The sequence below is a fragment of the Myiozetetes cayanensis genome, unplaced genomic scaffold (assembly GCF_022539395.1).
Source record: "Myiozetetes cayanensis isolate MyiCay16 unplaced genomic scaffold, myiCay2020 scf1, whole genome shotgun sequence".
Taxonomy (NCBI): Eukaryota; Metazoa; Chordata; class Aves; order Passeriformes; family Tyrannidae; genus Myiozetetes; species Myiozetetes cayanensis.
The window spans coordinates 120,385,623-120,457,711 of record NW_026086604.1 but is presented as its reverse complement, the minus strand read 5'-3'; the positions used below and the strand labels follow the sequence as shown (position 1 = coordinate 120,457,711).

Below are 72,089 nucleotides of genomic sequence, written 5' to 3'. Positions count from 1 at the left end.
AGCCATTGGAAGGTGTCCCTGCCCAAGGCAGGAGGGTAGGAACTAGATTATCTTTAGGGTCCCTTCTACCCAAACCATTCTGTGATTCTGTGTCTGGAATGGACATCTCCTGACTGCTGGGGACTGGCTAGATTTGCCTTTGGCCCTTGATTCTCTAGGTAGGTTATTGCCTGCTGGGAAATGGCTGATATGGCTGGCGATCACTCCTGTGGAGATAAAATATCTTGTCTATAAATTTATTACTGAAAGAACTGTATTCAAGTAGCTCCCTGGCCTTACAACTATAGAAAAGAAAAAACCTGGTGTAGGATGGCTGGTGCTGTCTGTGGTGCCCCTCTCCAGTTTTGCTGGTGCTTCAAGGCATAGTTTCCGTAACAGAGACATCATGTGCTGGCTCCTGGGGTAATGCTGAATCTCTCCTCCATGTTTCTAGCCAGAGAATGAAGTGTGTTCAGATACTGGCTTAAAGTACAGCAAATAGTGTGAGAACGTGACTTTTCCCGTGTGTACAAGAGGTGACGTTGCCACAGAAACGAGGGAAGCAGCTTGTGCCAACATAAAGAACAGTAAGACTTCTTGACAGCACTGTGAATGCTTCTAATGAATGGTGCTAACAAGTGAGATGGATGCACAGGTTGTAAGTGTGGTAAATGAGGTGTTTCATGACAATCTGGCTGTGCTATTTTGCAGTTTATACTCTGAGAAACTTCTAGCAGTGTTTTTTTACTCCAATGTTTTTAAAATTGTCAGGAAAGATAGAAATTAAGGATCCACAGGGGATTGCCTCCAGAAAAGTCAGCTATTACTAATTTTAAGAGTAGAAGATGTCTTTTTGTCATCCTGCTTTATGACTCCTCTCCTTCTTCCATATAGTACAAAAGACAAAATAATCTTCTGGTTCTACTAGTACATTTCTCTGTGTTTACAGTGCTCATATCCTGTTAGAAATGAATTGTGAAGACATTTATAATGAAATGAAGAGCATTGAGACATTTAGACTTAAGTCCTTGCTCAGACAAAACTCTAGAAATTATGTAGTTTTTATTGAGGCACAGAAACTTTTAACTTACAGTGTTATACCTAATTTTGCGTCTCTTTTTTTAATCCTTCTGGCCAGGAGACCAGGTCCCAAATCTGAGGAATTTGCCAAAGTAACCATCCATTTGAAAGAAAGATAGTTGATTATATCTCCTAGGCTACTTTCAAACTAAAGCCACTGTCCTGCAATTTGATTTTTACAAATGAGTTTCATGACGTTTGATACTTGAGAAATACTAAAAACAAAGATGAGGAATCCAGAGTTTTTTCTTTTTATCTGCAGACTTTAACAGGTAGATTATTATCAACTGTCTTTATAGTAACAAATTAATCTGTTTTCTTTTTTCTGTATTTCTTCTGCAGTTCAAGGTATATTATGCTTTTCTCTTGATAGATTGGAAAAGTTGAAGCCTTTGCCCCAAATGTAATGGAAATGAGAGACAATACTTTTTGAGGTTCAAAAATGTGATTAATTTTAGCCTTGTAACAGTACAGTTTTGTTTTGGATCACATATGGACTTCCTTGGATATTATCAAAATACTTCTTGCATTTCCATCCTACAAGAATGAAAAAAATACCTCAGACCTGATGGGAATTCTGTTCTCATATTGTAAGCCAAAGAGGCTGAGTAAGCATCATAGCGTTTGCCTGTTTATAGTGTTTATTTTCCAGAACCACTGGGTTTCCTTTTCCAGGAATATCCTTTGATAACTGAAATATAAGCTTTTAATCATTTTTAATCAGTATTTTGTGTATAAAAATCTGTCTAAATTGTGAAGAAATTCTTCCTAAATCTCTGTTTGAAGACGAGCATAAAAATAATGACACCAGTATAAAACAATTTTAGATGTACTATTTTTCTGCTGTTCTTCTCAGGTAGTGTATCCTTCTTCAGAAAATCTATAATATAATTGATTTTCTTAGGAGAGCTGAGCCTCTGACTATCAATAGCGGCATTATCTGCCTTCAGAAAAATAAAAGGCTGTAGTCATTATTTCCAGTGGATACTGAAGAGCTTGAAGTCACCATTTGCATTTGAGTACAGCAGCTCTAGGTGCTGAAGCAAAGGCACCTGCAGTAGTTTAGGTAATCTCAAATGCATGGTGCCTGTAGTGGCTCTTACCTTGAAAACGGTTTGAATGCCACTCACTTCTGAATGATTCAGTGCTAGGTATCACTTGATGCCTAGATGGTAACTCTGAATGGCAAGGCTAAAGATCAGATAGCATATTTTTTAGGCAATTGTCAGATTGTCCTAGTTCAAAGATTTTCGGTTTTCCCTTAACTTCCTGCTGAGTTCATAGTTTAGTTTGGCATGTCACAGTGTTCTCGTTGACCTGGTTCTCACTGGCCTGCTTACCATTACATCCATCCACCCACACGTAAAAATCCCAAGATTTCAGAAGTTATGGTTATGGTAAAAAAAACTCAAATGAAACAAATAAACAAAAAAACCCACAAAAACCCCCAAACCAAAACAAACCAATAACAGGAAAAAAAGGTCAAAAACTCAAAACAAACAAACCAAGCACCCCCCCTAAACAACCAATCACACAACTACCAAAGCGAAACAAAACATGAGTATCAGGGACTCTTCTGTGAGAGTCACGACAAAAGCACAGTTTTAATGTTCCCTAGACAAGTGGAAGTAGGAAAAAAAATGCAGTGTGAAAAAAATCCTGCTCATATATCAGATTCTCTTTTCACTTACCCAAGTCACTTGAGAACATGAGAAATTTTTCCACTTAGGCAGTGATGGAGGAAAGAAGCCCCAGCACCCAAACTTCTTCTGAAAGAAGAAGTACAACAAGCCGACAGCAAAGTTCAAGTCTTGTAGCTGACTGTCCTAGTCAGTAGTTCCCGGAGTAGTGCTGCTTTGTGTGCTCCTCTGTGCTGTAAATCTTTCACACTTCATTCCGACAGAAGAGGGCCTCCCAGCGTAACCTTTAGCGAGGCAATTGGTGGAGACTCCTGAGAAATGGGAGTGGGAGCTTGGATGCTTTCAGACTGAACAAAACGGGCTCTTGCTGTTCAGGTGTGGTTCAAGAGGTAGAGCCCTGAAGTCCTCTTGAGGCAGCCTGAGTTTATAAATGCTCAGTTCCTTTACATGTTCCTGACTTAAGGTAAAGATTCAGACCTCTGGATTAGGAGAAATGTTTCCCTGGAGGGGCAAAGCTCACCACTTTCTTCACAATTAGACAAATACCTAAATAAACTTTGGACATTCCACTCTGAGAGCAAGGCACAATAAGATTCTAATGTCTTTTAACACTGTATTGGACACAGTGGGATTTAACTTTTCATGGTCTTAAATTGTGCTTAGCCTCAGTTTTAGCATGTTGTACTATCTCCATTGGAGGATTTCTAAATAAATCTAAAAAAATCCAGACCGGTTGTCAAACTGGGGTTTACTAGCATAGCCAGCCTCAAGCTGAACTCCAGAGAAGTGATGTGAGTCACTGTGGGCTTTAGTGTGCTCCCAGCTTCTTCACGGCCACGTGTGGTGCAGCCTGGCTCACTCACAGGCAGCCAAGGGTCAGCTCCTGCACAGCAGCCAGGCTGAGCAGCTGCTGAGAGCTATGAGCAGTGAAGGCCACAGAGTTCAGCACAGTTAAACCCACACTGAGGCCTGTTCCTAATCTCTTGCTGATGAACTATCCAAAAAGTTGAGTAATCTGGGCTAAACCAGCACCAAGCTCTTTCATGGTGATAGCGTCTGTTTCTGCAGTCACCCTCTGTGCAATCAGTGGGGCAGTTCACGTGGCACATGAGGTTGTCATTTGGGAAAATACGCTTTTTTTTTCATTCTGTTTTCATTTCCTTCGTTGTTTTCATTCTGTGCCTTGGAGCAGAAGGCAAGATGCCCACATTAGTGTTGTACATCTTTGGACCTTCTCCACAGATGCTTGCTGACAGGAGGAACTGAATAGCTCTCCTGTCTCTCTGGCAGCCTCCTCTGTGCCGGGCTGTGTGCATCCCACAGAAGAGGACAACTTGGAGTGTCTTTGTCTTCCTAACTTTTTGCTAATTTTTAGCTCAGCAGAGAACTACAGACACTATTAAGAGGAAAAGGTCTTGTGTAATTTTTCACCACAACTGCATTCCAATGAACCTATGGATAAACATACAGTATGATTTTCCTGGCAAGTCAGTACTATTTCATACTTTGAGGGTATTTATTTATTTACCTCTACTGGACATGTATATTTGTAATTATGCCTGGGCAGATGCATTATTTTGGATAAGCTGTCTTGTGCAAGTTTATAGTTTGAGAATAATTAAACTTCATGGCTTTCACACAGTTTTGGTAGGAAATATTATGTATGTTTATATGGAAAAAGATTAAAAATTCTTAGATTTATAGAGAGAACCCAAGTATGCCAAGTTATGAAACTTTATTTGGAAATAAGGTTCTACTTAAGTGGTCTTAAGACAGTACTATAAACATTGGAAATGTAAATGCCAAAGATATGAGTGTCATCAAAGAAGGAGATTTAAAATTAAATTCTTAGTTCCAAATAAATGTGCTGTTTTGACAGAACCTCTTCTTTTTGCCAGTAAGCTGGTTGGCATGTGTTATGTTTCCATTCTTAGAGAACCAATAAATATCCTGGGAGTCCCCAGAATGTACATTTATTTGAAACCAAAAGTAAATAATTCCAAACAAACCTTTACTGTTCAAGCATGAACCATTTCTTTGGGTTAAGAGCAGTGTATTTGAGGGAACCATTGAAAAGAGTCATCTTAAAGACTTGCAAGTATTGCAGACTATAAATGTAGGTGTCATGAGGGGTGAAGGATGGTGCACTCTCCATCGGAGGACTGTGCAGACGATGCAGCTCTGATTGCACTGACTGATAGAAATGGGCATTTTTCACTGTTGGGTGCTGATGGAAAGGTGGGGAGAAAGGAGTAGAAATCCCTTTGTTCCTTCTTTTTTTTTTCTTCAGTAAATCTGTACTTACAAAATTTTTCTTTATTCTGATTGATCACTTCTGTGCCTGCACATCCACTTGCTATTTTTGCAGTGTTCAGGGCAATGCAGATTAAGGCTCTGATTCTCACACTGACACCACTGCAAACCAAGAATAGTTACTAGTCATTGGACTTGTCTGAGTGTTAGTCTACCATTCAGAAAAGAATCCTTCTTGTTTGAAACAGTTGTCCAGGTTTAACTTTTAAACATAAGTCTTAGTTCCATTACTCTCAGTGGAAGCAATTTGTTAGCACATCTTTATATATAGTCCTCAAAAGAGACATTAATTTAGTATTTGAGAAGCTGGGCCCCAAGGTACATGCACATACTACCTTTTCTTCATAAAGCATGAACAATTTAAAATATTTTTCATTGTTTTTTATGTGTGCAGGTTTTTCAAACCAAATATTGAATACGATACTATGCAGCATAGGAGAGTCACGGGTATATGACATAAAAGAGTAAATTGAACACAAAAAAAGTTGTTATAATGCAAGTGAGGAATTTAAAGATATGTTGATCAAACCTACCTTTTTGGGTTTGTTTCTTTTTTGTTTGATTTTTGGTTTTGGATTTTTGGTAGTTTATTCGGTTTGTTGGGGGGGGAGGGGGGGTGGTTTTTTGTTTGTTTGTTTTGTTGTTCTTTGGGGTTGGTTTTTTGCTCCCATTACAGGTATGATGTGCCAATACATCAATAAACCCCTAAACTTTTTTCTCAGATTTTTTTTCCCAACTTTTCCAGTCTTGCAACAGGCCTATACAAGCTCATCACTGCAGCCATAGAGTTGCCACAGAGTGAAGACTGTTGCAACACTTTCTTGAATGGCAAATTGCGACAAATTAGTATTTATATATCCTTGAAGCTGTTTTGTTGGATGCTCATCCTGGCTCCAAGAGGCTGTTATGACTCAAGTCCATAGCACAGACTTTGAAAAAGCTGACATATACCCTAAGAGGGGGAAAGAAAGGTCATTCCCTCTTGAGCAAGCCATTTAAAATAAGGCAAGCATCTTTCTTTTGACAGATGGGAGTATAATCTCTTCTTAGTCTTTCAGCTTTGTTTGACAGCTAGCTTTGAAAGTTAGGGAGAGCAGAGCTCCGTCTGTGCTGAGGTAGGCATGGGTGTGAAGCAGTGTAGGGGTGCCTGTGCCACACAGTACTTTACTGTACATGATCTGCAGTGTGCAGAAGCATTGTATTTGTGTCTGTGTGTGGTTTTGTTCAGGTCTGTCAGCCCTACCTCCTAGCATGGCCAAGTAGCTTCAGTCAGGAGTGCCTCAATAATACAACTTCACCGTAACTGGTTCTTCATCTGAGGGTTATAGGGGCTCTGTAGCATTCCTGATGGCTTAGTGTAAACCTTTTAAGATCCTAGGTGTATAGGCATCAGTGTTAAACATGCCAGCCTGCAATAAATGCACACAAAAGGCCTGTCTATCCATTGATGGAAATCAGGGAAGAAGACAGAGTCTAAAATATTTAAAAAAAAAAAAAATCCATATTTTCCTCATTACTTCTATGGTAAAATAGACTGTTTTCCTGAGAAAAAAAGGGAGAGAAAGCTGAGAGATTATGAAATTTTATTAAATTTTAAAATCCTTATAGAATAAAGATTAGTTCAAAGCAATCAAAGAGAGATGAGATGAGAACTCAGCCTGCTGGCTGTCAGTCCAGTGTAACTTTGGTAGGGCAGGGATGAACGGGATAAGACATTAAAGATACTGACATAATTCCTATCCACAGGAGAGAAAGAGTAAGTTTACATGGGAAAATTTTAAAGGGTTTGGGAAAGGAGTAAAATATATATATTGTCTGGAAATTTTTCCCACAGTGAGGGAACCTAAGAAGCTTACCCAGAAGAAGGATAAGACATGACTTGATCCCAGTTTCTCCCAGGCTCCTTAATTTAGCAGACAACAGAATAGTGAGAGCCAGTGCCTGGAAAATCTGCATAGAAAAAAGTCGGTTTAAAGTGGGAAAGTTTGTGCTCATTGGAGTAAGAGAGGTGATAGATTACATCTTTTGATGTAAAAATATATGTTACTTCAGCAGATGTTATGTGATTGATAAAAGAATTGTCAGATGAAGTATGAAGTATCGTGTCTTGTGCTATACAGAAGGAAAAGATAATCATAAGTTTCTTTCTAGTTTTAAAATCCATTCGGGGGTTTCTTCTTGTGTGAATGTCTTAATTTACAAACTCAACAGTTTTATTCATGGTTTTATGCATTATTTTTAGCAAGCAGAAAATAGAAGCAAAACAATCCATTGCATAAATATGACCAAACAGAATCCCATGCCTTTGGTAGCATTTAAATCCAGACCTCTTGGACCATTTCAAGATCTGTTCTGCTGCCCACCATAGTGTGGGTATAAATATTATCCTACTGTCTTTTATGTGTAATAGTTACCAAAGGAGCTCTGATACACACACTTTTCCAGGGCACTACACAATTAATAAATAGTTCTCAGAAAAATATTATCTCTCAACATTCCTGGAGTTTATTCCTGGATTTAGGGGGGAAGATAGCAATGATATCAGTAAGTGTGGCAAACCACAGGAATTTAATACTGTCAGTCTGCATGTTTGGACTTCATGGTTTAGATTTAGAGTTGCCTTGTTTGCAATCTCGCTGTAAAATGAAGGCAATGATGAATGTTTGCTTTCTCTGGGCAGGGAAGGTAAGAACTGACTCAATACTAAACACTTTAAAGGATACGCTGCGTCTTAAGAGAAGGTGAGAAATAAGGGTAGATATAAGACTTGACCAGCTTGAACCAGCATTAAATTGAAAGAAGAGAAAAAAGGGCTCACTGATGTTGTGAGAGAGGAGCTGGACAGGTCTGTGGTCCTGGTAACATAATTTGATTTGTCTCACACTAGCTACTAGTAATGGGATGCAAGAAAGAGGGCAGGAAATCCTGATGGTTCTTAGCTCCTTTTAAATCTATGTATGCTTTCTTGAGAGTACAGAGAGGAGTTGTGTTGACTCATATACCTGGTTTATATCAGTGGAATTATATGCAGCATTGTAGTGACTCTTTGCAGTTCAAAGGTCTTTCAGTTGTGCTTATTGTCCCTCTTCCGCCCTGCCTTCCTAATATGTTCCCATTGCACTTTATGCCAGCTCATCAAGACAGCTATTTTCGTGGATGCAGAGTTATTTTTAATTAATTAACCTGGTCAATCTGTTCAAAATGCCTTAACTGCATATATTTTTAGAAAGACACATTTTGCAGTTTATGACAGGATTATAAATGAATTTCAGAGTGTTCTCTGGGAAAAAAACCCCAAACCTTCTAGAGGTCAGGAACCAAAATTATACTGATGTGAAAGTCACTAAAGCAGTCTGCTGTGACTCCGTGGTTAAAGGACATGAAAGATACCTTACAGTAAACCAAATGTAATATAATGTAAGGGGAAACCCCCCCAAAAAACTACCACTGTATATGCTCAGAGTTCGTTTGAGGGAACTGCAGAGCGATTGTGAGGGTGCTCTGCACAGCTTATTGTTAGTTCTCTGGCAGAAGTAGGTGTGTCTATGCTGTGTCTTCAATGTTTCTTTGACTATTTTGAAGAGAGGTATCAAGACAGCCTTTGGTGCAGCCCTCTAGACTTTTTGCTCCGAGGCAAAGCGGCTTCTTTCTGTAGCAGAAAAACACTTTCATAGCCAAACAAGTCTCTCCAGGTACACACCTTCTGCTGAAATTCCTGCTACTGATTTATATCATCCAGTTCCTTCTTTTCCTTCAGAACACCAAATTGCATTTTCATGATTTTATAATTAGGAGGAAAAAAAGGCCTTTTTGAGCAAGCTTCACAAGGTCATTTAGAGTTTCTCAGGCTGATAATATTAAACTAGGATGGGTTTAGCATCAAATTAAGTTCTACAAAATATATTCCACTTGCTTTTTTTTTTTTTTCTTCTGCCCCCCTGGAGACTGAGTCTGTCTGGTTACTCATTGCACAAGTTCTAAAAATATTCTTTGAAATCTGTCCAACAGATTGTACAAGTACAACAGCTTTGGTTGCAACATTGGCTGGTTTATGTTGGAGGTTTATGGTGGAGCTAAAGATGTCACACTAACACAGGAAAAAAAAAAGCCAGCTAGAATCATTTTAGGCAGAAAGATTATGCAGTAATATCTACAATGAAATGGTAGTCTTAATGCCAGTCTGCTTTTAGATTTTTCTAAGCTTTTAATTATAAAAGGCTCCTTTTAACTCCTTAACCTGCCTGGGACTGGGATCTGAAAGGATTAAAAATGGCTTAAACCAATACACTCTCTTTTTGGTCTATCTTCAAAATCACACTCTCAGGGAAAATTCTGGTACAAGCATGACTGTTTGTGATTATGGCTTACTGCGTATCGATTTCCTATTGAATGTGGTCTGCTCCACTGTGCTTCTTATCTCTCTAGACCATCTGAAGGGAAATTCATATGTCCTAATGCAACATATATATATATTGAAGATTGAGCAAGACAAAGATTTAAAACATATTATATGTATCTTTCTGCAGAGTTTGCAATAAGTACTGTTGATTACTGTAAATTCAAAACATGTGTGTGTTTCTCATCAGCTGGGGTTCAATGAAATGCAAAGTATAACCTAAAATACAGCCTAAAATATTAAAGCATACATCACGGACTGATCAGGTAAGTCCTACACACAAAGTTCAATAAGTAAGTCTCTTCAGGAAGAGTGTTGCTTGACCTAGGAAATAACAGCTGACTTTCTCTGAGAGAATCTGAGCCAGCATCTGCTTTTACAGCAGCATGAATCAGACATAACTGCATCAACAGCAATACGTGTTTCATCCTACTTAGATTAAAATGAACATTGGTGCCCAGCCTTCAAGCTATTGGTGTAGATACATTGGCTGGTCTCATTCTGAAAACTGGAAGTTTTCTTTTTCATGGATAAGTGGAATGAATGTCCTTTCAACTGTATCAGTTCTGTATAAACATACAGTTTGCATGAAAACATACAAAAAATATTTCCATTGCAGTTGAACCCTGTATGCAGTTATGGAACAACACTTCATTAAAGTGAAGCTTTTCCTAGAATTCCCCTACCTCATCCATATATTATGGTAATTTACTTTGAACTTAAGAAGCCTGATCCTCTTTCTATGTCTCAGGTAAAAGCAGTCTTTGTCACATTTGTTCTCAAGTCTTTTGAATTCCAGATTTGTTTTTCAAGGCTTTTATTAATGCAGGGACCACCCAGTTTTTCTGTATTCTGCAGGCTTGGGACCAAAAGAAGAAAAAAACCCTAACAATTGAATCTGGGGCCCAGATCTCTCCTCTCTCCTTCCAGCACCTCCTGAAACACAGCAGAAGTGTTGTAGTTATATTTCATAAGTTACAATCGGGCTTCAAATTGTGAACCTGGAGAATGTATCCTTATTTCCTTTCCAAAGCATGCGAAAGTGGCTGTTGTACTGCACTACTGTGTTGGTTATAGAAGAATCATCCTTTTCCCTGTACTATCCTGTACTCTTGCTACCAGGAAATGAAGTGTTTGTAATAAATAACTGGGTGGTGTTATGGTCTGTTCTTTCATGTCATTCCTGAGCAGATTCTGAACTGCAACTCCAAATTACTCTAGGATCTGGAGCTATCACTCTTAGTCCTGAGGTGCCGCAAAAGACCTCTGTGAGAATCATGATTTTACAGTTGTCCTACAGAGCTAGTGATGAACCTCAGCTAGGTGGTTCTGAGGTGGATTTTCGAGGAATTTTTTAACCTACTCTTAACTTTCTTTTCCTTTTACTGGTGCAATGGGGAAAGGAATCTTACAGAACCACTTCCTCTGGTTGTATGTTCAGTGTGGATTTTTCAGTGTATATGAACCCCTGCAGCCCATTTAGACAGGGGTCCTGCCTTGACAGGTTGTGTCTGGAGCTGCAGAAAAAATGCTTCCATAAGGGGCACATACTTGGGACAGATATATCCCATGTTTCCTGCTGCAGAGGAAGAGGAGTGTCAAACTGAAAGGGCAATGGCCTCCTATAAAGAGCCCAAAAAACCTGGAATGTAGTAGAGGAGATAGTCTAAAGAATGGTTGTACCTGGAAAGGGGAGCATCTCCTTGAGCAGAATGCCCTAACATCTAGTTATTTTGCTATGACAGTATCTGTATTCTTATGGACTTGAACAATCTCATTAGCCATTTCTAACGTATGTAATAAATATTAGTATATCAGGACCTTTGAGAAGATTCAAAATACCTTTGGAACAGTAAGTAAGTGAAGAAAAGCCTTATAATGTGGACCCTTTTTTGACTCACAAGCTTAGCCATCCAACTAATTTGCGTGAAGTTTAAGTGAGAGACTTAAATAGCAGTGAAGATGTTTCCCCATGTTAGATAGAAAACTCCCTTAGAGACTTGAAAAATTCTAAGTTAGTTGAATTAAACATTATTTTATACCATATAGATTCACAAAACAAGCTAATGTAATTTATAGACATTTTTATGGCATGGCTTAAACAGCAATAAGACTCTATTCAAAACTGACTGGGAACATGGCTATAAATCACCAAATATTGCCAATCATCAGTAATGCTCATATCTCAAACTCATGTTGAATTGCTGGGCTTTACAGTACGGTCATATATTCACTATGTAACATATGAGTAATTTTATATGAATATTTTTTAAGAATATTGTGCTTTGTATGTTCTGTTACAGATTTAATCTTCCATTTTTCTTGGCTATATGAGCCAGTAGGTCCTACAATAAAGTTTGGGGTCAGTTAAAGCTGCTGTCTTAACATACATACTGTGTTAATATACTCCAAACTCTGTTGTGGGTGTGAAGAATTGCCAGGATATTCTGACTTCTGACCTTGACCATGCCTCTGTTCAGCCTTCATTTTTTTCCTTTCTGAGCTTGCCTTACCCTTTTAGGAACTTTTCAACATGTTGTGCAAAACTGCAAGCATAATAGTTCAGCTTTGCAAGATCTTTTTAACAAGAAAAAAAAAAACCCAAAACGTCTCTCTATAATCTCTGGTTTAGTTTTAATTTTATTTGTCATCTTTTATGAACAAATTACGAAATATACCTCATTCACAAATTGGAAATATTTACAATTTCTTTACAACAAGGCATTATTGAGGTTTTGATTTATGTCATTCTTAGAGCATTCTGTCTTTCAAAACAAAGACATTGGTGTTGTTTTCAGCACGCTGTTCATTTACTCTCTGGATGTGAAATGGAAGCCTTTTGGAAGAAGAATTTGCACTCTCTTTTGATATGACCTACTGAGGATAGGAAAACTGAGGCAGGATGCATTCAGAATGTGTGGAGGGAGATGGTGCAGATGTGTTGCTGTACCATGCCATGATCTGAAGCCATCATATCACACCAGATGCTGCTAAGTGGAGAGGAGAAAAAGATTCCCCCGAGCCATTCTTCCTCTGCCTTCTCTTATGAGCTGGCTAAGTGTGGTCCAGTTTAATTTTTTTTTTCCGTTTTTTGAGTCTTCATGAGAAGAAGAATCTTGAGAAGTCTATTTCAAATACTATCACAACTCTGAAAAGTTATTCAGACAAAAAACCGAGAGACAGTAGCCAGGAAGTGAATAAATACTGTATATCCGCAAAATGTTTAGGAGACAAATTTTGAACATGGTTCTAAAAGGGAATTGCAACTGTGCTGGTCTGCAGTTGTGACATTTGAGCCATAAAAGCTAAGATAGTTCCGTTTCCTCAATTTCTTGGAGTCTATTTTTTTTCCTGAAGAAAATTCTAAAACGACTTCTTTCCATGGAACTTTTAAAAATCTCTTAATATACACTTCCATTATAAATCAGATGTGGGCCACCATTGCTTAAGTTGTCTGTCATTTCCTGGAACAAGAATAGAAAACACTAATTAAAATTAGAATTATTTTATGGTCTTCAAAATTCATTTAGCTAAGTTTGTAATAAAATTTGAACAAATTCTGAATTTCAAGCATTCAGAAAAACTTTACATTTTTTATTTGGCTTGATAAATCTTACTAAAAAAAAAAAGAAATCAAATTTCTTCCTACATAAATTAAGTATATTTGAAAGCTGATAGACTCATTGACAGTGATTGAGTTGGACATTACACTCAGACCACATATACAGCATTGATGGCATCTGTGCAAGTTTTTGATGTTGTCCTTTGAAATTGCATCAATTGTGTGCTAATGTACAAAAGTACAAGATGGTAGTTAAGTCTCTGTTTCCATTCAAACCCTTTTCTGTGCTGACATGCTGTAAACAGATGCCATTCGATGCTTGCTGAGATAGGCATTTGGATCCAAACAGGATCTAAGGGTCTTAACTACTTGCTTTCCCTTGGGATGACACTGATTTTGGTTTTCCCTTAATATACCAGTCTACAATTTTAGCAGTTCAGCAGTTGTTGGCAGGTGAGTCATCCTAGAGTAAGCTGACCTGCTCATGAGTCAGAATGCTAAAGCAAGATTTCTTCGGAGTTTGATTCTCTAATTCTCAAATTGAAATCCAAACAATACCCACTTAGCAGCTGCCTAAGCATAGGGATGGCCACATTAATTAAGCACTTTCCTGACCTTCGAGGCTGCAAAGCCACACAGAGTCTATGGTCAGAACAGCCTTATTATGAGCAATCCAGGCCTATTTCATACCAAATTGAATCTGGATGCCGAAATAAGTGATCTGCTGCTTATGTCCAATAATAGAGAACATCTAACTATGCCAAGAGGAACAGGCATTCATAAAAGTGCAGCTTGGGGTATTTTTAAAATTCAGGTAAGATGAGGTAGAGGTGCCACTATGGAACTTGTTCTAAAATAATTGCATGAGGACCAGAAGTTCTTCTCTGTGCGGAAAGATTAAATTCATCTGTTCTTCCTACATAACTTGGAGAAAATGTGGAATAAAAGGGATTTGTTTGTCCCCCTTCCTGTGGAAGCTTCTATGAAAAAAGTGAAGCAAGATTCATTGGCCTAGACAGACGGAAGGAAAGGAAGAAAGGAAGGCAGGCAAGAAGGCAGGCAGGCAGGCAGAGAGAAAGAAAGAGAGAAAGAGAGAGAAAGAAAGAGAGAAAGAGAGAAAGAGAGAGGAAGGAAGGAAGGAGGGAGGGAAAGAGGGAAGGAAGGAGGGAAGGGAGGGAAGGGAGGAAGAAAGGAAGAAAGGAAGGAAGAAAGGAAGGAAGAAAGGAAGAAAAAGGAAGGAAGGAAGAAAAAGGAAGGAAGGAAGGAAGAAGCCTGACTTGACTCTATAGCATAGTAGCTGAGGTCTTGGTAAAGAGAAGAAAATTATGCAACCTTGTCTTCTTTACTACTAGTCTTGCTCTTTCTTTCTCTTCTTTTAATCCACAATATTTGGGAAGCAGAGACCAGAACATAAAGTGGAAGCACTGATGCTTCCTCTCTCAGGTATTACCAGCTACATTTTAAAGTAAATCACAAGACTTACTTGTTCCCTGCACAGTTTTTGAAAGAAAGGATGTCCTATTCTTCTCAACAAAGTAAGCTTAGGGCCATCAAACCAAGTAGCCTTGCCAATTAATACTCCTGAATCAAGTATAAGCCTCACAGAAAATAAGGTGTGTAAACTTAGTGAATTTTGAGTAGTTTTCTACCACCCAAGTCTCCATTTGCAGATGATGGTGTTGGATGTTTTCATAGGGTGCCTTACTCTCCTCACATACTGAACAGGAACAGGGATGCCTAACACTGGACTCTGGATCCAAGTTTGGGGCTTGTCTGCTCTGAAACAAGGCATTATGTTTTGCTTATTTGTAGGTCTCTAAAGCCCTTGTTGGATCTACCCTGAAGAAATCTGTCAGCTGGGAAAGGGACCAAGAATACCAAAGCCATTTAATCGTAACTATCAATCAACCACATTTTGATAGTAAGATAGTCAGAAGGTTATTCATGAGTAAGGTTCCTTTTGTCAGCTTTATCACTTGAATCCTCTAGAGATATCAACTACTAGAATATCAGCATAATTTCAGAAACTATTGAAAACCACTTCTTTTCCCCAGTAGTCCTATTTTTTTTTTTTAAAAGTATTAATACATTTTTTTAAAGAAGTTGCTAAATTCAAGGAATTAAGGAGCACACAGATTAGAAGCAGAGTGAATCAATGGTGGCTACATCCAAATAAGAGTATTTGGATGTCTATAACTAGGGTGAATATTTTAAATACTCAACTTACTTCCAGATTGCAGCGTTCACCACGTAGAGTTATGTCACTACCTGGAAGCACCATTCCTTACTCAGAGTGACATCATAGCCTCAGCCAATTTGGATTAGCTGAAACTATGACTTCCTCTTAGAGGTGGCCCTTCCTGAAGTGACATAACAACATGGTAGCTCCCTAGTGTTCAGCGTACCTTGGAGGTAACTCTGGTGTCGGGGGAATCACCGGGCAGCTGGGCAGGTCGGTTATTTCAATACCCCTCAATCTCTAATATAAATATAACAATTATACAATAAATATAGCACAAACAAATGCACATGCAGTACATGTCTATATTACTGTATATCAGTATAAATATACAAAATAGTCTTATATATAAAACACTTGAAAGCTATTTTCTAAATCCGGGCCTAATTTAATGTAAGTTTTTAAGTAGCCTTCATTATTTTTTAGGGGCATGCCATGAGCTAATGTACTCAACCCTGCCAGCAGCAGGCAGTCCACAGGTCTAGGAAGTCCCAGATCAGGTCACCATCAGTGGGGCACATCCCACATCTGCTGAGCATGTGTAATGAGTTGCTCTGCACATGTCATGGCCCTTCACCCAAGATAAGTGGACACCTGGCAGTCCCCTATGCTAAGTGTCAGAAAGCTCAATAGGTCAACACGCCAGTAAAGTAGGCAGTGAAGTACTGCTATAAATAGTCATCTTCAGCCCAAATTGATAGGGTTGGCAGGTTCCTTTATTTTGAAAGGTTTTTCTTCCCAGGCCATTTATTTTTTCTTTCCCTCTCTTCTCTTATCTTTGTCCTTGTTGAGACAAGAGCCTCTTTGAAAGTCAAGATCTAGCCTACCATCTGCAAGACCATGACCATACTTGCCTACATAGCTCATCAGAATTATACTTCATTTTAAAATGAGATGGAGAAATGTATCTCTTTGCTTAATTTTATCACCCTGCTTTATGTTACTGCTGCAACCTTAACTATATAACTTTTCAAAACATTTCAAACGTCATCTTTCTAAAACATGTTTCAAATGTCATCTAGGTGAATTCAGTCTTTGTTTCTACTTGGAGTCTCATCTCAGTTAAGAAACCAAAGAATAGTGACAAGTCATTTTTACTAAATGGAAAATTAACTGCTGCATCATGTTTTGTCAGGGAATACGAAAACATTCTATACTCTGAGTGAACTAATCCTTGCTCTGCTGTTAGTAGATATGATAAAGACTGTTGAACTCAACTGTAATGCAAACTTGCCTATGGAGGTTTAGGTGGGCTGTCCACTTGATTTTTGTTTTCTACTCCTTTCACAAATGAAAGGCATTGAATATTAAGTCCAAATGTAAAGCACAGGGTGTCAGTTAAGGAGTTAAATATTAATCATATCTTTAAAGTCAAGGAGCTGATTTCAAGAATTCCATTCAATTAATTGTTTTGACCCTGTGTGTTCAGCTTTTAGAGCTTCAGTTTCAGCACCTAAACGTGTTCCTTCCTACACATCTCAGTAAACTTCCTTTTAATAGAGAAAGGAAGCAAAAGCTCAGTGCTGCTGCAAATGAGTCCAGTTTCAGTTATGCATCTAAATATGCCCTTAGATGCTTAGGTTTAGTTATCTAGGTTTGTGAACTGTGGCTTGTGTGTTTAAATAACCTACTTTATAAGCTGAGTACTTGGGAGAGGAAGAAATTGATTAAATCCTGGAAGCATGCAATGATGTGATTACAGAAAGCATTCTGTGCTTTTTTCACAGTACAATACATGATAATCCATATTAATAAGCCTTCAAATTATTTATGAAGTGCTATATTTAGCAGCTAAGCCCTTGAATAGCTATATAATGGAATTATGTTGAAAATGGATGTACTTCATTGAAATGGATGTACTGAAAATACACAGTACCTAAAAATAGCTCCATATAATGCAACATAATAACGCTTACACAGAATGGCAGCATTTCATTTCCCAGAAGCTCTTTCTCATATAAAACGGAAAACTGAATGCACCTCTTGCCAATTGTAAACTTTAACACATACAGTAACATTTCAGGAGAAGCAGAGCAAATAAGGGAGGGCACACAACTCACTTTTTCTGCCATTTCATGGGAGTGATGCAATGAATGTTCTCTTTCTGAGAACATTCGCCTTTGTTCATAGCTGGCTAGCCGACAAGTGAGCCATGAAGAAAGGGTGCAACCACCAATTCCAATGCATGCAAGAGACATGGAGGCAAGATGCAAAGAATAGAGAGCAGACGACTTCTTTGTCAGAGCACGAAGAAATTGAAAATTTAAGATTCCTCCAATTAGTCCACAGATGCAACAGGCAGAAAAAAGTATCATCTGTCAGGAGAGACAAGAGAAGTTACGTCACAGTAACACTTTTCAGAGATGGATTCATGCATATAAAAATAAGACTAACCATAATTCAATTCTTTGATGGCATCGTTGACTGCAAAACACCACACAGACACTTGTTTTTAACTCCCTCAGCTCCCACATTGCTCCAAGGGAGTACATTGCTTTCTGGTGTAAAAGAGTTAAGATTGATGTTGCATGTAAGATAAAGCTGGCTAAAATGAGTAGGTGATATTAAAACCTAGTCAATGGAAGGACTGCTAGGACACAAATGTGGTTTCCATCTCTTCATGCAGAACAGTAACATGACAGGATGTGTTATAATTTTCTATTGTGCAGTTTCTCACTACGCCTCAGGAGTGAATAGCTCATATATTTGTAGTGAATCTCTCTTGCTTTGTGTGCCATCTGACTCTGCCTCCTGCTCAGTTATAATTTATTCAGTCAGACAGCAGATTGGAGGCTTTCTGCAGCTTTTGTGAGGAATTCAGAAGTATTTAAGGTGAATGTGCTGGTCAAAGAAGCAAGAGAAACAACAGAGAAATCTGTGATGCTGCTCTACAGAAAGTTACTTTGGTGTCTATGTGTTTCATTGGTTGGTTAGTTGATCTGGTTTATTAGATTTTAACTTGATTAAAATGTTTCTGGGAATTTTAGAAGGCTGTGAAACAGGCTGCAATTAATGAGACATGTTTAAAGATCTCCTACTGCTTTTAATCGCAGTAGGAGATGATTCAGGATGATTCAGGATGTACTTGAGCCACAAATGGATCAGGAGCAAAGGACCTCATTATGGAGACAGTGCTCATCAGAATAAGTCTTATTCCCTTCCCTTGATACTGCTGACCTGTCACATGTTGATCTAAACAGGTCTTTATGGCTTTGTATACATACTTATCTACTGTGGTAGCACCAATTTATGGAGCCTTGCAGAACCGCTTCTATACACAACTGGGATGAGCATTTCATCAGGAATGTGGCATTGAGGCTGTTTGTTGTAGTCCACTGCCAAGTGACTTTTCCATGAGACCACCAGAACAGACAGCTTTTAGAAACTGGATATGGTACACGTTTTAAGAAATGAGGCTATGATTGTAACAGGGTTTAGGATAACTCACTGATATTAAAAAACAATCTGAAAGAACTCTTGATTCCCTTCGCACTTACGCTGGTTTTATGTGACTTCCCTCTGTATGTGGCAGAATAATCAAGATGACAGAAAATTAAGTAAGGTATTAACACTTACAATAGGATCATGTCTTTAACATAAAGTTCTGCTGTGACTTGTGTAGTAATAACACCATTTTGCTGCAGTCAGAAAAATGACTGTACTTCTGATTCTTAGAAGAGACAGAAAACATCTGCTATGACTTTAAAACGGACTTACACATATTTCAGATTGAAAAACGAACTTGTTAAAATACTTAACAGCTATGATATCTAGAACCAAACTTGGTCAGCAGCCTTATTGAGATGGCAGCCCAGTGTTGTTTTTTGAAGGAGAGAAGATGCAATCTAGTGATGTTATTGAGAAACATTTACTGACATGATATAAATCTGTGTCAAGAGGTTTCCCATCCAAGTTTATCCAGAAAATGATAAATAGGGATGTGTGGCTTAAATAGCGTGACCTACATAGGCCATTTCAGAACTGCCTTGTTTTGCTTGAGTATCCCAAAGTGCTGATTGTATTTTTGGATTGCTGACTTGAAATTTTTGTAAGTTTTTATCAAAAACACTTGGACACAGAAAGCCCGCAGTATAGAGTTCAAGTTAGATAAGTATGCCTTTCAAATACTTATGTGCTATAGATGCAGTGGAAAAACTTACAACAAGTCCAGATTTTTTTTTGGCACACAATATTCCACATATGCCACAAAGCAGGAACTGCAAAGAGAAAAAAAACAACAAACTATTACTTCATCATTTAAGGTATAAAGTTTAAATCCCACTGTGTTACTGTGGTGGTAACCACAACAATAGTTTAGGCAATGATTACACTTGTCAGCATTTTTATCACAAACCTTATTTTCAGGAAGTTAAAACTCAACCATAAACACACTTATCTGATAAGAACTGGAATGAGAAGTCAGGCTGACCATGATTACTCATAAGAAAAGAAAGGAAATCCAAATTTTAACCTTCTTGGCTAAACAACTTGAGGAAAAAAAACCCAATGTTGCAAGTAAAAAGAAAATGCTTTTATACTGTTGTTTTTTTTTTCTCAGTAAAGTTTAGCAAGGTAGTAGCCACTGATCCAAATCATCCACTTCCAAGTATAGCTTAGGCACTTAATGATGTGATCCTACCATCTGAAATGAGGGATCATACATGGATTGTTGTCTTCAAGACAGTGGAACTTTGGGTAAGAATGTAATTGAGTCACCTCTGTGGGTGCAGGTGTAAATATGAGTACACCTTTGGGATGGTTACTCTACTCACTTTGCAAGACATAGCATGAGGGTATCTATACTTTGTTTCATGTAGTTCCCTCACAAAAACTGATCTGCTAATTGTGGCATCAAGGGTTAGGCAAAACCTAATTAACCAAACCAAAAACACTCCCTACCATCTGGTATGAATGGATGTTAATGCTTTATAGTGACCTCTGTCAAAGACCAATGATGTTCTCTGATGTCTCTTTTTCCTCCTGCAGAAAAGTTTAACGAAGAAAACAGTGAATAGTACCCAAGGGAGCAGTCATGGTAGGAAATACAGTAGTTGTGTGAAAGCAATAAGGCCTTCTCCAGGTATTAGTAACACTGTCAAAATATTTCCTTGATTCCTCATAAATTCTTTTATTAAGAAATCTAGGCTACATATTTTCAGCAAAGCTAACCCTACACTCCTATTGGGAAGTAATTTTGTAGTTTTAAAACTGGATTTTTCCACATTCTTTTTGCACTGAGACAGTATTTCTAGTAAAAGATTGTGCTTGACCTTGATTTATGATTAAATCACAGAGCAGACCTGACTGTTACATAAGAAATGAAAAAAACCCACCAAAAACCTAAGCAGTTTCTATATGGCATTCAATGTCCGGGTAATATGTTACAGTTACACTCATCTCATTTACACTCTAAAATTTTGTAACTTCACTATTTCAGTTGAGGAGGTGCTTTAAAACATAATTTATCTCCCTGCAACTAAAGTAGTTCACGCATATATCTAAGCTTTTACTCTAAGTTAGACCCATCAAATCAGTTCCCCACAATAAATGTGGTTAAATTTTGTGTATTATTTACCTTTACACCAAGTATGGGATGTGAGCTTAATACCAATCAGATTACAGAGAGGGCTGGGTCATGTAGATCATGGTGATGAATGGCTCAGGACATACCAGGACATACAACTGGTAATTGCTATTAGAGCCCACTGACTGGGATAACAATAGAAACAAAGCAAAACAAAAAAAAATCACCAATGGGTAATGCTCCCCTTACACCTTTTCCTGTAAGAAGAGGAGATATCAGCTCATCATATCTGCTTTTTAAGTTTTCACTCAGGCTTTCTGTGAAGTTTTGGAGTTTCACTCCCAGTCCTCTCATTGCAGATTACCTTCAACAGGTATGCTTCAGATTTTCACATATAGTGTTTTGTATTTCTCAGCATTAATGCCGAAACCTCAAAAGAAATTTGTTAAAGATATCTTTGTAATTAAATTCTATTCAGTCAGATTTGATAAAATGGATTAATAGTATAATTCTTCTCTGTAGTGAATGAATGGGATTGAAAGGAATTTTTTGTATATAGAAAAATTAATGAGTTCTCAAAAATACAATCAGTACAGTACAATACAATAACTAGTAAAAAAAATTGTGAGTTTGATAATTTGCCTTCAAAGCTGAATGAATATGAAAGAGGTGGTCACCCATTGTTTCAAGAATGCTCTAATTCTGCTTCAATTAGAGACAATGGAGCTAATCTACAAGTCCTAAAGTTTGCTGATGATCCTAAACTAGGAGATGCTGTGTGCTCTGTCAAGTGTAGAGCAGCCTTATAGAGGGATCTGAATAGACTAGAGAGTTTGGCAATCACCAACGATATGAAATTTAACAAGAGCGGATTCTGCAACTGTGTCCTGGGGAGCATCTGGCAAAGCACTGCCAGCCAGGTGAGGGAGGGGACTGTCCCATTCTGCTCTGCACTGGTGCAGCCACACCTCGAGCACTGTGTGCTGGTTGGGCTGCCTCAGTATAAGAAGGACATCAAACTATTAGAGTGTATCCAGGGAAGGACAGCCAAGATAGTGCAAGGCCTCAAAGGCACAACTTACAATGAGCAGCTGAGGTCACTTGGTTTTTCAGCCTGGAGAAGAGAAGGCTGAGAGGTGACCTCCACACAGTCTGCACCTTCCTCAAGGTGGGGGGGCAGTGGAGGGGGAGATGCTGATCTCTCTCTGATAATCACTGATAGGACACGAGGAAATGGAATGAAGTTTCATCAGAGGAAAGTTCTTCGCTGAGAGGGTGTCACTGAAACAGGCTTCCCATGGCACCAAGCCTGTCAGAAGGTCAAGGGGCATTCTGGATGCTGCTCTTAGTCATGTGGAGGAACAGGGAGCAGGGAGTTGGACTTGGTAATCTTTATGGGTCCCTTACAACTTGGAAAATTCTGTGACTTTTTGATAGTATTTTATTGTGTCATATATACTCTGTATGTATTTTCTCTACATCTACACTATTTATACACATACACAAGGAATAACGTGTTCCTTAGTTAAAGAACTAAACAGAGAATGAAGTGAAATTATTCTATTCTAACTCAGAGAAGCTGGATATTCCTGCTTCTTCCATGTTCTTCTGTGTAGTTGTGAGAAGATCATGATGAAGTTTTTTAATCCATATGACTAGGAGACAAACAAGTTGTGAAACTGAATGCACTTATGTGCCTGAATATGTTAAAAACCTCGGAAGAAAAGCACTTGGGCAGCATCAAAGGATTAATGTTATTTTAGTTGGGGTTTTTTTTAGATGACAGTGTATTACATTCATAAAGAAAAGGCTTACCCCAAACCCTGTATGGTTATTTATTTATGACAGCAGGCATTTTGCAACCAATGGATGAATTTGAGCCACAGTGTCAGGCAATTAAACCTCATGCAAAGCTTTGAAAATGATGAGCCAAGTTTACCACTCTCTTCTACGGCTGATTCATTGGAAGGAGTGGAAAACTGCTTTATGGATAGAGTATTAGTAACACCCAGGGCTCAGGAACACTGCTCAAACAGATTTTCTTTAGCTGGGCTTCTCAATGTGGAGACCTCTAGAAAGGTTAGGATTTCAGTAGGACATTATGTGATAGACTCTGTTCTCTGGCTTTTGATAGAATAGTTAGAGAGTGAGGGGGGGGGGGGGGGCCTGTTTGTGTTGTAGGCATTTCCTGTAAAATTTTTGATGTCCCAATGTTGTAATTAGCAGTAATGAAAATTGGATGGGAGAAATTACACTAGCTCTTTGTACTAGAAAAAGGATGTGAATATAAATCAACTGAAAAGGAATTTCCTGTGTTTGTCCCTGTTTGTCTTTTAATTAGAAATCTTCTTCTACTTTATAATACTGCCAACTGGAATAGAGTCACCAGAGGCTCTGTTGACGCTCTCTGTCTGTTTCTGGCTATCCTGATGGGCTTCATCTTCATGGCAATATGTCATACCAGTTAAACTTGATTTCTAACTGTTGAGCTACTCTGGAATACAGTTTGCCCATGAATAACTAACACTGTCATTGTGAGGAATTGTTCCTTTCTATTTGTTCACTGATTATCCTCAGTCAATTTTTACCAACCAACCTCATGGACTCTTTAAATGTAGCTACATTTTCTAACCTGAGGTAAGCTAGGCAAACAAACTTATACTGAAAATACAGTAAATCAGGAGTGGAAAAGAAATATATCCCTTAAGATAAGCTCCTTGTAAAGAATGTTCAGTTGTTGAATTGTTCACAACTCATGCGAAGAATAAGACTAAAACATTTAATTAAGCATAAGCTAAACTAACAAGGCCTACAAAATAACCTGGGAGCCAGAGAGGAACCCTCAGCTAAGACTTGTTTAAAAACAGATGTCTTACTCTTGGACTTTCATTTTAATTATTATTCATAAGAAAACAAACAAACAAACAAAACCAAAACAAAACCAAACAAAACAAAACCAAACAAAACCCCAAAACCAAAAACAAAATCAAAACAAAACAAACAAAAAAACCCAACATAAAATGCTAAAAGATGTCCAAAAAGTTCACTTAAAAAACTACATAAATCACTAACTACAACCAAACCCCATTGATCCTGGGGTTACTTTTGGTTGCAGACTTATTCATACCTCCTATATATACATGAGGGTTTTGTGTCAAAACTAGCAGAGCAGGCATGTATTGAAACTCTTGGAGCAAGTCCAGAGGAGGGCCAGAAAGTTGATAAGAAGACTAGAGCACCTTCCCTACAAAGACAGGCTGAGAAAGTTGGGGCTGTTCTTCCTGGAGAAGAGAAGGTTGTGTGGACACCTCACAGTAGCCTTCTGGTATCTGAGGGGGCCTGCAGGGAAGCCAGAGAGGGACTCTTTGTCAGGAGCTGTAGTGATAGGACAAGGAGTAATGGGTACAAATTGAAAGGGTAAATTTAGGCTGTACATTAGGAAGAAATTCATCACTGTGAGAATGATGAGATACTGGAACAGTTTGCCCAGAGAGGTTGTGGATGACTCTACCTTAGCACTGCTCAAGGCCAGGTTGTACAAGGCTTTGAGCAACCTGGTCTAGTAGGAGATGTTCCTGCCCATGGTAGGGATAGTTGAGACTAGGTGATCTTTAATGTCCCTTACAATCCTTATTCTATGATCCTGTGATTCTGTGAGAGTGTATCATCCACTAATAGACAGGGACATAACCACTACTGAGTGAATGGTAAAAAATCCAAAGAAAGATACCACAAAGCATAAAAGCTACTTAGACACTCAGTGAACTGTGAGTGCCTCAATCCCCCTTTCAGTGATGATTCACCAGGGAACTATCACAGTTGGAATCACTCTGATAGCACTATGTGATTGCAAGGTGATGCAGTAGTGTTGGTAGTGTCTTTGCCATTCCCACTGCAGCCGTGCCTGCTAATGTTCAGTATGCATGTTGGAAAATCTCTCTTTTTGTCAGTTGAGCTTCGGAATAAAAACCCAAGAACCTCCCAGAAAAAGGGAATGTTTATTTTGAGCCTGCTTTAATTTACTTTATATTAAATACTGGCTTGAAACAAAACCTCAGATCTAAACAGCCAGAAATTTTGGTAAGAAGGCTGAAATCCCAATTTAGATTCAAGTTCTGTGGTTTGGATCCATCCCTATTTCATACTTTCGGTAACAAAAGACTTGGCCTCTTTCACTTTCCCCTGGAAAATGGGTACTTTCTTCCTGGTAGTCTGAATAAAAGATTCAGTTTTAGTTATACTTGCAGGAAGCCAAAGATTTATTGCTTTCCACCATGCAGAAGAAAAGGAACTATTTTTATTTTATATATTGGAGCTAAGAAACCTTTCTGCCTTCTGTTTTGAAGAGGCAAAGGCAACAGAGAATGCAATTCCCTTGAAAAAAATGAAAACTGTACATGGAAAAATTTCCTGGAGACAGGCTGAACAAAACAGTAGAGAAATCCTATTGAATATAAGGACTGCTTGATCCCTAGTCATTGTTCATGACAAAGAAGACTGCTACGCTATGTACATTCCATGAAAAGTCCTCCATCATTCTGGGTCATCCATATGTATCTGATGAGATAGAAGAAGGGAAATTATTCTAAAATGGAATATAACATAGTGAAAAGGAAAGTGTATCATACCTATTCAAATGATCCTCTACTTGGAAAACTAAACCATCAAGACACAATCAACAGCTTCACATTTTTTTACCTTTGTCAGGTAGTGAACCAGAAAATCTGTGTTATATACTAAAGCTGCATAAACATGTGAGTTCCAGGAGAATAACCAGGAATTTGAAATTAATAACATAAGGAAAGGATGACTCTACTTAACAATATTTCAACTCCATCCAAATGAGAAAAAGTTGAAATCTAATGGATGAACTAAACAGAAGAGGTATCTCTAATTGTAACTCTTCTTCAAAGCAGTATTTCAGAACAAGAATTAAGTTTTCTTAGTGCAGGCATAAAGGGCACAGAATTCACTCCTGAAAACAAAGGCATCAAACTAGAGAAAAATTACAACAGGCAAAAAGAGCACGCCTAGGCAGTAGGTTGAAAGTCATCCGGACACAGAACCAGAAGCAACAGCATTGCCGCAACCCAACCCTGTGTTCCACCAAATCTGTCATGCTGAGAGTGGAGGCTCTGTTATAAGTGACACACAGAGTTAAAATATGTCTAAACTGAGCTAATACCTTCATCTGTCAGTGTGCTGTTTGGTCTTGTCAGCTCAGGTGCTGCTACAATTTCCACTGATTCAAGCCATATTCAAGCAGTTTAAATTCTATCCCAGTCCCTGTAATTAGTGTTTCCATTCATCTGGTTCTAGACCTGCAGAGATGGGAAATGGTTTTTGGAAACACTCAAGGAAATTTAGAAGTGTGTCTCTGAATCTGAAAGTCTACCTGCTTATCAGTGATTCAAAAAACCTCTACTCATCTCTAAAAACACTTAAGTTCTCAGCACAAAATAATGAGGTGAATTAAAGTCTTATCTTAGTAAAACATTTAAGCATGTGCTTAAGTCAGCCTATATTCAACAGATCCTCTAAATCCAATCTAGGAACTACAAGTCCCTTTAAACAGACCATCTTCCAGATTGATTTATGTCTCTGGAGTCTTTGAATGATAGGGAAAACATATTGAATGACTTCAGTTGGAGTGAATTGTTCTGACTGCATGCAAGGCAAGAAACTTCCACACTTGGTACATCCTTCCTCATCTATAGGTACAGAACTCTTCCCAGCTTTCACTGAGTTCATTGAAAGTCCTAAGATTAATTTCATCAGGAGCGGGAGCCAGACAGAAATATGGTCAGTTTGATGAAAATGCAATCATAGAATCATAGAATAGATTGGGTTGGAAAAGACCTCCAAGATCATCAAGTCCAACCCCTGATCCAACTCTAATTACTATATCATGGCACTAAGGGCCATGTCCAATCTCTTTTTAAAAACTTCCAGGGATGGTGAATCCACCACCTCTCTGGGCAGGCCGTTCCAATGCCTGATCACCCTCTCTGTAAAGAATTTCTTCCTAACATCTAACCTAAACTTCCCCTGGCAGAGCTTGAACCCATGTCCCCTTGTCCTGTTGTTGGTTGCCTGGGAGAAGAGACCAACCCCCACCTGGCTATAACTTCCCTTCAGGTAGTTGAAGAGAGTGATGAGGTCACCTCTAAGCCTTCTCTTCTCTAGACTAAACAATCCCAGCTCCCTCAGCCTCTCCTCATAGGACTTGTGCTCAAGTCCCTTCACCAGCCTGGTTGCTCTTCTCTGGACCCGCTCCAGCACCTCAATATCCTTCCTGAACTGAGGGGCCCAGAGCTGAACACAATACTCAAGGTGCGGCCTCACCAACGCAGAGTACAGGGGAAGGATCACTTCCCTGCTCCTGCTGGCCACACTGTTCTTGATGCAGGCCAGGATGCCATTGGCCTTCTTGGCCACCTGGGCACACTGCTGGCTCATGTTCAGCTTCCTGTCAATCAGCACCCCCAGGTCCCTTTCCACCTGGCTGCTCTCCAACCACTCTGTCCCCAGCCTGTAGCGCTGCAGGGGGTTGTTGTGGCCAAAGTGCAGGACCCGGCACTTGGCCTTGTTGAACTTCATCCCATTGGAGTCAGCCCATCTCTCCAGTCTATCCAGGTCCCTCTGCAGAGCCCTCCTGCCTTCTGGTAGGTTGACACTCCCTCCCAACTTGGTGTCATCAGCAAATTTGCTGATGATGGACTCAATCCCCTCATCTAGGTCATCGATAAAGATGTTAAACAGGACTGGGCCCAGCACTGATCCCTGGGGGACACCACTGGTGACCGGCCGCCAGCTGGATGCAGCCCCGTTCACCAGCACTCTCTGGGCCCGGCCCTCCAGCCAGTTCCTAACCCAGCACAGAGTGCCCCTGTCCAAGCCATGGGCTGCCAGCTTTTCCAGGAGTATCTTATGGGAGACAGTGTCAAAGGCTTTGCTGAAGTCCAGATAGACCACATCCACAGCCTTCCCCTCGTCCACCAGGTGAGTCACCTGATCGTAAAAGGAGATCAGGTTGGTCAAGCAGGATCTGCCTCTCCTAAACCCGTGCTGGCTGGGTCTGATTCCTTGTCCATCTTGTAGGTGCTGTGTGATTGCACACAGGATGATCTGTTCCATAACTCTGCCAGGCACCGAGGTCAGGCTGACAGGCCTGTAGTTACCAGGGTCAGCCTTGCAGCCTTTTTTATGGATTGGGGTGATATTTGCCAACTTCCAATCATGTGGGACCTCCCCAGTGAGCCAGGACTGTTGGAAGATAATGGAGAGCGGCTTGGCAAGCTCTTCTGCCAGCTCCCTCATTACCCTAGGATGGATCCCATCTGGTCCCATAGACTTGTGAGGATCCAGGTGGCTCAGTAAGTCACTAACTATTTCCTCCTGGAATACAGGGGGGCTATTTGGTTTCCTCTCTCTGTCTACCAGCTCCAGAGGCCAGTTGCCTTGAGGGCCACCTGTCTTACTGGTAAAAACTGAGGCAAAGTAGGTGTTAAGTACCTCAGCCTTCTCCTCATCTCTATTAACTATGTTTCCCTCCGAGTCCATCAAAGAATGGAGGTTTTCTTTGCCCCTCCTTTTGTTATTAATGTATTTATAGAAGGACTTTTTGTTATCCCTAACAGAAGTGGCCAATTTAACTTCAAATTGCGCTTTTGTATCCCTGATTTTCTTTCTGCATGATCTAGCTGTCTTCCTGAATTCTTCGTAAGTAGCCAGCCCTCTCTTCCATAGTCGATAAACTCTCTTTTTATCCCTGATTTCCTTCAGAATCTCCCTGTTTAACCAGGCTGGTTGTCTTCCCCGCCGGCTTGCCTTTCGGCACACCGGTATGGCCTGTTCCTGTGCACTCAAAACTTCCTGTTTGAAGCACATCCATCCCTCCTGGACTCCCTTGTTTTCAAGGGTTGTTTCCCAGGGTATGCTCTGGACTAGACTTCTGAATAGGTCAAAATCTGCCCTCCGAAAGTCCAGCGTAGAGGTTTTATTGTTGTTTCTCCTTGAATCTCTGAGTATTGAAAATTCTATTATTTCATGATCACTATTTCCTAGGCGGCCTTCAACCACTATATCTCCCACCAGCTCCTCTCTGTTTGTAAACAGCAGGTCTAGCGGGGCCTTACCCCTGGTAGGTTCATTTACCAGTTGATGAAGGAAATTGTCCTCTATACACTCCAGGAAATTCCTAGACTGCCTCTTCTCTGCAGTATTGAGCTCCCAGCAGATATCCGGCAGGTTAAAGTCACCTACAAGGACAAGGGCTGACAATTTTGAGACATCCGCCAGCTGCTTGTAGAATAATTCATCCCCTTCATCATCCTGGTAGGGCGGTCTGTAACAGACACCCATGATGATGTCAGTCTTGTTGGTCTTCCCCCTGATTTTGATCCACAGGCACTCAACCTTATTGTTGCTGACCTCAAGTTCAACAGGGTCCAGAGAGTCTCTAACATATAAAGCCACCCCTCCACCTCTCCTCCCCTGCCTGTTCTTCCTGAAGAGCTTATAGCCTTCCATAGCAGCACTCCAGACATGCGAGTCATCCCACCATGTTTCTGTGATGGCGACTACATCATAGCCTTCCTGCTGCACAATTGCCTCCAGCTCCTCTTGTTTGTTGCCCATACTGCGTGCATTAGTGTACATGCACTTCAGGTGGGCTGTTGATTTAATTCTTAACTCAGGCTTTCCATCCTTAGGCTGATCACTGGAGAGCCCGGTTTCAACCCCTTCCCCCTTCAAACCTAGTTTAAAGCCCTCCTAATCAGCCTCGCTAACTTATGGGCTACAGTCCTCTTATTCTTCCTAGAAAGATGAATCCCATCTGATTTTAAGAAACTAGGTACCATGGAGTTTGCCCCATGGTCAAAGAAACCAAAATTTTGATGGTGGCACCAATTCTTTAGCCATCTGTTGAGGAGTTGGGCTTTTTTACTCCTCTCTTTATTTAACTCCTCATCCATCCCAGATAGTACAGGAACTGAGGCAAATATCACCTGTGCTCCTGTCCCCTGAACTGACTGACCCAGTGCTTTAAAGTCTTTTTTAATTATCTTGGCACTTCTTTGATTAATGTCCTCACTGCCAGCCTGGACTACCACCAGAGGATAATAGTCTGAGGGCTGAATTAACTCAGGAAGTCTCCTACTAATATCCCTCACCCTGGCCCCAGGAAGGCAGCATACTTCTCTCTGGGATGGGTCTGGGCGACATATAGGGCCCTCAGTTCCCCTCAAAAGGGAGTCACCGACTACAACTACCCTTCTTTTTTTTTTTATACCTGTGGTTGTAATCCGTCTTTTGGACGGGGCCAAACAAGGAGGCTCTCTAGAGGGATCATCTTGGCTGTCCTCTACCTGACTGTCTGGGTCCAGAGTCTCGTATCTATTCTTCAAGGGCACCCTGAGGGGTGATGGGGGTCTAGAAAGAATTCTTCTACCTCTCCCATTAGGGACCTGTTTCCATTCCCCCCCATCATTTTGGTCTGCTCCATCTGTCTTATGGCAGGAGAGGCAGGGCTTCGCCGTCTCCTGTTGGACTTCCTTAGGGTTTAAAAGGGTTTGACTCCACCAGTCAATTTCTTTTTCACTCTCCCTAATGCACCTTAATCTCTCTACCTCTTCCTTAAGTTCTGCTACAAGGCACAGCAAATCACTCACCTGCTCGCATCGTACACAGCTACCTCCTACACCATCCTCCGGTACCAACGTCAGGCTCAGACACTCAGCACACCCAGAGACCTGGGTGGCTGCATCCTTCTTCGAGGGGAGTGTCTGAGCAAACACACTCCTGGTATTAACAGCAGTAACAGTTTTTGTTTTTCTGGAAACCATTGTTAGCTTTAAAAAGCACACTCACCTACAAGAAAAGGGAGCTGGTTGTGCCCTGCAGGCTTGAAATGCCTTGAAACTGTTGTGCCACCCCCTGTTAGTCTACTCCTGTGGGGGTGCGTGAGCGATCTTCGCTCACGCTCCTGGAGGTTCTTATATAGCCTCCCCCAGCACTTGCTAACGAGCCTGACCCACCCCTCACTCACCTTAATTGGTTCTGAGGAAGAGTCAAGCCTGAGCAGCAAATGGCTGAGTAGTTCTCCTGGAGGTTCTTATATAGCCTCCCCAGCACTTGCTAACGAGCCTGACCCACCCCTCACTCACCTTAATTGGTTCTGAGGAAGAGTCAAGCCTGAGCAGCAAATGGCTGAGTAGTTCTCCTGGAGGTTCTTATATAGCCTCCCCCAGCACTTGCTAACGAGCCTGACCCACCCCTCACTCACCTTAATTGGTTCTGAGGAAGAGTCAAGCCTGAGCAGCAAATGGCTGAGTAGTTCTCCTGGAGGTTCTTATATAGCCTCCCCCAGCACTTGCTAACGAGCCTGACCCACCCCTCACTCACCTTAATTGGTTCTGAGGAAGAGTCAAGCCTGAGCAGCACATGTTAAAAGAAAGTAGGGTCACATCTGCATTTTGTCAGCATGCTAAACAATAATGTGATTTTTTTAGTGTTATTTTTTGGGCAAAAAAATAGTTTGACTCTTCTTTCCAAAGGAAACTTGGCAGTGGTAAAAACTAAATGCAATATTTAGTGTTTTAAAATTTTAGGCCACCAACATTGGTTTAATAGTCTAAAATTATGTTCTTGCTCTGGGAGAGCTCCATACAGACTGACACTTTTTCTTTCCCCTCAAATCCTGGCTAAAGAAATAAAGTCATTTAAGTCAAATATTTCAAGTGCCATCTTGGAACAAATTTCTGTAGCCAAACTATAAATGCAGATTTTTAATGGGCAGGCAGACTTCCACTATGCTAAAATCAAAAATCATGAAAACAATAATTCTGTGTCTCTCTACAGACAGGCAGCCAGACCAACTTATAGAAAATGCATATCTCTCAAATACATTTAGGTATTTGTCTTAATAAGGGAAGAAACAATTACTCTTGAGAGGCATAGCCATAAGTGAATCATTGGGTATCTCTCTTGCATATAAAGAGAGATGGCATATTTGCCTAAAGATGTGGCCTTTGTCTCTCATTCTCTCTCTCTCTGAGGGAATCACATTTATAGCAGTGATTTATTCACCACTGCAGAATAAATAAGGATTAGAACCATACACATGTGTGTGAATGTCTAGTCACTACTCATAATGATAGTGATGCAGCCACTATGTTCTAAATATAGATATGAAAGTATGTGACCATTTAAAAAATGTCTGTGAATACTTTTTGGATTATTATCGTCTGATATTTTTGTTTGTTTGTTTGTGCAAAAGCCTTTGCTATGGATGCTGTCATTCTTACTATGTTAGTGTTATTGGTTCAGCGTTCTCATTGGTTGGATCATTTATATAGTTTATCATATAACTGAATTGGAATGGTGGATTTCAGAAATATACCTCAATTTCTGAGAAAGAGAGAAATCTGGGAGACACTGATTACAGCCTGTGGAATAGGTTATCCCAATAAATCATAAGAGAAAGAAAATTCAGAAATCAACAACATGTGCACCTTCGGGTATTTGGGACTGTTTTTATGGTGGGGTTTTTTTTCAGTTTAGCAGCATGGCCTATTTAAAAAGGACAGATTGGCTATGATGTAAATTGGATAGTTGTCTCCACATGCTCCAGATAATTTGAGAAGTCAGTCACACCTTCAGTTGTTTTCTTTCAGCTAAATTTTAAAGAACTTTTACTATCTTAATCCAGCTCAATTCCAATGAGAATAACAAATTTACAAACTTTTTTTCCCATTTCCACTCATTTTTTGGTGTGGACATTGCCTAGGCTTTCAATTTCTTAGTTCTAGTCTACTCTACTTTCACTGATTTGTTTATACATAATGCAAGGCGTGCAGTGATCAGATCACTTCAGCCCATGCTTAACTTCAGTTGTATCTCTAATCCTGTGGGTAGGATTCACATGATTAAAGTTAGGTATGTTCGTAAATTATCTGTCTGAATGGAGGCAATGAAAAATAAGAAAAACTCTTTTAAGAAAAAAGCTAAAGTTTGTCAAATGCAAGCATTGCAGGGAGGCAAGTATAGAAGATAGAATGTGCATGATTTTTAAGATGCCCAAATTTTAAGAATTCAGGTTAAGGTTTCCATGGTGATGCTATCTTCATCTACTTCCTTCTGAACTTGGGTCTCTGCTGAGTTACACCCACATAAAAGGATAGAACAGGGTCAAAGGTTTTCTGCGTATTTCCAAGTAAATTACAACAGAAGGCTGTTCAACTTAAGTGTTTTGCATCCTAACATGTCAAAGAATTATTTTTTCCTTTAAAGTCCCTTTATTTTCATTAGTGTATGTTTCTCAAAGGAAAACCTTGATTCAAGAATGTGAATTGGAAGAAAATAACATATTTTATGGAAGATATATTCTTTAATACAGGCAACATGAACTCAGTGTAAGATCTGGTGAACGGAAAGGTGGCTTATGCCACTTCTGCAACAGGACAATCCTGAGGATTGTCCAAACAAACCTTTCTCCAGTTGTTTTAATTTGGGTCTAGTTACCCATGTCCATAAGCATCCCTGGAGAACAGTAAATCTCTGGCCCCTTTTCTTGTCCTGTCTCAGCTGCTAGTACCCTAAGTAAGAAGAACGCAACCTAACAGACAGTTTGAACTGCTGGAGTAGTACAAAGAGAGTGCTATAATGATGACAGTTTAGACCATAGATCTTTAGTTGAAGGAAAAGTAAGTAAGCCTTCATAACCATGTCACCCCACTCTGCATGCCACTGTGATTTCTCATTTCCTCTGCTACATGAAGCATAAGCTGCTTGCTTCCACTTTACACTTTCTTCAAGGCTTCTCTCTGCCTACCCAACCTGTAGTTTTTACTCAGTTCCTAGCACTGGATGCCAGCCTCTGCTGGCTCTGGTTGTGGGCATCCTTTGTTACATTTGCAAACAAGTCCCTTTGGGCTCCCTTCCATGCCTCTGCACTCACATATGAGGATAATTTCCTATAAACACCTGCAAAACCACTTTATTGTCCTCTGTCTTATTGCTCTCTAAAACTCTTCCTATGAACAGCTTGAAATCAGCCAGACTGCTGGTGTGTTAATGCAACCACCTGTTATACCACTCAGTTTTGGTTTGTTATTTCTTCATACTCCCTTAAACCCTTTTATCCTATATCTGTCTCGCTTTGATTATAAGGTCCTTGGAACCAACATCTAACGCAGATTTTAATCTATGGCTAGTACAAATTCTGGGGTAACAGAAAGAATAAAAATGAAGCAGTTGTGCAGGAAATGTGCATCGTCATGAAATTATATCAGCTATGGTAACGTTGTCACAAAATTCAATCACTGCATAAAATACTGATCTGACTGACTGATCAAAGCTCTTTGACTCAGTGAAACCCAGGATATTGCCCTCTGTCATTGAATCTTCAGATACATACGTTTGTACATAATTTTTTCTTCATCAGCAATGATTAGAAACCTCCCTTTCTGAAGTGATTTTGACAATATCATTACCTGTTGGCCACTGTCTTATCTGATCTGGTCTTCATTTTCATTTCTCGCCTACCTGTTCTGCAGTGCAGAATTATGTGTGTGTTTATATACTGCCAAAAATATTTATGACTGTTTTCAATAATGAATAATTATTGACAGTGAGAATATTACATGAAATACTTTGTCAGAATGAATCTATAAATTACAGGAGGTTACACTGGTGAACAATCAAGAGTGTTTTGCATTTCTCATGTTAACTCAAGCAAAGGAAACAATCGTTTTACAAATACTGTTGTAAAATCCAAGCTGGCCAAAACCAGATTTGGACTTCAAAAATGCCCACTCATGTTTAGGCTGATTATTCAATATTTCCTACTCTTTGTTTCATAAATATAAATAACCATTTGGACGAAAATTCTTCCTAGAAACATGCATATCTCAAACTGGAAAAAATAAAGAAACATTTTGAGAAGTGAGAAATGCTCAGTGATATGAACATGCTGCTTCTATTAACCCATTATTGGTTGTTTCTTTTTTTTTTTTTTTTAGTTCATTTTACAAGAAGCTCAGGGTGACCAGATCATGAGAACACATCTTTCCTTTTCTTTCCCATTTCCTCTTTCTCTTTTTCCTCCAAAAGCCCAGGACTCGGCTGACATACCCTTGACATTAATTTAAAACACCTTCGTAAGGAATAGGGGCTGTTCTTTTTAAAACGCAAAGCTCACAGCCAATTTAAAGACTGTAAGCTCTGGCCCGTGTTCCACTCGAGGCATCGGGCTTTCCCAGGTGTGAGAAGGGGTTCATAGAAAGTTCAATTGTGCACGGCAAGATTGAAAAACGGAAAGAAGCGAGGAAGAAGGGGTCTCCCACGCCCATCACACACACACACACATCTCTCCCCGCCGAGCCTCCCGCCCCACGACTGTTCAGACCGCACCGCATGCACATCGGAAATGGACCCGGCGAGGCTCTCGGCGCGGCATGCACACGCGGGCGGGAAGGGAAGAAAAGGGAAGGGAAAGGGGGATGCCTTCGCACGGTCTGACCATCACCATAAAGAGTTAAAGAGAGAGTGAAATGGCTAACGTACACACACCCCGCTCCATACCGGAGAAGAGTCTCCCAGCTGAGGTTTATGCTCTGTGAGGACCAGGCTGAAACTGACCGCCCCCACGGCCACGCTGGACACCCCTAACCCTATCTCCAGCACGGAGAGCACCAGGAGGCTCCCGATGATCTGGCTGCTGGTGCACATCCTCCCTTGGTCATCCTTCCTTCCCGATCAGCCGGGGAAACCGCGCATCCTCCTTCTCCGCCGGCGCTCCCGCGGCCCTAAGTCGCCCCCAAACTTTTCTTCCTTCGGCGGCAGCCGGGGCGGAGCGGCGCATCCGCGGCCGGCGGGCGCTGCCGAGGGGCGGCGGGGCGGCCCCGGCACCGCCGGGCCCCGCGCAGGCAGCGCCGCGCCGGCCCCGAGCGCGGCCCCGAGCGCGGCCCCGGCGCGGCCCCGAGCGCGGTCCCGGCGCGGTGGAGCTCTCCAAGGTGCCGGCCCGGCGGTGGGTGCGCGGCACCGCGCTCCTCAGGGGCTGCGCCTCCGCCGGGAAAGTCGACCTTGTCTGCTCGCCTCCTGCGCTCTCATTGGAATGACCTCACCGGGATTTTTTTTTTTTTTTTTTTTTTTTTTCCCCCTCCTCGTCTTGTTTCTCTCGCCCTTCTCTTCCTGGGCTGGGGGCGGGGGGTAGAGGAGTGTGGCGAGCCCACCCCGGTTATATTTATGTATGAATGCAGACCCAATGCAGGGGCGCGGCGCACGGCAGCCCCGCCCCGGGGCCACGGGCGCGGCACCTTCGCGGTGCCCCCGGCTCCCCGCACGGCTCTGCCGTCCCGCACCCGCCGCCTGCCCGCAGCGCCGGGGGCCGGCGCGATCCGACCGCCTGCTCCCGCTGCGCAACCAAACGCGAAAGGTGACCCCCTCGGTGCGGTGTGCACGGGTCCCCCTCCCCAGGTGCTGCTGTGAACATTCAGGAGGAAGCCCATTTTCTTCTTCTATCAGGAAAAGGTCTGGAGCGTGTCGTGTCTCACTCACTGTGAGACCGCGTCTCACTCCGGTCTTCTCCAGAACCCTACTGCCAAAATAGGTAATTGCTGTAGCCATTCCTGTCACTCTGACAATGGACAGAACTGTGTCAGTCCCAAAGCAAATGAGCAACAAAGCAAAAGAGAACTAGAGATCCGGGGCTGGTACTTGAGCCATACTGGATTGCTTGATATCAATCTTTATTATTGTACCTCAGATACAGAGAATGCTTTGCCACTCTGACTACAGTTTTACAATCCAGATGTGTTGCACAACATGGTAACACACAGGCACTCAACCTAGTCTGTTGGCTCTTCTAAACATAGATCATTAACCTTTGGATATTTACCTTAACAAAAGGGCAAAAGAGCTACATAGAAAATTGTATCCCCCAAATCTAGATCAGAATTCAAAAACATTGGCATCCTGAATGTTTAGCTGATTTTCTCTATATGCGTGCTATTTCTAATTCTAAGTAAAGCATACACGGAATTTATCCTTGTATCACAAATTACAATTCTTAACCTGTATATAAAGCCTACCATGAGGTGTCAGAATCCAGAAGGGCAGTCTAGACTTGTCCATTAATTTCACGGTGCAATTTGGAAGCAAGAGTATAAGATTAGCAAGGTGCTGATTGAATTTATTTCTTTGGACTCCACAACCTGTCTTGTGTATTGAGAATAGGCAGTATATTGGCTTGAGAAGATTAGATCCACCATTACAGGCCAGAGTTTAATTCTAATTTGTAGAAATCTTGCATACTTAATTGCTATGAGTGGAGTTAGACTGGCATTGAAGTCTCTCACCTTAAGCTGTTTATGGTTTTTTTAGGTACTCAAGAGTGAGAGGAAGGGGTCCTGAGATGGGATCTTAATGCTTTCTAGTTTAAAACTTCAGCTGTTTCATATTTTCTCACAGTTTTACAGAATAGAAGAGGTAACTAAATCTAAAGGAAAACTGCCTTGCTGAATTGTCCCCTTTTCATCTCTTATGTTTTAAATGGTACCTGACATCTCTTATCATTAAAAATCAAGGCACAGCATAAAAGTTCCTATTTATGTAGGAGGATGGAGAAAGCACAGATTTTCAAGTACCCACATGGGTGTAGGAAGGTGTTTCTGCAATGACAGTATCCTTATTATGTCAGATTGTTATAAACGTTAAAGTGTGCTAAGGTGCAATGATTTTACTGCTCAGAGTATGTAAGAGTATATTTTACCAGGTCTATAAAAACCAGTGGTGATAAGAAGGGAATTGCATAATGACAGATATAATTAATATATTTAATACTTGCAGCCAGATAGAGTGCCTGTCACATCAGAATAGAGCTCATGTGACAAAAATAAGATTTCCATAAACAGTTTGTTTTATGTAACATTTCCACTTCAGTCATAATAAGCTGTCAGAAAGATGGGGGGAAAGAGACCTTGTGAAAAGTGTGCCCTAGATGGAGATCACTTCATGCAACAGTTATTAAAACAAGGGTATAAAACTGGAATCCAGTGGCAGGAGAGGAAGTGCTCTGGGTGCCCACTTTCTAATTTGTAGACTGAAGAGAGGTGAAGAACTAAGCAAGACCTCAACCAGACTTAATATCACTGCTCAGAAGGAATTGCATGAGTTATCTCTGTTTCACACCCTTTCAAATAAAGACAGGAAGGAAATGTAATATTCTAATCACTATGTTTTTAAAATGGAAAGATGCAGCCTTTGTCCATGTAATCACTTGAGTTTATTTGTACCATGGTGCTACATCATCATTATGTGCTGATCTAGGCAATTAACTTTACACATGGGACTATTCATGCATACATTTCACCACATGCTTGCATCTTTGCAACTTAAAGTTATTTAACTGCTTTCTGTCTCAACTGGCTGGTTTTGAAATGTTTCCTGTATTTGTGACTCCTGTAACAAAAAGATTATAATGAAATACGAAGGAAAAAAAATAAAAAATCATTCAATGAGCGGCAAGTTTTCATTATAACTGCAAAAAGTTAAAGACTGAAATCCCATCTCCAAAGTAAAATTAATTAGAGTCATGAGGGCTTTGGATTTTTTAATTTAAACTGTTGGGTTCATGAACAAAAGTCATCAATCTTCTTGTCTTCTTTGAAGTAAAGCTTTTTTTTCCTTTTTTTGTCATTGGAGACTTTAAAAATGGTTCATGACAAAAAAAATTCTAGTCACACGGCAGGATGAAGGGTAATTGAATGACATAGTACTGGCAATGAAGAAGTAGAAATCAGAGCAGAAAGATTCATTTGTATAAAATCCCTTTTATATGTCTCTGGTGACCAAGAGACCCAAAGAAGGTTGTAGCCCATCCATGGGAAATTACCTGTTTTATGTAACACTTTTGAGCATGTATTCATAGCTGAATACATCCTGTTAAAGTGGTTGAGTTTATTTATTTTCTAATTCCATGTGTCTCTAAAACAGTACTGTAAAGATCCTTATTATGAGCAAGAACTGGGCCTATAGCATTAAATCAGAACTCAGATCATTGAATCCAATTCAGCCTAGGACATTGTGAATAAAATTGAAATTGTACACCGTCCTATGGCTGCTTAGAGGATGAGAAATAAGTTGGTGCAGTTCCAAGAGGGGAGATACTCCCTAAAAACTGGCGTTACTAATATGCAGGTATAAGGTAGCAGTCTTGGACAAATAAACAGAAATGTGAGTGATCTTGGAAGCTGGCTTACTCTTTTACCTTATGGATTTATTTTCTAGTCAGTACCAAGCCATGTCAGCTAAGCTGTCTTGGAATATATGACATAGACCAAAAGACTTCTACCAGGGCATTCTTTGGGAAATGAAAAATTCAGCCTCATTGGCAGCTTCCAAATCCTCTTTTTTCACAGGTACCTTCTGCTTTCACCTTTACTTTGAGGATTCCATTTCTTTACACCGTTTTGTCCCCTGTAACCCTTCAATTAAGTTTGAAGCAAAACTGAGGGAGAACAGTACTCTAGCAAACACCTTTTAAGTGTTTGGGGTGATATAGTGCCTTGGGTTCTACAGAGAGATTTAATTCTAAAACCAGCTGTGTCAATTACATCCTATCTATAGAAATGTGTGCAAAACAGCCTTTAGAACATTTCCTCTTTTTTTTTTTTTTTTTTTTTTTTTTTTTTCTGTAAAATCAACTCAGTATGTTTTACTCCTTAGTTTGGCAATACTTTAGATTAGTATGCACTGGTGTTATGGAATGGAAAGTAAAACAGATCAGAATCTCATAAGATTTTCATAAGAATATAAGAGACTACCATTGATTTTGTCTGCTTAAAGTTCAATACTCAGACAAACTTTCTGCTGAATGAGTAGCTCAGCCCCAGCAAAGCTAGCATCTGTAGCACTGAAGTGACAAGTAAGGTTGATAGGTCATAATTGTTTTTCTTCAATTCAGTCATTAAGGTATTGGCTTATAGAACACATACACACACAGATCTGAGGACATAATCTAAAACTACTTGGCACATAGTTTCATTCAAGAGAAGTCAGAGGATTTGTGACAGTCATTTATGTTGGATGGAAAATTTCACGTTCTCAACTTTGGTTTGGGTAGTGAAAATTGAACAAACTCTGTATGGACCAAATTAAAAGTTGCTCTATATGACTCTTGGGTTTATTCTTAAATACCACCTTTTGTCTACAACTGCAAGTAATTCTGTTGCACTCAAGGCACCTTCTACTAACTTGATTAGATGAATGAAGAATCCTCCTTCAGTAGAAGAAATCAAAAATCTGTGCAGAAATCCTGTCTTCTGCTACTCATCAAAACATTAACACTGTGTGCAAAATCACCTACCCCCATGTTAAATACAAGGATATTAAACACAGGGTTTTTAAAGGGGATTGCCTAACATTGTACATCAAGTCTGTAGCTGAACTGAGAGGGTCTCTTTTATCCAGCACTAATGTCCTGTTAAATAAACACTCTTTCTGCATTAATACAGCTTCTGTGGAAACTGCAAGAAAGGATGATCATCAGAAAAGGCTAAGTTTTCCCATGTACTGTGATACTCTGGCTTCACAGCAGATAGTTTCCTGCCAATGAAGATCTTCAGATGCCCAGCAGCTCTGCTCCAAATTCCTGATTAAAGCAAGTACTCCTCTGTTACTGACATGGATTTTATACTTGTAAAACAGTTCTTGACCATTTTTTGGTGCAACAGTGCCATGCTAAATAGCTTCTCATAGAGATCTATGAGAATCTATGATAATCATATGAGATTACATTTAGTAACTGAGAGGGATGATCTTTATAGACCCATTACCTCTGATCCACCAAAAGTTGTCACCCACTGAGGAATCTAAGGCACAATGGGAAACTGGTTGCTTTAGGAACTGTTTTGAAGTTCATGGTCAAACACTGTGTGTCTGAAATAAATTTAAAATTACCAAACAATCACTAAAATATTTGCATTTTTTCATAGGATGAACAGGTCTTTTAATAGGGAGATAGGAGATTTCAATGGTACTTCCCAAAATGTTTTGGGGGGGTGGTGGCCTTTCAGCACAGATTGCTTTGGGAAGAAGCTCTCCCTGCTTAGGAGGAAGAACTCCTTTAAGTTGTTAAGGGAAAGTTTTCTGGAGGTAGTATCTGTCTAGGATTGTACCCTGCTAAGAAAAGGTACAGTAGATGTAAGGGAAAATGATCTTGACATGGAATTTCCATGGGATTCAGGATTTAAGAAGAACAAAGGAAAGGTTCTCCCTACCATGAAGAAGAAAGACTTGGAACTATCTTCTTTTGGGGAACAGGAGCAAAGAGGGCTGGGAACTGACAACAGTTGGGATCAGCAACTTATCGTTCTAAGGGTTTTTATGCTAAGGGATAGCAAATGCAGTAATGTGATGATGACAGCATAGGTTGTTGTAAAAGAGTGAGGAGATCAGAGACAGGTTTCTGGGAGCTGGCAGGGCTGAGAGGTTTCACCATGCTCATAGGGATAAAGGAGTTTGGGAGGAATATGGTTATTGTGGTGGGCTGAGCTTGTGAGAGAGAAGATAGGACAGTTCAGTGGGGGCATGAAGGAAATGTGAAGTGAGAGTGTTTGGAAAATAATGAAGAGTCTTCCTATCTGCTGCTTATCCTTGCAAGTATTGATGGACTTGCTACAAATCCAAGCCCTTAGACATTAATATTTTGAATACTTGAGAGGAATAGAAGGGCATCATAATGCAATTCTTTCCACAAGAATAGTGGGGGATAGAAAACCCAGAAAAACTTTGCTGAGGACCTTTTGTTTTGGTACTGAGTTGTGAGATAAAAAGTGCTAGGGCAAAAGCTGCCTTGCATACTAATCTGTACATCATCAGGAACAGAGATCTGTGTTGATCCATTAAGTCTCTTTTCCTTCTGACATATGTCTGATCAAATAATCTGCTTCCTCCAGCAACCTGATGACTAAAGCTATTATGTCATTTACGAGAGACTGATGCAGGAACAGTTTCTTACACTGAAGGAACTCCAGGTTCTCTCTGTCTGACATATATATTACTACTCACATTTTAGCATCTCTTCTGGTTTCTTAGTAAGAGAGGCTGTTATGAAAAAATTGGGACAGGGAAGGAAGATTTTTACACCACCTCTGGATTTATGCTGGAAAGAAAGTTTCTCTCTAGGACCTTTGCCTTGATGATTGCCTTGAAGATGATCTGCAGTAAGACAGTAGCTAGAGGCACTTTGATTTTCCCACTCTTATTTTGAAAAGTTGAGAAGTTATTCCACAACTGTACAATACACCTCATAGCTCCCCTCCTGAAGCTGTGAAGCTATGGAGAGGTGTAACATAAGATCAATGTGATCACTTCTAGGGGACCAGCATACACTAACTCTGCAAACAAAATAAACCATTGCCATGGACTGCCGCCTTGTAATTTATCCAATCATTATTAAATCTACTAAGACAGTGAGCATTTTGTTCAGACCATTTCTGAAATCTTTGTACAATCAGAAGCTATTGCACTTTTCAATAATGCACTACCATAATAGGTGTGAGCATACAAAAGCCACCAGATACAGTTCCTAGCACCAGCTGTGCCACAAGGATCTCACTGACATCTCTAAACACATCTCATTTTCATCTTGACTTCTGCAATAAACTGAGTAGTTTTCAAATGAAGTTCATGTTGTCACTGTTTGCCAGAAGTCTCCACCAATTTAGTCTGCTGTTTGGCACGAGCACTAAGAATACTGATCTGAAATAAAAAAGGAACATAAATCTTTATTCCAAATAATTTATTTAACGCAATGACCAGGAAAAATCCTGACTTAGTCACTTTTGTTTGTTTGTTTGTTTGTTTTAACCTTGGATGTTCAAAACAAAGCAAAAGTGAGATAACATCATTACTGTCTTGCTATATAAACAGAATGTGAAAAACAATCTCTTCAGGATAGTAAATTAATGTGTGCTTTGAACTGCATGACATACAAAACCTGTATGACATTCTGCCATCTTTCAATCTCTGGCTTTCACTTTGTGAGGTAAGTCTCATATTCCACAGAAGTCCATTATATCTAGATTTAATTAAACTCTTCTGATCTGAATGCAGTAAAAATATTTTCCTACAGTGAAGACTGTACTCAAGCATTCTCAAACCTAATATGCTATGAAACAAGTGTCTAACTAGCATTTCAGTATATTATGGATCTGCCATCGTGTCTTAGAATCCTGCAGCGCATTCACATAGTAACAGTTAGAAGGTATCTTGGTAATTTCAGCCTTCTTACAGTACAATACTCAAGTGTGTTCAGAGTTCACCTTATGAATAATACTCTTCTGAATGAAGATGGATCTAACACATGTACAACTCAATATGTATTAAAGACTTTGCTGTATCAGAGTCATTACAGCCTCTATCACGTAGATTCCCAAAGCTTACATTTGCCTAACTGGGAGCACAGCCTGAATGAGGGCTAGAACAAACCTGCACATGTAAAGTGGCCTGAAAGATCACATAACTCATGCATGATAGGGATTTGTGCTGCTACAGTAACCAGGAATAGTGCCAACCCAGAAAGTAGCACTTGAGAACCTCATGACCAATATCTGCTCCCATTTTTGGCATCCAATACACTGTAGAAAAAGGCAGAGTCCAGGCTCCAGCTGTTGCCTGCTCATATTCTTTGGATGAGTCATTAAAGAGATAACAGCTGGGATGAACCCTGTTAAGCGCTCTAATCTGAAACCTGTCAGGATAGTTTTGCAGTTGAATAAGGAGTGTATTTTTTCCTTTTGCCAGCTCTTTTAATTAGATCAGAATTTATCTCCCACTGAGTAATTTTTTTCCAGTGATGAGATACATTGCGTTGAACAAAGTCCTTGAGCGTGGGGCATCTGAGCTGTTACTTGAGAAGGTTTGAAATGAAGTTTTTTTTATTGCATTGTTCTTTGCCAAACAGTTGTTAAATTTTTGTGTCCAAGGTAGATTAGAGAAAAAAAATCATTGAAAGTCTAAAATAAAAATGAAAGTATTTAGGGACTAAAGCTTAATTATTCACATTCTTTCAACGTTAGGCAAAAATAGGAATTAATGGTTAACAAAAAGATTTTCCTTGAACTGTGCTTGCCTCCATCAACCCCTTTTCTCTGCCAAACTCTAATATTTTTTTATTAGAAACATGTTTTATAAAGAAAGTGAAGAAAGAGTCCAAAATGGTAAGCTCTGAGGGCACAGAGTTGAAAGAGTGATTTGTCAACATGCCTGGAAATCATAGTTTTTGTTGGATTATACCCAGCAAATTGTTGGTTTCTGTAACACACGATTTTATGGAAGATCTGTAGTCTGATCCAATTGCTTGTATAGTTGGTAGAAATCTTACAACTGGATGAAATATAAGTTGAATTGGATATTGCTGTATAATGGCTATTCATTGGTCAACATTTACAAGTTGCTTTTACAGCTGAAAAAGCACAGGGTATATTGCTAGAATAAAGTCCTGCTACAGCCATCTACAAATCTCAGGCTGTTTTTGGTTGATAATGTCTGTATATTGCTGATGGTTTAGCAGCAGCAGCTAGACCTGCTGTCTGGTGGGGAAGGTTGTCCAGTCACATCACTATCAGGGATTAGGGATTTATACAGAAATGGCCAGTGGTAACAGCAGGAGGAAGCCAAAGGTACCCTGACTCTTTCTTTCACTTTATAAAATCACATCTGGGCTTTCTAAGAATATATGCTACAGATGTAATGTTATAAATTAGAATTCTGGCCTTACAGCTCTGAAAAGTGAGGATATCTTAAACAACTATCCTTAGCGCCACATCTCTGAGCCCTCAGTTGCCCTTGGTGCATTTGGTCCCCACATGCTTAGGGCGGATCAGTTCACATGTATCTGATACAAAAACCAGGTCCCATAGTCAAAATCTCCCCGTCACCTAGGTACTGATGTGCTTTGTGCCAGGAGAGCTCCACTTACTCAGGTAGTTGGCACCTGCATGTGAGACAAGAAAGTGTGCTTTTGTTTGCATCTGAGTCTTAATGATCTGTGCTATCGCTCTGTGCTGCTAATCAGCTCTCTGCCACCTTCTAATTAAATGTTAAAAATAACACCACATCAAAAAAGCTATACTCCTTAGCTAAATTTTACAATGATTAATTTAATAGTGTTTTAACCTGTGTGAGCAAGAAAAGAATGCAGCTCAGCAAAAAACTGCTGAGGAACATCTTAATTGCAATTGTTTCAAGGTACAAAGGGCACAGGAAGGAGTGCAAATCTTAAAATTGCACCCATCTGTTAGCAATTACTGTAGTTGAGTAATCGAAATAATCTCATACCTTCCCAACTAGCTGAACAGTGGTCCTAGCTAATAGTAAAGACTGATTTTATAACAGTTTCTAACAGTCAGATTGCAATAGTATTTTCAATTCTGCTTAGTGCTTTCCTTCTTGAAAAGGTGATCACACAGCTGTGTGTTTTGGTTTTGCTCATTCCCCAATATGTGTTCCTGATATATTTTTTCACTTCATGTGTTACATCTCCACGTGATAATTACACCTTATACTTTAAAAATGCTTATTACTGCATAATTTTTGAGCGTTAGTTTGTGTGTGTGTAGAGAAAATTAAAACATCTTGAAATAAGATGATGGCAGCCTTAGAAATTTGTATTTAAAAGACCTTCACAGATTACTTATGCTCTCCTTAAAATGCATCTGCGAGCACCACAGCCTCTGACGGAAGGGAGCAGGTTGTCTTCGTGGGACTGACATTTCCTTTCAGAGCTGGGACTGGGCTACTCTGAGAGAGAGCCTCCACCACACTTCTGGGAGGGGAGGAAGAGCACTGACTTAGTTCATCTCAGCCATCTCTAGGAGACTTCATTTCCATTTACTTTTTACGTTTCTTGTTCCACTGGGACTGAACAGACTGTCTCTTGTGAAAACGTGATTTCTCTCACTGTTCCAAATATTCTCAGTCTAAATCATACTCATAGAAGTCACTGATCATGCCTTGCATGTTTTGACTGCTTTAGCTACCATAAAAAATAAGTGGAAACTATTTTTATGACCTGCCAACCATTTGAGGATGTTTCCGTTTTAGTATATGCAATATGAGCCTTTTCTCCCAAGTGTATCTGGAGTAACTTTTAATGTGCTTGAGCTGAAATGCCTCCAAAACAATATTTTCCTTCTGAAAATTAAAAGCTAAATGAACACATAATTAATAAAAATATCTTAAAGGTATTTTTATGAATCAATTTAAAAAATAACGTATATTGTGTCACGCCTGCAGGATGCTTACATGAAAAATGGTGATAGTTCAGAAATAGATGCTTTTATGAAAAAATATTTTGGGAAAGAAAAAAAAAAGAGGGGTCACTTTACTATAATAAATGGAATATATGTTCTCCCTCTCACTGTGGTACCTCATCTCCCTTCAATACCACTCTAGAAATAATGGCATAGGTTTCTGCTTACTCTTCCATGATATTTGGGAATTGAAAGGAAAAGATAAAATATCATTGAAATAAGCATATTTTAATCAGTTCCTAGCTATTGTGGTCAAATGCAATGCAACATATATCAAACAAATAAATTTCTGTCATTTACAGGCTTAAATAGACTGAAAATTAAGCATTGAGTGCATTAATCTTTTTTAAATCTGGTGGAGCTGAACCAATGAATTATCACCCAAAAATCTACCCTGAAGGAATGGATATGAATAAAAACTTCTTCACCCATATTTAATATTAAGGTTTTTAGACTTGCCTACTTCTGCCACATCACATACAACTTTTTATTTATCAGCTATTTCTCCGAGCAGTAGTAATACCTCATCATCCCAGGAAGATTGTCCTGTCATTCATAATTCATTTACAGTTTCCTTCACTGTAGGTATAGACTACAAACCAAGATATGGAATTTGAAGAACACAGGAAAAAAAAATCATGTTGTTTACAGGAGACTATCTTTTTATATTATCTCTGTTTTATCACTGCTTCAAATTATTTAATGCTTCTCCTTCTGATTACTGATTTAAAAGGAAAATTTCCACTCTTAGAGAAGAATGTGATTGCCCTGGTTAAGTGTTCAAATGATTGAAATGTGTTAATCAAAAGATGTTACTGGTATAGGATCTAAACAAACCTTTTGCTGAAATCTTCCTAGCATGAAAAGACAGGTTGATTATTTCTATGTGGCCCTATCTATATAATATAATAGTCATAAAGAAAAAACTATCAGAACTTGAAAAAAAACCACCAAAACCAGAAAACAGTTATTAGAGTAAAATCTACAAGGCCAATGAAACCCATATGAATACCAAAACAAATTCATAAATTCATAGTCACCCTTAAGGTTGAATAAGAAAAAAGCCTTATCCAGATATACTTTGTATTCTCTTATATCACTATAAAGCAGGAACGTGCAACTGAAACTAGGTGGCCATCAGCAAATGTAAAAATGAAAGAAGTGCTTCTGTGACAAGATAAGTAATTTCTATGCCACATGCTCATGTCTAACACCTACATTTCCAGAAAAGGATAAAGAGAGGTCAGTATATATAAGAATCAGAATATTTGCTTCCCATTAAGTTATGGAGACTATTAAATAAAAATCTGTTGTTCCCCAGAAATAGCTTAAAAGTGAGCGAATAAACTATTCTGCAAATAACTTAAGCCCAGAGGCACAGAGCAAGGGGCTTCTTGCACCAGTGCATTCAGGGTGAGCTGTGGCAGGGTCAGTTTCCAGGTTTGTTTATGAGACAGAAACACAAAATGACAAGATGTTTGAGATTAGAAGACACTACTGGAGATCATCTGATCCTTCCTCCACAAGCCACACCTAGAGTCAGCTGTCCACTACCATGTCCAAACAGCTTTTGAATATCTCCAGTAATGGAGAGTCCACAACCTCTGTCAGTGCTTAGTCATCTTCTCCATGAAAAAGATGTTCAGACAGATCCTCCTGTGTTTCAGTTTATGCCCATGGCCTCTTGTCTTGCCAGTGATCAACACTGAGAAAAGCCTTGCTCTGTCCTTTTTTGCACCCTCCCTTCAGGTATTTATGCACATTGAACCCTTTCTCAGGGCTCTTGTTTTCTTTCTGCATTTCCCATTTGTAAGACAGAAATAATTCTTGTTCTTTCCTTTTTGTCTGATTTAATTTAGAGCATGCCCTTCTCAGAGGCCTGTTTCTCATTACATGTCAGCACTGTGCCTACTCCAGTACCGTTTGCTCTCATAGAAGAAAGCAGTAAGTGTTGTTGTCACTCCAGGTCTGCATCAGTAGGAATTTCTGTGATGCCAGCTTAAGGCACAATATTCTGTGGTTTTGGACAGACATGGTGATGCTTCATCCCAGAGCCTGTCAGCAAGAGAGTATCCTCATTAAAAGGAAGGTCCCCAACTGTTCAGATTTAAGGTTTCCTTGCAAGATGCTTCACGATAACCACCCAGGCTCTTAAGGACATGTCACTGACTTCCACTCTTGTTTCAGGAGGATAAAGGTCTTCAATTAATTGAAGAACCACTAAATGAGGTTTTCCTTATTTGGAAATAAATGAATGCCTTTTGGTTTAGATTTCTTTGCTCTCCATTTACAAAAGTGTGTGAAAAGAAACATTAATTACAGATTTATTTTTTGGTTTTTTTTAATTTTTGCTGCTGGGCAGAGAAAATGTTGCATAGTCCTGAGAATTTATAACATGTCCTTGGGCATACAGTTTTCTTAATTTAAATAAACAAAACAATTAGTAGCTTAACAGAAAAAGACTGAAGTTATTTCTTGTTATTCAGTTTCCAAAACAACTGACTATTATTCATTGTACTTTAACTTCAGGACAGCATTTTTCAAATTAAATTAATTCAAAGAGATCACAGGAAAATGCCTCAGGATGAGGTAAATACAGCATAATCTCTGACACAGGCTATTTTAATAGATGTTGCTGGCTTCAATCCTTTGTGTTGCCAAATAAACATAAATCACAGTTTGAAATTATTTGAGCAGCAATACAAAAAGGAAAAAAAGTAAAAGAAGAAGAGAACAAACAATATTTATAAATAGATTCAAATAATTTTAAGAGAACTGGTCATTCAAGAAAATATAAACTTGATTTTAATAACATTTTTAAATAAAAATAATAAATCTTAGTTTCATTTCCTATTAGTCATTTTGTTTTCCATTTTTTTGTGAATCAATGTGAAATTACCCTCTACATAATAATAACTGTTAACTTGCTGTTGATATTCTTTGGCAAAAGAAAATATTTTAACTTGACTTTGTTCCAACAGAAATTAAGTTATAAGATTTTCTCACAAAAAAGAGATGTCAGGTCACACCCTCTACAAGTTATCATACTGGTCCTGTTCCACAGCTATAGAGATAAAGGTGTAGGCCAACTAGTTTGTCTGCCCTACACACAACTTGAAAAATTATGTTTTCCATACAAGAAATTGCCTTATTTAAACTCCTGAGTCAGGTACAAGACATTTCCTGCTCCACTGGTAAATCTGCAAAAGAAAAAATAGTTCCTCTTCATACTCTGAACACTGTATTTGTTCCCTCCTCATTCTTACTCATCCTCCCTGATCTTCCATTTCTCACTCCTCAGTAGGTAAAAGTATCTCAACGGATAACTGTGGTATTGTGGAAATCCTTGTATTAATGGCTATTTCTCCTTTATTTGGGTTCTTTAAAGTCACATTAAATATTTTACACTATGTAAAAACATTTTTCACCACCTGCTTCTTCCTGTATTTGTCTGCAGGACCTGGTGACAACTATTGAAGACTTGGTCCTGCTGGCACTGAAGTAAATAAAAAACTTCTGCTGAGATCTGGCACACTGGAATAGCTGCTGTGGTAAACCCAGCTGGAGCATTGTAGAAATTCAATAGCAACAGCATTGTGGACTATGTCAATTTTCTACTGGGTGGGCTTCAGATCCAGCAATGTAGATGGAGGTAAATATCAGCTTACTATTCCACCACCACCACCACCAGCTATTATATCGGTAACATACAGCTAAAACTGATTTGGAAGAACAATCTGGATTTTCATCTGCCTTGTGTATCAGCAGTGAAATTGCCAGCTAAACCCTAATTGTGGATTCTTTATGACAGGTAATAATAGGAGATGTAGAGAAGAGCACAGCTTGTATTTCAGCTACCATGCTGAGCTAACAGCTTAAAAAACAATGTTTTGATTTGTAAGCAAAGCACATTTTATTTGGGTGTCACCAGGCAAGAATGCACAAGGGACCATGCTGTAGAGTGAAGCTGACCCTGGGGAAGTCAATAGAAATTTTCCCAATGACTTTAATGGAACTGGCATTTCATCTAATGTCTATTTTCTCAATATCCCACAGCTTTGCAGGCTTATAAAGAAAACAAACCAACCAACCAAACAAACCCAAGCCCAACCCACAACACCAAACAATACTCATAAAGAGCACAAGAAAGATTTCTTTGCTGAAATATATTTTTCTTTCCTTGTTGAACACTCTGCCTCGCAGTGTAGGCATGCTGCTCCCACCAGCTTTGGCAGGAGCAGAGCATACTGACTCTGGGAAGAATTTGGCCCCTGAGCTTGGTGTCCATTTAGTGGTTTGGCACACAACCACCAAACCCTTTGGATAGTGGTCTTCTCCTTTCTGCGTGTGTATTGACTGGAATTTAGCATTACATCCACAGCTAATTGAGCTCTTGACTGGGTTCTAAGATCATAAATGCAACTAATTCTTTTCAGTGTGTAAATCCAGCTTGAAGTTTTATATGACTGCAGGTGGTTTCTAAATTAGCCTTCCTATAGTGTGACAAAGGATAACATGTTTTTATTCGTAGAATGTAAGTTTCCATATAGCTGGTTTTGTGCAGTAACGGCTCAGTAAATCTCTCATTTAAAATTGTTCCACAGCCGATGACTGAACTTGGAAGCGCACAGCAGGGTTTTTAAGACGAATCTCAGACACATTCCTGAGACTATGAATCCCTCTCAGGTTAGCAGTTTTAAATATAGTCTGGTTGGGAATGACTTTTGCCCTCACTTCATTGTAGTTGTCAGTTACTTAGACAGGCATCTGACGTTCCTAAGTCTGGTGTCTCTTGTAAAGTCTCATGCCTGGCAGCAGAGAATAGGTCTTTGAGCTCATTCTTTTCTGCTTTGCACCTGCCAAGCTCATGTTCATAGAAAGTAAGAAGTGATTCTAAAATGTCACAAAATTGGAATAAAGTCATCTCACCTCAAGAATATGTGTGATGCACCAAAAAAACCTAGCAGGCAAGGGAGCTGTGGACCAAATTCTGCTTTTGGAGGCATAGTATTGCTATTCATATTTTGTATTTATTCTTTCAATGTCAAACTAAAGGTGCGTTTGATCCTCTAAATCTTAAGCTAGGTTTTCCCTCACTGTAATACATGATCTAGACCAATGTTGTTAATTTTTATTCCATGGTCTTCCTGGTTAATCTTTGTCTAAGTGTTTCTATTCTATGGAAAAGTGCTTATAAAGAAAAACTTCAGTTAAGCATGTGAAGAATTTGAATCATATGCATTTATCAACATGACACCTCCTTTTAAAAAATATTAAATGTTTATTCTGCAAACCACAGGACACTTTTTATTTAGTTTGAGATCTTTTACTGGCTGCAGTTTCCTTTTTGTCTCTTGGAACACAAAGCATCTTTTGGAAAAGGAAAGGAAGCACAGAAGCCAATTCTACCCTCCATCACAGGGATGTAGACATATTATTCCAGTATCCCTCATCTCATGGAAGCCTCTGAGTTGAGTGGCACTTTGCTGCTCCACACTCTGGCTTTTAGGCTGAGATGTCATATCCTCCACCAACTTGAGTGTCTGGGACAAGAAAGAAATCCAAGTCATAACAAAAGAAAAAAAAGAAAAGAAAAGGAAAAAAGAAAGTCTTTTCCTTTTCATGACTTTTATGAAACTAATTACTCTAAAAACAGCTACTCTGAAGCTGATTTTCAAGGATGCTTCTTAGACTTTTCTGCGCTAACCTGAGGGACAAAGCAACAAAGATGTCTGTCAGTGGCACATACTCATCTGAACCAAAAGACTACACACCATTGCTCTCACTGATCCTTTTGAGCCCAGGAATAAGAGGTGGCTCATCCAACTCCCCATGCACCACTTGCACAGTCTGTTCCTCCTTAGCTATGCTGACTCAGTGGATCCTTGATGCTTGGGTAAATATTTGATTGTGGTTTTAAAGAGCTAACACTGCTAATTACTGCAGCTGCTAATTATTTTTGATCTCTCATGTGCTTTTTGTCTGCAGAGCATTAATAGGTACCTGCACATGAGCTGCCATAGAGCAATTCTGATAGCATCACTTAAAAAAATGCAGTTTATTTGTATAAATATGCACATACGCACCTTAATGAGACTAGCTGTACCAGTTCCTCCTGTCAGTAACACTCTTCAAGCTCCACCAGCAGCTTTGCATTGAACTCCACAGTCTTCAGATTGATGACTGATTGAATGTTGCTGTAGGTTGTCTTAATACTAGAGGAGAACGAAAGCCATCTTACTGCTGGTGCCAGCCAGGCTAACCAGGGCTGTCTGGCAGCCAAGCCAGCTCTTGAGCTCTGCAGAGAACACTGTGTCTCCAGCTTCATTAACACTCAACTCCTCTGCTTGTGTTCAGTTCCTCACTGACAACAGGACCGTTGCTGAAGAGTAGTAGCCTGCATGAGGTTTTGTTCAGTACCAGCTCTGTTTAGTACCAAATTAGCTGAGACTCGTAAGTTGTAAGACTCGTAACTGGTAAGTTGTACCCTGTGGTTCAACTTTATTCATGAGGAGCACATCCATCTGGCAACCGCTGCCTTGCATTTTTCACAAGCAGGTAAATTGGTTTCCAAAGGCAAGACTGTGTAGCATCTGATGCTCTGCAACATGTTGCTAATGTGTGGGTATAAATGACAAGTTTGGGGGATCCTAATGACTGACCTCTGAGGGAGGAGGTCAAGGACTGCCCTGGACCAGACACAGCCAGTTCCAGCCACCTCGATGGACCCACTTCAGGACACAGCTCAGTCCAGCGGTGGAGTTGATGTTGCCTCTGAACCAATCAGAGGAGTTTACAGTGACTCAGTGAAATCATATTTCATAAATTACAGAAAGGTGACAAGACCAGAGGAGCAGGAGGTGCTTCATGCTGGAGCAGGGACAGCCCAAAAGGAATTGCAACCCATGGATGAACCTGCACCAGATTAGATGCACTCATTGCAGCCCTTGGTATTTAAATGTTTGTCACCTTTGTTTCCCAATACCTGAAACAGTAATTAAATATTGTAAAATAAGTTAAATTCCCCAAGCCAAGTCTGTTTTGCCCATTTTAGTAACTGCTGAGTGATTTCCCTGTCTTTATTTTGACCTGTGAGCTTTCTCGTGTTCTTTCTGTTTTCTCCCCTGTTCTTCTGGAAGGTGGGGAGTGAATGAGTGAGTGAGTAAACGAGCAACTGTGTGTGCTTGGCTGCTGGTCACATCCAACCCACCATATAATGCTCATTTTTTCTAAGAACTATTTTTTTTCTAGAATATTCCTTGTGTATATTTTAGCTCCTTTTAGAATTCAGAAAAGTAAATTTGATAGCAATTCATAATGGAAACAGAGAGAAGGGAAACATTTTCTTAGTTCTAAATACCCCCAGGTGTATGGGCGAACTTAGTGACAAGCATCCTGCAAGGTATGAACACATATTTGGGGTCCTTAAGCTCTGAACCACGTAAGGGTGTATCCATATGGATGAGACTTACTGACAGGAGGACACATATTATTTCCCTAATAGCAATGTTCATATGTTTCTTCTTCTGTTTTCAATTACATATAATTTTCATTTCAGTTCAAAACTACCTATATGGGTTATTTTCTTCTAAGTGTACAGATATTAATTCTTGGAAGAAGATGACATTACTAGACATGCAAACATACGGAATCATCACTATCAACATCAGGGTCAAATATTCATGTTTCAATCCATGTAAAAATGTCTCCAGCCTTTTCTCTTCTCTGTAGAAGAATAAAAATTGAAATCCTCTAACCACAAGTCTTGAGATCTTGCTCATTTTTTATTTGAACACTGCATATACCCATGTATATGCAGGATAGTTACCACGTTTTATTTGAGCTGAGAAAAAATTCAGTATACACAAAAATACTGCAGCGCATCTGTTCAGTGCTCTAGAGTAACTTTTTATATTACTCTACCTCTTTGTCCCATTTCATATATGATTATAAAAGCTTTTGCTTTCTCTCTAAAGTGCCTTCTGCTTCTGTTTATTCTCGCCTTTTATTTATTTCACTATGTAATTTCACCTTGCTTATTCTGAGGATTCCGTTCTCATGACATCTTTATTATTTAAGAAGACATGCTCTGAAAGTAATAAGAGCAACACTTTTTATTAAAGAAAACATTTTGCTAAATGCAAACATAATAGTTACTGACCTCACTAAAAACAAAGACTGACCAGAGGAGTGTTGAGTAGAAATACAGGAATATACTATTAGACTTTGTGAAAGTCATGTACTATACAACTTCTTTTTATGTGTTTGGGTTTTTTTTTCTTTTTTTTAAGACTCAGCTCTAGAATAGGAGTCTTCCATCAGTGATCGTCCAGCTGGAAACAATGCTGTGCAAATACTTTGAAGTACAAAGAAAATTTTATTTTTTTTTTTAAAAACCCTTCATTTCAGAGAACATTCCACCTCAGCAAGATGCCATACAGATGAACTGGTGTGTGAAAAATCTAAAGAAAGCGAGAAGAGGCATCCTACTATAAAAATCTCTCCTGAAAAGAGTGGCAAAGTTACAAAGTACAGACAAGAAGAAGAAGGGTTTGGAGACAAAAAGGATTTTGCTTTACCTTTGTTAAAAAAGGAAAAGTATAGAAAGTGTTTAAATTTTTTGTTTGTTTCTGTAAATAAGTAGCTGCTTCTTTCTGTAATTAGGTGCTATGTGTGTGATGAAACATCCTGCACTGGTATTTCACAATTTTATTTTTTGAAAGTCTTAAATAAACTTCAAACAAATTAGAAGCTAAATACACTTCAGAAGGTTAAAAAAAGTTTTAAGCATATCAAACTGAGCACTGTAATACTTTTTTCAGTGTCTTCAGGCAAGGTAGTTCACTTCAAAGCATCCAAAGTGTGCACAGGAAGAGAAGGTGGGATATTTGTAGCTGATTCAGATAGGGTGCAATGTTCTCATTCTTGATCTGGCCAGATAATAGAGGAGTTGCTTAGGGCTGTGCTGAGATACAAGAACTTTCATGGTCTCCTTTCCAGTAAAGGTCATCCTCTGTTATTTTCTGGATACTTTCTTGGCCTTGCAAATTACCCTGACTATCTTCTCACTGTTTATGTTGATGAAATTGCTAAAAATCAAGCTCCCACTGCCTGCTTACTTTTTCTAGGTTAGTGAACCATCTCAATAGGTGCATTTCACTTTTTTCTACTAGGTGACAGAGAGGAAACAAACTCTATTTTCTCATGGTCAATTTTTAATTTAAATATGAGCCCACTTAATTAATCACTTTTGTTTCTATCCTTTCTTGGACAGTAGGCTTCTAGTTTGGAACAGTTAATGGAATATTTTCTACAAGATACACATTGAAAACCAACGACATCAGAATGAACAAACAAAATAAATAATTTCTTTGTTTATCTGGCCACATAATTTTGTAGAACTTTCTTCTGTTTCCTTTGATGCAAGAAGTAAAACATTCACATTAGTAGTCTTATGTGGTTGTGGGCGTAGATGGTTTCTCTATAATACAATGATGATGGAGGCTTATTGTCAGACTTCCACTTCTTCATGCATTCTAATTCCAAAAGAATAGAACTTTGACAGTGTTGTCAGACTATAAATTAATTATTTAAAAAAAAAAAAAGCTTTGAGTCAAGGACTCAGTGGGAAATTCTGATACTACTAAGGCTATACCAAAATGGTAAAGAAGTCATTCAGGCCTGACTTTATGGGGGTGTGGACACAGCAGGACATGTTTTGTATTCTATCACAATGCAAATTATAAACATTGATAGCTGTCTACAGTACCTGCTGTTATAGCCCAGAGCACTCAGATGACTAACAGGAAATGGGATTTTTCAGGAGCTCTCCTTTCAGAGGCTCACTGTGATCCTGTTTGCCTTGGTGGGAGCACTGTTTGATCAGTGCTGAGTGTTTTGGTATCCCAGCTGAGGCAGCCATAAAAATTTTAGACAGAGTCTAATAGTACTCCTAAAAAAAGTTACCTCTGCAAAAAAAGAAGTTGTGTTGAATAAAGGAGACAGGTGTTTTTTATGTATTACTCAGGAGACCAAAGATCTCTCTGGATAGCCAGATTGGGCTGTAAATCACGTTGGGAAGCCTTCTTGCCTGAAGAAGAAATCTTTCTGTATAGTACTGGAGACAAGCCAGAGGGATCAGTTTTTGTATACTGGCCTAAGAAACAATCAGTTCTCTCTGAAGGCTCACAGTAAGCTAACAAAATGTATTTTGTAAGCCTTTGCTTATTCTGAAGCAGGTAGCTCTCTCAAATGCTGGAGAAATAGAATCACTTTGTTAAAATTTCCCTACTAGCTCCTTCCTTTGTGGATCACCAGCATATTTATTATTATCCCAAAAGTGACTATATAAAGCAGAGGTGCAGCTTAAGCAAAACACAGAGGTTTGCCACGAACATCAGTGAGGTCATAATAAATAATGGTCAAACTAATGGTCATTCATTATGAGCCCAAGTGACACTGCAAATTAATCACTGTACAGAAGAAATAGCACTAGTAGTCACACTAGCTTCTAAAAATTAACATTAGGTTTCTGCTAAAATCCAAACCTTAAGAAAATATTTGAACTTGCTTTCTGAATATCCTGTGATACCACTTAACCTGGACAATTTCAACCATCACAACAGACTTGCAAAAGGACGGATTTTTGAATGATAAAGCCAACACATTTTGTTGCTGATGAAGAGAGAATAAAATGCTAGCTGGTGTCACTTTCCTCAATTCCTCCCTCTCAAACATTTCCTGGCCAGGAAGATTCTGCACATGGTGTGTACAAGGCCATATTGAGCATGTTATGCAACATACCAGACTCAATTTTTGAAGTTCTTGTCTTGAGAAGTCCTAATCAATTTCAAAAAGTTGGGACAAAAATATTTGTTAGTAGCATAATCTCCCAAAGTTAAGGAGGAATACAATGTAAGAAGAAACAAACTCAAGAATTTTCTCCTTTTCAAGATGAATTTAAAAACAAAAAAATCAGCCCAAGGCAGTCAACACCACCTTCATTTTTATTTTGTTTGGTACCACAAAAGAATCGATAGAAATCCTGGGTGAAGGATACTGAGTGTACTGTGTGAGCTGTGCTATGATTTCCAAACCTACAAAAGAATTCTTTAAGTGAAAAACATTAAAAAAGTATTACTTTGATCACCAAGGATGTCCTACAGCTCAGCAAATCTGACAATAAAGCTACAAATCACAAGATTTTACATTTTGGGGAAGAAAAATTAAACAATAGAAGGCTTTTAATTTAGGAGGGTTGAAGAAAAGGAGACAATAGTCTCTAGCAGGAGAATTCCAGGTAGCATAATTTACTAAGGAATGCAAAAGTTGGAATAGGAGAGTAAATATCTGAATAAAATCCTACTTAATGAAATCATACTTAAATGCATCAATCCTGAACCATAGCAGAGCACACTTCCAAAAGAATTTCTGGTATCATCTCTCTGAAGGTCACCATGCAAAACCATGGCATACATTTTTATGCAGTCTTCTATATGTAATGGCTTCATCTGAGACAACGCAGAACTCCAGATGGAGTCGTATAATATGGTTTGACTTTTGACAGGTGTTCCTCCTATATATGAGCACACACGTTGATTTATGCAAAGTGAGTCTTTTATATGAATCACACATAAAAATATCAATGAGTAACAGTAAAATGAAGTGAAGGAAAAACATGCATCAAATTCACAGTTAATATAACTGCATTATTGCCTATAAATTCATATCACTTTGTGATATTTATCTCCATTCAATTACAGCAGAGATGAATATAATAAAAGGTCTAATTCACTGAGAGCATAAGAACCAAATGCACGGATATGTTAAACCTGTTTGTGTCTAATTAAAGCAGACTAACAGAGAAAGTGAGGAAGGTGTAACCAATATTCTATTAATGTCTATAGTTAACAATGGATTGCTAAATATTTTGAATTCATGCTTCAACTGCCATAAGTATCAATTTACATTTCATAGGAATCTGTATTTTTATTTATCACAATACCAACACATTTAAACAGATTTATTTCTATTTTAAGTATATAAGCTTGTTTCTGCTCTGGTCTTTATTAAGGCATGTGTAGGATGATGGATGGAGTTTAAACCTAGAGGGAATTCAGAAGTTTAAGGTAAAAAGCAGCTGCAATTCCATGGATGGAATGAGGCTGACATGGTCCCCAGTACAACAATAAACATCTTCTCAGAGAAACAGAATGGAGTGTGGAATGAAGTGAAGACTTGGCCCCCCTCCTTTCTAATCCCATAAAAATGGGAGAACTTTGTGGTACTGTGACCATACAGTACCTGTCAGACAAGGGAGAATCAAGATGTTCTGCTGCTGAAACCAACAACCATGTCAAAACCCCTCCTCAAGTGCCAAACCACGACCACCACCCCACTCCCAGTAGGTACACCAATTAGAAATAAAAGGTACTCATGACTAGGGCCACTCGAACTCCACCCAAACATAAATAAAACAGTATATAAGTAAGTTGGAAATAGGGGGAAACAGGGAGAAGACCTCCACCGAAACTGCTGGGATCGGTCGATGGACTGAGTCCATCTTCTCTCCCTCCAGAGGGATGACTTGGGTGAGAAATATACTCTACATCTATTAAATGCTGCTTTTAGGACTGGAGCTTTTCTTCGTGCTTGCCCCATAGCATGTTACTAGACTCCTTTACATTAGAGTTTGTGCTTGTTTAATATATGTGTCACGGGATTGCTTTAAAACATCCTACTTTAAAACATATTTTTCAAGTAGACACTATCACCAACAACCTTTGAACCACATCAATCTGTCACAATTTGTATTAATAAAAAGTGTCATTCTGTAAACTGTTCCTTGCAGTTGCTGGCAGCAAAAACACCAGTTGCAGGACCCACTGATGGGTCTTGTCTCTGTTGAGTTCCCCCAAACAAGGGAGGTCAAGGTACCCTCTGATCTTGAATCGTTTGGTGAATGATCTCATTAAGAGATGCTTACAGGTTGTCGGGCACCAGAGTCTCGACTCTCCCGGGGATACCAACAGGCAAAAATCTAAACTCCCACCTTTCATGCCATAAGACTGAAATAAAATGTACATCTTCGACTGTATTTGTAGATGAAGGAAGAGCATTAGCTGGGGACTTTCAGGGTGCAGAGTAATTCTGGGGATACTGGTAGTCAGTGAAAACGAGACAAGAGTGCTCCCTTGTCAGCAAAGATGGTCAGCAGTGTCTGGGGCTGTATAAACATGAGTAGAGTCACTGGATGGAGGGAAGCGATTATTCTCCTTTACTTAGCAATCCTTAGACCAAAAAGCATTAGATCTAGATATTGCATCCAGTGTTGGGATCTTCACTACAAGAAAGATGTTGATAAATTGGAATGAGCTCAGTAGAGGGCCACCAAGGTGTTTGCGGGCTGCAGCATTTAGCTTTGTGATGAGAGGTTGGCAGAACTGACCTTGTACAACTTGGAGAAGAGATGGTTCCAGGGGACCTGGAAGTATCCTGATAGGGTCTGTGGGGAAGTTATTTAGAAGACAAATCGGGTTCTTCACAGCTGTATGTACAGTTGTGCCTAGTGAGAGGCTGAGAGGCAATGGATGTAAGATGAGAGTCTTCAGAGAGCTATTCAGACTGGATATAACATAGACAAAAAAAGATCAATCATGAGAACAGTTGAGCAGTGGAACAGAGTGCCTAGAAAGTACTGTCTATAATCCTGGAAGTTCTCAATATCAGGCTGGACAGAGTCCTGGAACAACATGATCTGATCTCTTAGCTGGTCCCACTCTGAGAAGGAATTTGGACAAGAACAAGCCTCTTCCTCACTTGTATTGCCCTATGATTCTGGAGGGCTTTCCATATGGATTCATAAGAATATGAGTAAAGAAGTATTTCCTATTCCATATTCTTGATTTTCAACACAAAGGTGTCTGGTCTGCTTTGCCATGGTGTTTTCTTTTTTTCTCCAAGGAAAGTTCTGCCATTCAGGAAGCAAATCTTAGTAATAAAACTGAAAAATTCAAGCATACTGTACTAACATCTTCAAACTGCATTAGAAATGATTCACTCAGTACTTTAAAAAGACCCAGATGGGTATTTTATAAAATTATACAAATATTCACCATGGAGTAGTCGAAGCTGAGATGATTCAGCACATAGATTACATGATATAGTTCTACCCCATTTCTGGGTGAGTATATTAATCTTAGTCAGGCATGAATATTTACAGTCATAAATGATAAACATCCCTTTTAAAAATATGTTGTAATTCTCTCTTAAAAGTCACTGTGCTGGTAAATTTTCCTGAAATTGGATTCATTTATCATAATATTTGCAAAGAAGTGATACAATTGTAAACACTGTATTTGGAATGTTTCTTAAAGTCTCACAAAGTATTCACATTTAAGAGGCCAATTTTTTTCTAATTTCAGAAGTTTTAGGTGGTGTTCAATGCCTGCTAACTTGTGTACATGGCAGGAGAGTCAAAGCTCATTGCTTTGTCATGCAAAGTGCAAGGAGGTAACTATAAAGACAAATACTACAGCAGACTGCTTTTATTGCCCTTATTACCACTTTTATAAATATATATATCTCACTGGAATCAAAATAAACAAAAAACTCACGATGAATGGCTTAGTCTTTTAAAGATACCAATTTTAAAGAAATCTCTGGATAATATTAAATTATAATTTATATAAAAGCCCCATATCGGTGTCAGATATTCTTTTCAGTTTTCTTATATAACCTTTCTTTTCATTCTAATAATCCCAATGATTTTAAGTCATCAAGCATATAAGCCTATGTAATTTTCCTATAATAATTTCATCTTAAGGTTACTGAATATCTAGAAACTGTTACCATGGGGAAATAAAAGTATCACTAATTTCAAATTCAACTTGAAAACATGAAGGGTTACTCCTGAGAATTTCACATGGGGGAGAATAATCCATTGCAGTGAATATTTCAAAGCGGAAATTTAAGGCTACAGTTGTAAAAGATTCACGTAACATTTATAAAGCTTCACTTAGTCTAAACTTCCAGTGTCACTCGTTCCTAAATACAGCGCACAGATGTCTAAGTTTCAGGGTTTGGGGTTTTACTCTTACCAGTAACCTGTTTGCTATTACACTCAAGCCACAAAAGACAATCTAAAAATACAGGAAACATGAAAACAGATGTTTCAGCTATAAAATATAAAAGAAGATGTGGAGAGGAGCGAAAGAGTGAGTTAAAATGCAGCAAAAACAGCACAATGAGTTTACTAAGTGTTTTAAATGATTAGGAAGGATCAGAGAGAAAAACTGGTCAGGGACACGGCAGCATGGTTGCTACCAAAGTTTTCATCTGTTAATTCTATATGTTAATAACACTTGATGCAGACGGCAATTCCTCTGTAGAGTATTATAGTGTGGTGGACTATTTAGAAGCTGATTACTGACCATAAATGAAAAGCAATAGAGTTCTTAATTTTTAAAAGTAACAAAATGAAGGCAAAACATTTGACTGCAAAGTCAGATCTATCAGAGTGAGGAAATCCAACCTATTTGATCATGGCAGCAATTCAATACAAAAGTTAGACATTAAAGACACAAAAGGAAAAGGGCTTGAATTGCTGTGACTACCCAGCAAAATTAATTCCATAGTTGATTCCTATAATTTGCAGTGCACTGAACCAAGTTCTCTCCTCATCCTACATCCACTTGGTGCAGAAGACATTAATTATCACTGAAAAGAAACTGTATATACTGAAGGTATTTTAGTTTTCTGCTTAAAGCTGGCCTAAACATAACCTAGGGCAACCTCAGGGCTGCTCTAATTTAGATCAGTTTCTTAAGACCTTAACACAGTGCATTAGAGCTCCCTCCTGCTTCCCATCTTTATCAGTTTTAAATATAGTTTAGACAGTTATGCCCAGCCAAAGGAAGACAAACAACTTCTCTGGGCTAATCTTCATACCGACAGGGCAAGTCCAAATTGGCTGTTTTGTCTGAAAGTGGTCAGATAACCTGGCCCAAGGGACAGAAAAACACCAATTCAAAATATCTGAAGTACAAATGTGGCCTGCATATAACCTAGGAAGTTTGGTTTGTTTTCCAAAATCATGACCTAAGCTGAACCATCCAGTCAATATTTCTGAGAACAAACATATAAAAGCAATGAAATTCTAGGTTACAGCTAAATTCCATTTTCCTCTTGGACTGGTGTTGAAAGATTTTACAGCAGCTGTACATAGGCAGCTGTCAGTGTAGTTAGCATTTGGGAATCCCCAGATGCCATGAGAAAGGACAAAGCTTTTGCACAAGACATTGCAATAGTTCTGTGCAGAAAAACATTCCTAGGAGAGCTAGGAAAACACTTCAATTTACCTGGGGACTTGTTCATCACAGTACTAAAATCACTAAAAACATTCAACCAGCTGAGCTGGTGAAAATCAAAGCTGTATAGTTTCATTGTTCAGCCCACAGCATGGCACAAGAAGTGATAATTGAATCAATACGATGAACAGTTCAAAAGATCCTGATTGTTTTGGCTTCATCTCAGGAAAGCAGGGAATCATTTAAAGACAAAAGTTGAGTCATAATTTCTTGTCCACTCCTAAAGCAGAATGGAAACCCAGTCCCCAGCCTTTGCGAGGGAACACCAGAAACAAAATCCTGAAACAAACAAGAACAATTGTCATCATGATGTCTTGAGTTTTGGGCAGAAATCTGAAGAGCAACTTCACTGAATTTCCAGTAAATGTGAGTTTCCTGTGTGCAGTAAATATAAAATGTTATTCAATTAACATCTGCTGTCCTCTGTCATCACAAATTCCATTTGACAATCCCTCTTCTTCAGGACAAATAGCTAGAGAGAGGAGCATTTATGGAAAAACAGACCTTTAGGTAGAATAATTAATTATATTTCTGGTTAAATATATGTCACTACATCTTTTAGAACTGCAATAGAATCAGACATGTAGACATGAAGACTTGTTCCCTTACTCCTGACTCCTCATTGTCTAAGTACAGTTTCCTCTCATGAGTTATATTTGACTTATGGGGAACATTTTTTTTCAGACTACCATTGAAAATATTTGATTTCTCGGTGCTTTGAACCGTTAAAGGAAAGTAGCTTTCAGCTTTGCTCGGATTTCATTCTTTCTTAAAGCAAAAATGTATCTTTGAAATAAATGTATTTCTCCCGTAATGATGAAAACAATTATCCAATCTAGCTCTTGATTTGTGGAAGGTTTCTGAAGGTTACTGAACATCTGCATTAAGTTATAGTCTAGAGCTAACATCCTCTCACTATGGTGCTTTTCAGCCTGGCTGGCATTGTCATTAGACAGTTGCCAAACACTTCTGTTGTTCAGTATACAATGCCATGTACGTGTGCCTATTTTTCTTCTTCATCTAATACCTTCATCCTGAGATATCTGTCTGACTCTACTTATTCAACATCAAGGTGCACAGTTTCTTTAAATGCTTTCAAGACTAGCAGAATGTTGGAGGCAGCTGGCTTGCTGTCTGCAGCCAATAGATGTGAGCCTCTAGAGGAGAACCTTCTGCTAAGCAAGGGTTTGTGAGTAACCCATGCCTTCAGCATAGCACAGAGAGAGCAATTTCATATTGTTATTTTCTTCACAAATGTACATATTGGGTTGGTAGATAATTGCATACTTAGCTCTTTCTTGTCTAGGATGTTGTTGGTCTTTCTGTTCAATGAGGAGCAGATTTTCTCCGTTACACTGCATAAGCATTTATATTAATGGTGCACTAATGAACTCCAGTGAAATTTGGTTCTCTGTGTACATAAAAGGATGGAAAACAAAAAATTTCTACCAACATCTCTACTATTGCTCCCAAACCCTTTTGCTTTATGTGCCTAGGACAATACGAAATATGCAGGTTGGGTTTTAATATTAGTCAGATGTTGTGAATATAATGCTACTAGTTACTGAGATATATGGCTAGGATTTCAGAGAAGTGGCAAAAGAACTATAGGAGAGCAGGTTGAAAAAGAAAAGAATAGAAATTATAAAACTGAAGACTTCACCTGCAGTTCCACCAGAATCCCTGTTAACAATTCAGAAGAAACATTTCTGAAGAAACACAAGGTCAGATGTCTGAATTTGAAAACTTTGAAAGTACTTGTCCTTTTCTATTTAATTTTTCTCATAAATGCTTTATTCAACCACATTGAGGGGACTTTGCAAATTGCAAGCTGAAGTCTGGAAAAGAGTCAAGTGAGAAACATCTGATAAAAAAGTTCTTTCAAGAGAGGCACAGAACAGGTAAACATGTATCACTGTGCTGAGTGATGGAGAGGATATGAAAGGCAAAGAGGAGAGAAGACAAAGGAAGATATTCTAAATTTTAAACAATCCATGGCATGATGATGTTTAGGGACCAACACAGAGATAAATGCTGACCTGCTAAATGTGTGCCATGCAATTCAAATTTTCATTCTATTTTCATTTAAAATGGTTTCTTCAATAATTGGTTTTGGTCAACAGAATCTATTTAAATATTAAACTATATAAGATATCTTTGATTTAAGATTTCTACATTAACTGCCATGATAGTAAGGCAGCTAACAATACAACTCAAAGTAACATTTTAATAAGTTAATTTTGTGTTACATTCCTTTGGATTGTCTTTGGAAATTTATATTACCATTTCTAATTAAGAAAATGACAGCATTTTCCAATTAAGTTCAATAAAACTGAAAAAAAGGTTGCTTACTTTGGTTTTACACTTCCACAGATGCAAGCAAATTTTCACCAAATGCAGAACTCAAATAAGAAACTCTTTAAAGCAAGCTGGCATATTGCAGAGCAGGCTTTGAAATGACACAGGCTTTTAAGCAAAGAAGATTCAAGAAAGGCTGAAAGAATATTTGCCTAAAAGCTTGAGTGAGAGACATTTCCCCATTGTGAGAAGTATCATTGAGATTTGTTTGACATTTCATCACAATGAGCTCAGCACTAACTATAAGGATTTGCAAACTGGTTACAGCTCTGACAAGAGCGCTCTCACTGTGAATTAGTTAATCTATAATGCCGTGATCCAGAAAAAAATAGAAAAAAAAAATGGAAGACGCGCATGAGACGTGAAATTCCAATGAAGTCTTTGGATATTTGTGGGTTTGGGTCTTTATCAGTTTCACTAGTTGCACTTGTGAAGCCAGGATTGAAACTTAAGTGTATTTTTTCCTCACAGTTTTCCTGAGTGGTTTGACTTATTTTTTTTAAAAACAGGAACACCATAACTTCTTCAATTTGCCAGTTGTATCAGAAAAGTGACAATAATCTGTAAAGCTAAGGGAAAAAAGAAGAAATGAAGAAGTTACAAAGTTGTTTACAAGCAAGCTACCTATCTGGAGCACTTAGATTTTGCTACAGAAGACAGAAAAATTAAGTCAGTGCAACAGACATATTTTGATTGTATACCTGCTTGAGCTTAGCAAGAAATTTCACACAATAAGAGAAGATGATTAATGATGAATATATAACAAATAACTCTTTCCATATATCAAAATAAATCATTCCTGGAAATTTTTCCTAGCATTCTTTAAGGGCAGTAACAGAGGTTAATTCTTTATGTAATGCATGAAGTCCATGGACCTGCCTCAGAAAAAGAGGGAAACATAAATAAATTTTCTAAAAGTAGGTGATGGAGATTTCCTAGAGCAACTGGAACTGAGTTCTACTCTGAGAAATGTGTGCAGTTGCAGCAAAATACTCCCTAAAAATTCACTTATTTATGCTAGAATATCAGAAAAATTCATGACCAATCTCTTTGAACTTGCATTATGATCTGCATGCCACAAGTTTGGGTACAATTTTTTCGCTCTCTTCCGTAAACTGTGTTTCAAATTTTAAACTTGCAAGATGCTGGTAGTGTTTGGTTCCTGTACATGCAACTTCTAAAATAAGATATTATGGCGTGAATCATGATTTCTGCACTGGATAAGTTCAGAAATAAAAGATGAGAGAGCAGGTCTCCCAGGACCAATAGGCCTACAGAATCTCAGAGGTTACTTACTTTCTCTGGTTCTGAGTTCACAGGCAGTTTTTTAAATGTTTCAAAGGATATCTTTCACTTCTGTAAGCATAGAATTCACTTGCTTTTTAGGAGAGTCATCACATTGCCATGCATATAAATGCTCTTTACAAACATTTATAAGAGACAAAAATTGAGTACTTTTTTTGGTCTTGTTAATACCTACTTGTCTGTTGTTTTACTCTCTTTAATATGCAGGCATGAACAGATGAACTAGAGAAGATCACACAGTCAGTAGTGCTATGAAACATAGTTTTTTTCCTAATCCTCATTTAATATTTGAGCTACCAATAGAAGAAAAACTGACTTGAAGGAATATGGTTATTAAAAGAAATAGGGCAAACAAGCAGTTTTGCTGTTTGCTGTTTGATAGAATTAAACACTACTGGTTTTAAAAGCTCTGGTTTACTATCACAGTCTTTTGTATCAGTATAGTCTTGAATTTGTCTTGCATTTCGATTTGCATAATAGGTGACTGCGTGCATATGTCATGGTTTGATGCAATTAAGGGCAGTTCATCTTTCAAGGTTTATTTTGTTTGGTTTCTCTTCAGGCTAGCATGCTCTCCCTTAGTAATTCCAAGTACTGCCTCTGTAGATTTTGGAAGTCTTGGTGCACGCAAAAATTTACCACATGCGTGTATTTTCACAACATTGCAGCTTTTCTAAGTAGAGATGATGGTGTGATGTATGAAGACTGGAAGCCAGACCTTTGGTGCTAGCTTCACTGTTCCTGAAACTGTTTTTGTGCTCCTGACCAAATGAGTGTTGATACATTTTTTATGTTACCCACCTATGCTCATGTGCTCTATGGAGCTACTGAAAAGTAGAGGGTCACTGTAGATACTACCCACAAAGGGAGAGCCCCTGCTTCAGCTTCACTTTGAACTGTGCTGTTCCTACCTTTCATCTTACTGGCATCAAATGCAGCAGGTATCTGGAATAGTGACCCAGGACCAAACCATGATGTCGTGCATGATTGTCACATATCATTTCACTTAATCTGCTAGTAATCTGTGTTTTGATCAGAATTCCGTAACCAATATTTCAAATTGAAGCATGTTGATGCTTTGTTATGAGGACATGAATTTCTGGTTTTTACAAAAGCTCATCTAGGTAACCTAACTATGCAGGTGGAAAGACTAAGCTATGAAAAGGTATCTCAGTGTTGAGTGCATGTTTAAATGTAGAGTTGCATGCTTAAAACTGCAGCTGAGGCTCAGTTGTGACATCGACAGCAGTTATAGCACACGAATATCTTCCACCCAAACGAAGTTCAGGGACGGGTATGTTGCTTTACACTGACACATGATGAATCAAAGATACACCTATAATGCTTTCACAATTGCAGTCAAGAGCTTTCAATATGGGAGCAAGTTAATTTTATGCTACTTCTACCAAGCTCAGAATCATGCAACAGGCTCTTCATTAACAAGTATTAATGTTTTCAGAAACAACACTGTCCTCTTACTACCTGATTATGTAATATTGTATCTGTGATGATGTTATTCTGTCTTGGGCAGTTTGCAAACGTCCTTTCCTGAAGGCATAATTTAGAGGATTAGTTGAATTTAAAGAGAAAATAAAAGCTTTTAGAACTGGAACTCCTCCTTCACTTTTCAGTGATACACTGAGGTTGTCTGTAAATGCTATCTTTTGTTCTGTTTCTGTGCTGAAAGGTTCATAGTTACAAGGTTGGCAATTTTGAAAATTTTGTGGAGCATGCACTACTGTTTAAAAAGTGAGTTCAGAGCTGCAATCTTATGAACACCATTACAGTTCTCAAGATTCAGTGTGAGATTGTAATGTAGCCCAGCCATTGATTCCTGAAATATTAAAAACCTGTCCAGAGGCATTCATTCTTTAACAAGTAACAATGTTAAATATCAAGATTGAGTCATTAATGTACTAATAGCTCATTTATTAAAGTTTGTTGTAGAACCATTCTCAGGTTATTATGATTTCCCCTTATGTGGAGGTATGAAACCATCATATATCTATTTAGGAATGAGTCAGTAGAAAGCATGGTTTGACTGAAACAAAAAGACAAGGTAGATGCCCTTAAAATTTCTCGTCTTTGTTTATCCAGTGACCTAGTGGGGCAAGGAAGGAAGAAAAGAGGGAGGGCCAGTGATAAAGCACTGAATCCTAAAATAAAAAAGAATAAAACATTATTAGTAGTAGTATTAGTACTACTATTATTATACTTTTGATCCTTATGATTGCTATACATACAGGGAAATTTGAACAGTAGTCAAGCCATTTGAACAGTATTTGAAAAATATTGCTAACCCAGTCTAGTGCTATTTGCATTAGGTGCCTTATCAACACCGAGTTTTTTCTTAATATCGAATCATAGGTTATAGGTTTTACAAAGTTCGAGGAAAAAAGTTTTGGTGATCAATTAAAGCTGCAGTTCCATTTCAAACTAGAAGAAGATGAAATTATATTACTTAATGCATGGTTGTACCACATCCCTATCCAAATCAAATCCTAAACCTAAATGAACCAAGCAGTCAGTCGCTCCTGAGAATTATAATAATTTCTGTGACTATTCACTATGAATTAAGTCTCAGATGAATCACTTATTAACTGAATCTATGTTAACTACAAAAGTATGTTAGGCATCTTAGTCACAAGCAGTTACCTATATTTAAATGCATAAATTAGGTACTTTAATTTCATACTGAGTACTACCTGAAATAATTTATATGGACTATCCTCTTACTTCCTCAGAAACACTAGTTCCAAAACGATGAGAGTAACTTTTTCTTATATCCAATCCTATCTCATGCCACAAACTAAAGGTAGCTAAAAACAACAACCAAACAAACAAACAACCCCCAAACAAACAAACAAACAAACTCACAACAAAAACACAAAAACCAATCCAAACAAAAAAACTCCAAATTATAAACAAACTCAGCATCTCTTAGGCCCAAATACAGCTGCCCTAAATTTAGCCTAGAGATGTTTTTCCTGCACTATAAAAAGGAATCATGATCACTTGGCATTCTTTAGCCCAAGCTCCAGATTTGACTCAGGTGCAATATAATGGAAATGGTGGAAATTCACTTAACGTATTACTTCATTTTGTGTACAAACCCTAAAGGTTATGTCAGTGAACATTTCTAAATCCAGAATTGACTACAGCTCAGAACTTTCTACATCTCAGAATTCTAACCAAATTCTAACCTTTGCAACCACAACAGCACTGGAAACCTAATCTTGTATAGGTGTTCAAATCCAGGGAAAATACCTTGGAAATATCCAGAAATAACATTACTCTAGGTCCCAAAGGAACTAGCCATAAGCCTAGGTCAATTAACATGTCTAGGGACTACAATAACAGGAGTTGCTCAGACTTTCCATGTCCACAATATTGGTTGCTACATATCATTTACTTCCAAAGTGATATCCTGGAAGTTTACATTGTAATCTAGGATTATAATTGCAGCATTGAATTTCATTCTAGAGAAACAAATCCATAAAATTTTAGAACCTTTAAGATAGGTTAGCAAACCTACCTACACTATAATTCAGCTCCCCCCTGCACAATTAAAAGCATTACTATAAACATCATTAAAAGATCTTAGCTTTCCCCATACAAATTGTTTCAGGTTTGCTTTTCTCCTTGCAGAGCCAGTAGGGAAGAAAATCCATAAGTAACTTCAGTTCATGTTTCCTGGCATTCCCAGGCAAACCCTATCTCTAGATCCAGCCCTAATCCTAATTGCTAATGTTGCTTGTTCACTAGCACCAAACCCAAGGACAGAGAAGAGGCTTCTTCAGCAAGTGATGCCTTCAAGGAGAATACTGAGTAAAATCTGCCTATTCTTAGTATTACCAGTCCGAACTCTTCAGATAACCCCACTGTCAGCTGAAAGCAGCTGTCATATACGAGCACATACCACTTCTGTGAAGAAAAGATTTGAAGGTATAAACCAGCTACATGTATCACAAGAGCTCCTCCTTGTATTTTGCTTGTCTTTTCTCTCTCTTCCTTAGTCATCCTGTCTGCGTGTGGAGAATACCTTACAGTACCCCCCTTATTTGCCATGGCTCTATTAGAAGGGTAACAGTTCTCAATAGAATAAAAAGAGTTGTAAAAAGAAGAGAAATAAGCTACAAACAAAAAAAGGAAATAAGCACTGGATTCAAGCAGCAAAGAAAATTCAGTCTAGACGCTAAAAAAAACTTTTCTGTGGTTTGAATGGCTAATTACCAAAACAGATTCTTGAGATGATGCTGTTGCCTCTCTGAAAAAAATGGTAACTGTTTATGCAGAAAAACAACAGGTTCATGAAGAGGAGATCTCATAGTCACTCTTAATCTTTTTTCCTGTGATTTATGTCTAAATGGTAGAGTAAGGTGATATAACAGAGAACTACTATGGCTAAACATAAATCTCTCTTCCCACAAGGCTGAGGAGCAGACCATCTCTAGACTCCTGCAGTGAACAGTGCTGTGTCCCAGACAAGCTCCAGATCTGAATCATCCAGATGTTTTCTTTTTAAGTATCAAGCACGAAATTATTCCGATACTTGTTCACTGCATCTTTATTTTGAGTCCATGCTTTGCAGACTCAGACTCTGAAATGCTTTAAAGGAACAAAATTTTTATCTTCACTAGCATTATAACTGATACACTTCTTGAGAATGTTCCCATCTATTTGTTCCCATTCTTTAAATGAGAAATGTGTGTTTCTACTAACAACCAAACAATTCTATTACCCACTTGTCTCAATAAAATAGACACTTTCATCACAGTATCCTCCATAAGGCTTTACAGAGTCCAGACCAGCTTACACTAAACCAAGTCTGTTTTGTCAAACCAAGAATCTGAGCAGGAGTGGCAAACAGCAGGAACTGACACCACTAAAATATAGGAAAAGAAAATGTGCAGAGAAGAAATAGCTGCAGAACACAGTTTAACCACGAGTTTCAAAGGTATTTTAGGAGCTGAAGGAGAAAGAGAAGCACAAATGTCTAGATGATTTATAGAAGCCATAAGAAACTATGTTCCTTAGTGCTTAACATTGTAACTATTACATAATGCATTGCCTGATTGCAGAATTCCTTGCAATTCCTAAGTGTTATTTCTTTCTTGTACACTGTACTCTGGCATAGGAAAGAACAGTCAGCAGGAGTCATTTCCTAAGTGGTCTGATTAATATAAAATTAGTCTGGTTTAAGTTTCAGTGGCCAAGTTCTGCTTATGCGAATAATTTTCACTGTTAGCTTGAGACATACTTCTCTCCATGATGAAACAAATAGAGAGTTTCATTGTTCTTAGTCTTTTTCCTGTGAATCCTCATCTAGCACTAGAAGAGGTGACAATCATTGTCCATTATCATTTCTGAACATCTCCTATAAGTGTCACAGCCATCCTACTTTGCTCTCCATGGATGTGGTGTGTATTCTTCTCCCACTGCCAAAACCACAGCTCACTGAAAGAGGGACTGGAATGGGTCAAAGTTTTGCAGTTACATTTACAAGGGCTTAAGAGCAGCATGCCACAGAGGGACATTTCCCCCCTTCTTCATCCCTGAGGGTGATGTAAATTCAAGTTCTGCCCAATTTTGAATTTTCTCACTTTCCTGATTCTCTCCTCCATCTCACCAGGCGCCAGGGAGAGAGTAATTATCTATAAGGGGCTTAGTTGCCAGATAGGGTTAAACCATGACACTGTGGAAGCTTTCACTAGATCCAGTTTCACTGAATTGAGTAAAAAGACAAGAAGCCCCAAACTAGAAATGACAAAAGGTGGTAATGAAAATTTAACTTTCCAAAGGAAATTAAAAAACTATTTGACTTGTGGTGCAGTTAATCCCTTGAAACTAATCAAGATTTGACGAAATGGGAGGAATCAAAAAAATGTCATGTCTCAGTGAGAATTATATGTATGCATGTGTCTATATAATTCATTAAACTGGTATTAAGAAGAAAAAGCTTTATATCATTACCATAGAGTTATCGCAACCTTGATGAAGAGTACAG

General features: G+C 38.8%; 1 protein-coding gene across 5 annotated transcripts; it reads right to left on the bottom strand.

Moving 5' to 3' along the window:
* Nucleotides 1-12,030: 12,030 nt before the first annotated feature.
* TMEM196 (transmembrane protein 196) lies at nucleotides 12,031-35,666 on the bottom strand. Of its 5 annotated transcripts, none has more exons than XM_050315397.1 (5): nucleotides 35,302-35,666; nucleotides 19,370-19,426; nucleotides 17,270-17,524; nucleotides 15,376-15,449; nucleotides 12,031-12,872 (listed from the first exon to the last, which is right to left on the bottom strand). In XM_050315397.1, exons 1-5 carry the CDS (start codon nucleotides 35,464-35,466, stop codon nucleotides 12,866-12,868), a joined length of 558 nt encoding a protein of 185 aa, XP_050171354.1. In that variant the 5' UTR covers nucleotides 35,467-35,666; the 3' UTR covers nucleotides 12,031-12,865. The 5 variants fall into 5 exon arrangements, with proteins under 5 accessions (XP_050171354.1, XP_050171363.1, XP_050171372.1 ...); XM_050315406.1 differs by having other exon boundaries at nucleotides 35,308-35,606; XM_050315415.1 differs by having other exon boundaries at nucleotides 35,320-35,603.
* Nucleotides 35,667-72,089: the final 36,423 nt, after the last annotated feature.

Coding starts and splice junctions, on each gene's coding strand:
- TMEM196 (XM_050315397.1), bottom strand. CDS start 35,466: ATGTGCACCAGCAGCCAGATCATCGGGAGCCTCCTGGTGCTCTCCGTG. Junction 19,427..35,301: donor CGGTATGGAGCGGGGTGTGT/GTACGTTAGCCA, acceptor TTCTCTTTGCAG/TTCCTGCTTTGTGGCATATG. Junction 17,525..19,369: donor AAAAAAAATCTGGACTTGTT/GTAAGTTTTTCC, acceptor CTCTCCTGACAG/ATGATACTTTTTTCTGCCTG.